The sequence below is a fragment of the Camelus ferus genome, chromosome 31 (assembly GCF_009834535.1).
Source record: "Camelus ferus isolate YT-003-E chromosome 31, BCGSAC_Cfer_1.0, whole genome shotgun sequence".
Classification (NCBI taxonomy): domain Eukaryota; kingdom Metazoa; phylum Chordata; class Mammalia; order Artiodactyla; family Camelidae; genus Camelus; species Camelus ferus.
Genome location: NC_045726.1, coordinates 12,579,460 through 12,651,548, shown reverse-complemented (window position 1 = coordinate 12,651,548; position 72,089 = coordinate 12,579,460). Strand labels below are relative to the sequence as shown.

The following is a 72,089-nucleotide window of genomic DNA, read 5'->3' as shown; positions in this document are numbered from 1 at the left end:
GATTAGCTTGCCCACAGCACCTTAGGATCATATCTTTGGGGTTTGGTGTAAAAAAATTAAGATTGCATGAGGTAACCGTGCAACTCCAGGGATTCTAATAGTATTCTGTATCTGGTGAATTCGTGCCTTTATGAGGGAGGCCCCAGAGAGCTTGCTCAGTCCTTCCGCCATGCTGGGGGACAAGAAGTCTGTGACCTGGACCAGGGCTTCCCCCCTACCACGCTGGCACCCTGATCTCAGGCTTCCAGCCTCCAGAACGTTGAGAAAAATGTTCTGTTGTTTATAAGCCACCCAGTCTGCTCTTTTGTTACGGCAGCCAGGATGGAGTGAGACACTCAGGAAAGGGTGTTCACTGCTTTATTATATACCACGTCCTTGCTCCAACACCATCCTCCAGTACTCAGCATCTGCGGGCAAAAGTTAAAGTGATCTAGTTGGGTAGTCTCAGTAACTTTCATGATCACCAATCTTCAAGGCTCATTTTCATCCAGTTTGCCCTGTGAACCCTCTGTTTCACCCAGTCTACACAATTTCTTCATTCCTGAGGGAAAATACCTTTGCTCTGGATTTCGCACTCTTCAGAAAGGGCAACCACACTCTTCCGTATATCTGAGTCCTACCTATAAGCTACCACCTAGTTTACTTTGGACTTGAACCAGAAAGCCTTTCTTGACCCTCAAGAGCAAAATGTTCTTTCCCAGATTTCTTAGAGCATTGAGAGCCTATTTAATTCTTCTGACCCTTAACATACACTACACTATACATGCACACTCTGCATTGTCAGCGAACTTTGGATCTGTATTTGCATCTTAAAATCTCAGTTATGTTGAAAGTCCCTAAGGGTAGACATTTGGACTTTTCTTCTTTGAATTATCTCATAGCACGCAAACAGTGCCTCACACACAGCCCTCAAACGTGTATTTAATTGATTAGTACATCCAACAGAAGTAGTATGGTTTAAGTACAATTGAATTTCTAACTGCTTGCTTTTAACAGAAAGGTTTTTTTTTAACATATGAAAAAAATGTTAGTATTCATTCCAGTCAATTATTTTTTTTCATTTTCATAATATCTTTGGATAACATCTGAGTTTCTTTTCCAGTTGATCTCAAGAATCCCTTATTTTAAATGTTCAGCCACCATTTTAAAAGATGCTAAATGGTAATTCTGGCTAAAAATATTTCTCATTGAATGGCTCTGTCTTTGGACTAAACTTTGAAAGCAAGAAAGTCAATATTTTTCTTAGAAGTTGTTATTAAAAGCACATTAAACATTCTCAGAATTGAGGAAGTTATAGCACAGTTAAGTTTGTTTGCCCAGGAGGCGAAAACTCAAAGGAACATATTTTTGGCAAGTCAGTTGGACATCAGATGATGGATTTCAAAGATCACAGGACAAATCTTTTCCTAAGATTTTTAGGATTTGAACGTTTTAGATGAATATGCTTGAGATCAAGGGACTGAGGGAATGAGCAGAGCCTGTAATGTGGTTATTTTTTTATTTCTATGCACTTATCATAATCACGTGCTCTTTTCCCACTGCAAATAGACATCTGTTCTGTAATATTCCGTTACTCAATTTGAAAGTAAAAAGCTACATACTTCCAGGATGGTTCAGCAATAAACTATATTAGAGCCAATCACCCTCGCACATTCTGCCTTCAGTTCCAACTGTGAGACCATTGGATACATCTCTAATTTAATACCTGACAATTACTGAGGTGGCACTTTCTGGCTGTTATGGCCCTAAATATCCTGGGAGAACCAGACAGAAGTAAGAGGACTTGTCTTTCCCATTCAGAGTCTTCAGAAAATAATTTGATTTTTATTTCAGGTTGCTTCACTCTCAGAATTATACTCTTTAAAAAAAAAAAGAAAAGCTCACATGGTTTTAATTAAAAACACGGTACAGACAATTTGGAAGCAAATAAAAAGTAAGGAAAATAGAAAAGAAAAGAAAAGAAACTTTTATCGTAGTTCCATCCATCTGTAATGACCCACTACTAACAGTTTGTTGTATTTCCATTTTTTTTTTCTTGGAATAGATAACATTTTTAATAAAATTTTGCTTATACAAAGCTATTTTATAATTTTCTTTCTAATTTAACAATACAATGTGCATTTTATACCATGTTGTGTATTATATGTCTTCTGTAATGTCATTTAAATATTTTTGTGGTATTCCATTATGTTGCTACTATACATTTCAATTAATATTTTAATAAGGAGCATTTATGCTTCCATTTATAACTTTTATAAATAATTCTGTGGTAAATATCTGCCCTTTTTTTGTTACATTCATTGCAATTTTCTATTATATTCGTTTTGCATCAGATAACGAGTTCTTTGTTCCTCTTTATTATTATTTTTTCTGTGTAAGCCCATTTCCTCTGAATTCAGGACAATTTCTCAAGCTTGTTTGCTGATTCCCTTTCGTATCCAATTTAATGTATTCTGCCCCCGCTGTACTTCAGTAAAGCTGATGTTTTTCATCCTTAGAATTTTCCCTATTTGAGTTTTATTCCTCTCTCATAAAGGCCTGGCCTAGTTTCAAGATGTAATATTTTCTCAGGTACCTTGATGAACAAACATGAAATATTTGCCAACATTTTTTCCCGTATCATAGTGTAGATGTTTCTTTGAGGGCTCTTTGTTGATGTCTCAGCTCAACTTGTTTCTTTGAATAGCTCAGTCTTTTCATGTGCAGCTAGGCCTTCTCTACCCAGTTATCCCGTGTAATAAGCCATAAAATGAGACCTGGTCTGAAAAATAGTTCAATGCTACTTCTGTGTAACAAAAAGCACTTTAAGAGGTATACCCTAAATGTTAGGATTTCTGAAGTACCTGGAAGATACGGTCTATAGGATGGAGCCTCTTTATTAAATGGTATTTAAAAATTTTTTTTTATAAACAGTATTCTGATAGTAATGTTTTTCTTCAAAAATGTACAGGGTTGAAGTTTATTAAACATTTATGTTGAGGTTAATAAGAGGAAAAATAATTGTTAGTACACATCAATGTGTAAAGTGGAAATGATATTACTTGCCCTGTGGTTTTTACTAGAGCAAAAAATAGAATAACTTATGGGAATGTATACTGTAAACTTCTGCTACTAACCTTACCACAGCTCAACATAGGAGAGTTCACATTGTGTACTTTCTTTATTTTTCCTGACAAACCCCAGTGTGAGCAGTATTGCAAATATGCTGATCGTGTTGAAATATTCAGCGTCAGTCTGTGCCTCAGTGACATCCCATAATTCTTGTGCTGAACCTGTGAGGTCTCTTTGTTGCATTATCTAAATGGCTGCCTCATACTTTTTCCACTTGCCTCAAATCTCTGCTTCTCCCTCATTTCTCTCTATTATCAAGAATGATTGGGTCCATCCAATGGGAGGTCCCTTTAACGTTTTTGCATTTTATCTGGATATTTCCCTGAACTTTCATCTTCCCTGTCTATCTTTGCTCCTAAAATTTCTCCTCAAGGTTAACTTGACTGAATCCCATCTTCTCCTGCTCCAAGGAAGCCCACTAGGTCATTATACCCTTTCTGCCCAGCCTCTTCCTCCCTATTCATTGATTTGTTGCCTTTAGTCACGTTCAGGTCTGATCAACCTCATCATCCTTTAACTGGTTCTACCTTATAGCACCGTGATATCTCCCTCTTTCCTGGATCCCAAATCTCTTAAGTGAGTAGTCTTTCCTCACTCCCCTTTCAATATTTAACCTCTCATTACTTCTCTTCACCCATTTTCTGTGACCCCTCAGTTGCATTTCTTCTTTGTGTCACAAGCATCTTCTTTGGCCTCTGTGACAATGACTGTCCTCACTCGTGTCTTTCATCTCACACTCTTTCACTGACTCCCTTTTCTCTCTTGTCTTCCAGTACAGTCTTACACTAAATCCATTCCACAGCCATCTTTTCATTTTGGAATTTCTCCCTTAAGATTATTAGCCATTCTCACAAATGCTAACATGTCCATAACTCTCAAATTTGTTCAATGCCAGGCTTTTGAGTCCTATTTTTGCATTTTCAATTGTTTGATGGTTACCCCAACCAAACTTATATTTAACATTGAATTTGTTATATTTCTCTCAAGCACTTTTTCTCCAGCCTTCTTATTTTATTAATGACATTATCAACTATGTAATATTGGCACTTCAATCTCACTCAGCCACCTACTTAATCATATTAGTCTAAATGTCTAAATGTATTAGATTCATATTTAAGAAGCATTTAATCAGTCTCGCCCATGTAGCAAAGAAACCTCTCCTAAATAGACATACATGTTTCTTTGTTGCCATTTATTTTTGTGAATAGTATAAATATTTTGTAATTATTATAAGTATGAAATGAGTTACTAGGAATAATCTGATTTGATGGCACTGCATTTATTGGGAAAAAAAGAATGGATTTATTGTAATCTGACATGCAACTATTGCCCAGGAACTAACCAAATCAAATATCTAGTGTGGCATGAATCTCTTTTACAATAACAATTGCATTCCACCTTTAGTGTATTTTTAAATTTGTCTTATTTTATATCTTAGGTTGTAATGTTAAGTAATAGCAGAAATTATATCCCATTAATCTCTGTTTTATCTATAGTCCCTAGAACTTGCCCACATATAGTAGGTGATCAATAATATTCACTAAAATTTACAAAGACATTCACAAAGTTCTTGAGGCATAATGCAAAACGCCACCCCAAATATAAAATGGCTGGTGGGACAATTGCTGACAACAGAGTTGAAAGGTTGCAAAAGCAATCTTTGCTTATTTATGTATTTTTTTCCTAAGCCTAGACATTACTATGGCATCTTCAGTAAGTTACAAGATTAATACAAGAATTGCACACATTTCTATCCAATAGTACCACCTTGTGTTTCTTATAGCCCATCTTTTTCTTTGCAATTGGCAAGCCGTACATATTTAGCTTAATGTTCATTCTGGGTGTTCTTCCAAAAATATCATGAGATTAGCTCACTTATAAAATTTGAGCAATTTTACTACATGAGTATTACTAGTAATAATAATAATCAGTTAATAAAGAGAAATATTGATTCAAGACCAGCAGAGCTTTGTGGAACCATTTGGTGTTTGAAATCCAATTGGTAGTGGTGCTCAAAGAACCACTGAACAAATGTAGACATTTTATAGGACTCTGAGCCAAGAATTACGGAAACATAAATTTTAGGGAAACTAACTTCCAATTTCATAAATTTCCTCCTTAAGCCTCAAAGTCACTTTTTTAAAAAATTATAAAATTCCAGCACTTTCCATTTTTTTTTGGAGCTGGATTGTCTCAGAATCAAGCACTGATCTTTGCTGACTTTTGGTGGGTTTCATACTGCCTTTTCATTAGTTTGGCTGGCGCTGGCTCTAGCACCATGACTAAAAATGTGGGCGTGTCAACAAAATCCAGTTTTTTTGTTTTCATTGCCAGCATTCTGTGTATGCCCTCCTAGAACACTAAGTGGGTAAATGGAATAGTCTCCATTCTTCATGGCAATAAGAATTATTTTCCAATACAGTCATTTGCTGTAAATGAATATGCTGGTGTGGGCAACGCTTACACCAGTAATGTATAAAATCAGAAACATATTCTAAGAAACCTTAGAATATGAAGACTTGATTTAAATCTTCAAGAGTTTTTAAATTGATAGTTTGATATTTGATTTCTTAGACTCTTATGTGATGTGTGGAATATTTGCCAGGGAAGAAATAAGAAAAAAAAAAAAGGAAAAGAAAGAAAAAAACCCACGAAAACCTTTTCTTTGACTTGTGTTTTCTCTTTTAGCCTATAGAGACAAAGCGAAGTTCAGAATTCACTGCCAAACACTTACCTCAAATTGACTTAAATCCCAAATTTAAGTCAAATTAAATGAAGACAAGGTAATAACAACACTTTGTAAAATGATAAATAGCTAAATAAATGGAAGGTTTTATTATATTGAGATACGATTTAAAGTAATATTAGACAATATAGGGCAGTTTAGGAAAGATTTGAATTCCGTAACGGATTATAAGCTCCTCAATGCCAGGAAAGGAGTTTTGCTTCATCTTTGTATCTGTTCAGGAAAGTGGCATATTTTAAGTGAAGATACAGAGGTGAATGTATTAATACATATTTTTACATTTATGTATATAAATATATGTAAATATATTAACATACATACAGTTGCATATATTATATAAATCCTATACACATATGAAATTTTCAAAGAAGTAGTAAAACATTACGATTTTTAAATTACCTTAATAGTCACAAGTGTATGTTTCTGTTGTTTTATGGAAGCATAAAGAGTTAAATTCAGAAAAGTGAGAGAAAGGAGCCCAGAATTCTCCAGTGGAGCACACTGAGATAATCCCTACAAAACGGAAATGTCTCTGGATTGATGTGACTTATCTAAGGGTATGGCCTTACAAGGAGAATAGGATGAAGAAAACATTCTTGCTGACTCATCTATTTTCAGTAGATGTTCCAGTGTAGTAGTAGAAATGGAAAGCATTCCTGCTCCAAAATAACACACCCAAACTTGTTAAATAAAATTAACTTCATATATCTTGTTTCTTTATAGAAAATTTTAAAGCCAGTTTTTAACACATTTTGGAGGTTTACTAAAGTTCACCAAAAACCCTTGACTTTCTCCCCTGTTTATTAATCCTACCAGATCCTCCGAACCCAGGTCTCACCTTCTCCTGAAGGCATCCACGCTGAAGAGAGGAAGATTAAAAATCATCTTATCTGACTGTATAATTTTACAGTTGAGAGAACTGAGGTGTAGAGAGGGTAAGTGAGTTGCCTAAAGTCACGTAGTCTGTTGACTTGAGGCCAGAACCCAGATCTTCAAGTCAAAGTCTACTTCACTTTCTCAGCTTCCTCACCATCCCTAGTGAATTCCTCAGGCTTTGAAAAGTAACAATAAGTGCAGTTCAGGAAGATAGTGTTCTAGGAAATGGGTGAAATGATCCAGAACCAGCTCCCTAGCTGGGTCTTCCTGACAAAGAACATAGGTGTTGGAGGATTGTTAGAGGCAAAACCTCACTCTTTCCTGGATGGTTAGTTTGAGGGGGTAATGAGGGCAGTTACAGTGGAGTTGGAACAACCTCCTTGCCAAAATTATTATAGCTTACCTTTGATATCAGGAATCAGTGTATGTTCTAGAACACTGACTTTGAGGACGAATCTATAAAAGGGTTTGTTTGTTGGTTGGTTTATTTATTCTTAATAATTTCATGAAAATCTATGCCTAATTTTGTTTTTGTTTTTTGTTTTTTGCATTTACCTGAGGTAAAGTCCAAAGATTTCCTTAAATTTTGTAAGGGTTTTATGAACCAAAGAAGATTAAAAAAAAAAAATCACTGATCTAGACTTTGAAAGGAAGTAAATCATACTACAAAACTGTAAAGTTGATGCTTTTATCTTTAGTATTTCCATCATCTCCTTTCTGTAATATTTTGCCTTCATTACCAATATTTCGTTCCAGTCACTCCCTGCATTTCAGTACTCTCTCCTCATAGTCTGTTTCTCCCCTCTTCAAAGCTTATCTTCAAGGAAAAAATATTCAAACTTCTTTACTCCCAACTGCGATGGACGTGACCCATAGGCTGTCATCCATCTGCTCTCTTCCATTTAGTTGAGCTGGAGGTTTGAGGGCGTCCAACCACTTCCTGCTTTGGTAATGAGAGGATGTCCTCAACGTTCCTTGGCTACTTGCCATCCTCTCTTTTAGGCCAACTTTAATGATTCCAAGTGGGATGTAATTCTCTTCCTGTGCTTACGAATTTAGTCTTCTAGAGAACGTGGTCTTCTAGAGAACATGGTCTTCTAGAGAACATTGTCCGTGGGAGCTGGGTAGTTCTATTATCGTTCAGTTCTAAGAATTCTCTAACTTCTCTTTATATTTGAATTTGTTTGAACTTCAGGTATGTAGAAGTGTGTTCTAAAATTCCCAATCATAAGGGGTATTTAATTTTTTATTTCCTTATCAACTTCTGAATTAATTATGCTGTGGTCTGAAAATATGATCCGTACAAAACCTCATTTTTGAAAATTAAAAATTTTTACTTTATTCCCTAATACAAGGTCAGTTTGTACCCTTTGATCAATATCTCTCCTTTTCCCTTGCCACCTCCCCCATCCTCTGGTTACTACCATTTCTACTCTCTGCTACTCTAAGTTGGACCTTTATTTTTAAGACTTTACTTATACGTGAGAAAAGGACTGTTGGACTAGCTTGGATAGAAGGGATTTTCTTTAGGAATTATAGGAAATAAAGGCTGAGCAATGAGATAACAGTGTTGTCTCTACAGATTTAGGTATGGAACATGGTCTGTTTGTGGGGACTTATGGCAAAAAAGATGCTCAGGAAGGTGACTTGGCTGCAAGCCTGACTCTAGAGATGCAGATGAGTAGAGGAGACACTATATGATTTGGTGAACAATTTAGGTGGTCAGTGAATCAGGTATTCAGATCAAAATAGTAGGGAATTCAAGCAAAGTTTAGTTTTTAGATTTTAGCGGGAAAGTAAGGTAGTTGTTATTTATGAGAATTCTTCATGGATGGCAAGATTCTTCACACTGACTTAGGTCTAGAATAGAGCTCAAGTCTTAAGGTGGAACTGTGATAGGCAGACATCTGGATGTCTCGCTCTACACACACACACACACACACACACACACACACCCAGATCAGAGACACAGGACAGTGGTCTAGGCCACCATTGGGTTAGGCTGGGGAGGAGCTGTATTAGTTGTACAACTTGCATCCAGAACTCTTCTCTGGAAACACAAATCTCCGGCCTCAGAGAATATAGCAGTAATCTAACCGGTATGACTGGGCCACTTATTTCTGAGTCTATAAAGGGCAACAATTCCTGCTAATAAGATTTACTGGGTGTAGTTTACGTCTTACATCCTGTGCTATTTAGCATTGATGCAGGTGCTGGGATGGATTGAACCTATTTGTGGGAACACTGGTAAAACTGTGAAGGGCTGGGGTAGCCAGAGGCAGGGGAAGTTGGTAAAGACTACAGAAAAGATGAAAGTCATGTTTTAGAAATACCAGTCTAAATGAGAAACACAAAATGTTCCATAGGAGAGAAAACTTAGACTTCAGGGAGTCGGAACGTTACAGAAGTCCAGGCATGGTAATGGATTTGAGAAGGGAGGATGAATATGATATAAAAGCTACAGGTGCACAGAAAGTCTTGCAAGTACCAGAGTGAGGGTTTGAATATAGGCAAATTACTATGTACTTTATCATTGAAATCAAGGACATATCTGAGAGTGAAAGGTGGTGCTAGGCTGGGACAACAGGAGTAAACTAGGGCTGTCCCAGGCAAGTATGGTCACCCTAGATGTGGGATTAGAGCACAAGAAGGAGTCCAAGTGGATGCTCAGATTTGATCAGCTCATGGGAAACTTCAAATCAGCCTACAGGGAAGTAGATCTTCACATTCATTCTCTCTGTATAGGTTACAGGGTGTCATATATCTCCTAAGTATGTGTTATTTCCCCCCTTTTCAGACCCATTTAGTTATAACAGTTAATAAGACTGATATGTGAAGTATCAGTATTATAATGCTCTAGGTTTTGGACTCTTATTAAAACTAGTTCACAAAATATCTGAAAGAGGGCTTCCCAAACCATATTCTGAGAAACGTGACCTGAAATAACAGGATGGTTTTAAAATGTGTCCTCAGATTCTTTGACCTTCCTTCCATGAAAAGAAGTCTAATTTTCCTCCCCTTAGTGACTTGCTTCTAATGAATAGAAGGTGGTGAAAATGATTCCGCACGGTTTTTAAGGCTTGGTTTTTGAACTTCCACCTGGGCCTCTCTCGGGATGCTTGTTCTTGGAACTGAGAGGCAGTGCTCTGAGGGAGAGAGTCCAGAGAGTGGTCCCGCTGAGGTCTGACTTGGGTCCCACGCAACAGCCAGTGCTAACCTCAAGACATGTGAGAGAATGTGCCTTTAGGAGTTTCAAGAGCCAGCCACTGCCACGTGGTTCAAGCAGAAACTGCTAACCCATGCAAATTCCAGAAATATGAGGGATAACAGTACTCATCTGTGGTGGTTTTATAAGCGTTAAAGCATGTCAGATTGTATGTCACGCAGTGATAGATAACTGAAACAAAGGTAATTATCCTTCCACCAAAAATACTTTAATGATTAAGTATCTTCAGGCAGTTCTATACAGTGTCTCGGCATGTCACCAAGGAGAGTGACTTATTAAAGTTTCTGATAAGTCTTTCAGTAAAGAAAGCCTGCCTGCCATAGCTTAACTGGTGCAGTCAGTGACCACCCCACCCCACCTCTTTTGGTAGAAACGACTCTTAATATCTAAAAACAATCGCGTATTTCTCAGAGAATATTGAAAAACACCTAGAAGAGCTCTCTATTTCTACTCAATGGTTTAGGCTGTTGCTGAAATATCTCATTAGGGTCTTAAATGGATATTTTTATTTGCATTATCTTTCTGATTTTGCCAAGATGAATTCTGGGCAACTGAATAGCAGCTTTTGTTCCAAGCCCAGGGTCCTTTCTGAACCAGTAGAGATCTTCATTTCAAGAGTTGGGTATACAGGAGTGACACCACAGTTCATTAGGCTGGAACAGAATAAAACTCAGGTTTCTGGGTAGCCTGAGCTCATATTACCTAGCTGATATCTCCTGAGTATCTCATTCTGATCTTGAAGACCATGTTTGCTTAAAATGCCATCTGAAGTTTCCCAAAGTAGACATTAACAGGCTGAAACCAAGCTAAAACAATGGTAAGGAGCAGAGGACCATGATTAATATGCATGTAGGGCTTTTAGAGAGGACGTGAGTGGAACACAGTTCACTGAGATTAAGCATTAACAAGACAGGAGAAAGAAAAGTATAAAGTTATCATGACTCACTTGGTAATCTGGTGCAAACCACATCCTCTTGTGTGCAAACATAGCCCTCTTTCCCAGCCAGAAATAGTGGCAACAGATGGCTTTGGAAAAATGTGTTTTGTAAGATGAGCTTCTGAAGTGTCGAGTGTGCTTCCTTCCATGAGCCTTACCTCCAGACACAAGGCCCTCAAATCTTTTATTTATCACACTGTGGAGGGGGGATGCCATCTTCTCACAGTCTACGCTGACAGATCTCTGGCCCTGGTCCACTTCTGCCTAAATTAACCCATGAGAAATGCTATAACTGGAGCAAAGGTTTGTAACAGAAAAAAAAAAGCATTCGATTGAGAGACAGAACCGACTTTATTTCCTGCTTTGGCATTAAGTGATATTGGCTTTTTTTTTTTAAGTAACTTGGCTTTGTTGACCCCAGCTGTCTTACTAGTAAAATAAGTAGGTTTGTGTAGAAGGCCCACTAAAAATTCTGTCCACCTAACTAGTTGTTCTGAAGCTCAGATCCCTGATCCGTTCAGCAGCGTTTCTGTTGGGGTTCGTGAATAACGGGTGTATTGTGCAAAGCAGGCTTGATTTCCACAGATCAATCTTTCCTTCCCCTGGTTCTGTCTTCTTTCTCCTCCAAATGATCTTCTCACAACCCACATAACCAGTTAACTTTGCCTCCATTAGCATCTCCAGTTCCTGTCCCTTCTACCTTTAATTAGTTCCAATTTCTAAGTGTCCTATTCTCATATCCTCACTGGCTTCTCTCTCTGCATCTTCATCTCATATCCAAGTCATTAGCAATCATTCCAACTGTTCCCTTTATGTCTTCAGCCTGCTTCTTCCTCTCTAAGCAGAGTTTATTCTTACCAGAAGTTATCCTTGCTTGGACAGAAAAGATAAATAAAACATATGAAAATGTTGCCTCTCCTCTGTCATCTTCTCCCATATGTAGTGTGCTGTTTAATCATTTATTTTATGATATTCATGTTCTTGATTATAAATTCTCAGGGAGGAAAAATGGTCTCTACTTGAGCAATGTGCATGGGAAAACCAAATTCTCATGCTTATTTTGTTATTCGCTGTGTGGTCTTTGGCAAGAGACTGCTGTATGACCTACACAAATTCATGTTACTAGTACTTGTCATGTGTGGTCTCAGAGTATCATCATGGAGTAGATGAATTGCTTTCTCTCCTTGCTCTATTTTTTTTTCAAAACTACTCACATTAGGAGCTTATGTGAGCCTCTTTAAAGTAGTTTCTTTAGTGTCTGATGTGTGTGTGTATAATTTAATTTATAAATCACTAGTTTATGCTGAAGTAGGGTACACACACACACACACACATCTATATGTATGTATACACTCTCCCAATAAACAGCCCAGCTATCCAAGACTGCATTCCAATTTGCCAGTATCAATAAAAATTGGCTGAAATACAAAAGATGGTCCAGTAAAACTGCGCGTGTGTTACATCTCGTTGGGAAGGCAATCTTTGACCAAATACTTGAATTAGTTAATCATTCAGGGACATATCTGAGGAAAGAGTATTTCAGGCAGAAGAGTCCAAGCAAATGGCGAGGCAAGCATATGCCTGCCATATTCAAGGGATATGGAGATCTGGTGTGGCTTGATTAGACTGAGCAAGAGGATTAGCGCAGAGACCAGAAGGGACTGAGGGGTGAGCACAGAGTGTCAGAGTGCAGGTACTGTATGTCCTCAAAAGTCAGTGTAATGGGTGGAATTGAGTTCAATTAGGATGGTGAGGATTTTTCAGTAGATCTGGATTTTCATGGGTAGAAAGACCCATGAAAATAAACATAACAAACTTTTCTCTACCTCTGATTATAAATAAGAAGAATGAGATTTCCCTGTGGGAGTTGAACTGTGAGATCAACACACAATGAATCAAGGCAGAAATAAACAAAATGCCTCCCGAGGCCAGGGACATGTATCTGGTTCTGGAGCTGTGTGTGCTGCAGTGACTTATTTGTTTCCAATTTACCCCATTGGTGACGCAGAGATTATTCCCCTTGTGTTATGGGTATGGCTGAACACCCAACACCCTAGACTGGACAGATGGGATTGACAAGAGTTTATGCCACATGCGCTCACAGCCCGGGGTTGGAGGATGCCCGTGCCGTGTATTCCACGCCAAGACACGCAAGGGTGGCACGTGGGAGTGGCGTGAACAACCAGGAGCTGTGGGAGGTGGGCTTAGTAGTCCCAGGTGGATGGGGTGTCCCCTGGTCCCATGGGAGTAGGTGATTGGCCTGTCTGGGTAATTCCACAGGTGGGCGGGGGACTGAAGCCCACCACCCAGAGATAAGCAGAAACTGCGCCTGGTCCCTGTGGTAAGGATGAGTGCTTGACTAGAGGACCTTATCTAGGAAAACAGAATAAGGAGGGAAATTCCTAGATAGGTCAATCCAGGCCCTCTTGTTTTTTGCCAGAAGTCAAAGCACACGTAATATTGGATCTTAACTTTAGTTTTTATACCAGATGAAGGGTGGGGAGAGTGGAGGTCAGCAGTGGACCGCAGGAACAGGAGAATCACAGCTATAAAGATGGACAACATCTATTTTTTTTTTGTAGTTTTTTAAAAATTGTACTATTTAATTATTTTATTTTGGAGGAGGAGGGGAGGGTAATTAGGTTTATCTGTTTTCTTAGAGGAGGTTCTGCGGTTGAACCCGTGACCTCGTGCATGCTAAGCCCTGGAGCTATACCCTCCCCGCAGGACAGTATATATTCTTATTCCACCTGGAAGACAGAGTGTTTTGACGGCCGTGTCTGCAAATGTACATCAGTTTGATTGGATCCAATAAATCTCTGCTGATCAGCTGCAGCTTTTTAATTTAGATACGGCATGATGAGAGGAAAGAGGACTTCCTGGTACAAAGCACTTAATGCAACGTAACATGTCTTAAACAACAGCTAGTAATTCAGGGCTAGGGGGATTATTGGCTGATTATGGTAGTAAAACCTTATAGTAAAAGAAGAAAGTAGAATCTTAGGTAAATATAGGACCTGAAAGATGATAACAAAATCCTTGGGCTTTCTTATGTAAAAATGTATTCCTAAGCTTAAAAGCAAACAGCTTTCTTTCCTTTGTGTCACGGTATCTTCTTACCACAGGAGGGAACATGATAAGTTAGAATAGGGAGCCCTAAGGCTTTACATTTGTTCTGGTTTTAAAAGACCAACAGCCATTTTTTTTCTCTTTTTTTCTAAGGCTCAGATGCTTATGGCTTGTGGTTCAGAGGCTCTGCTGTTTTGTTTTTTTTTTTTTTGAATGATCCCCCATCAGATCATTAATTCAGTGTGCAAACATATATTCATTTGTTACTATTTCCTAAGCACTAATTTGGAGTCTTGGGGATGCAATAATGACCAGTATATATCCTAAAGGAGAACTCAGTTTAGGGGAGAACAGGCCTGTCTATAGTTTTGGAAAATATTTTGATTTTTGTCTTTATTTTATGTAATTTTTAAATTACAAGAATAATAGAAACCACTACTTAAAAATTAAGAAATACAGAAAGAAAAGAGGTAAAAACACTTGTCTTCCCAGCACATACAGAAAAGCCTCTCTAAATATTTGAGATTTTTGTTTGTTTGTTTTTACTTTTTTACTCCAAATAGGCTTTTGAAGTTTCTGTTTAGTTGCAAACATTTTGTATATAAATTTATGGCTTCATTTTTGTTCCACTATTATAATGTCAGAATTTCTGTAATTAAATTTCATTGTGAGTGGTTTAATATTTCATTGAGTAGGCATGTAGTTGATTATATACCCATCTTTTTATTTTTGGACACTTAGTTTTAGTTTTATCCTTTATAAATAATGTAATTAACATTTAATAATGCATAAACTCTATTTTATATTTCAATTTTCTTAGATTCTCAGGGGAGGAATTATTTGTTCAAAATTTTTAAAATTGTGTAAAAATCTTAAATTTGACAACCAGTCTGTCTTCCTTTAAACTCTAAGTATTTTTTGTTTGTTTGTTCTGTATAGAAACATGATCAGATAAATTTTCAACCTGTATACAGTACGCACATAGAGCAGAGAGAAGGGCCAGCCACGCTGAAACCCGAGTTCCTTACTCCCTGCAGCATATGCTTTAATAGCATCTCTGCAAGCTATTTAATTCACTCAGTGCCAACTCTCTGCACTTCAATGAATTCAATCAAATGATTAAAAATGGATCATTTTGTTTGAATCCTTTTAGGCGACATTTAACTAAGAGAAGTTTGTGTAGAATAGAGATCACAACAACCATTTTGCAATTGCTTATCAAAATATACAGTATCATCTGATCTTCATAAACTCCAGTGAAGCAGGCCAGGAGTTGTTGGTCATATGTCTATCTCTGGAACTTAACCTTGTCCATTGTCAAGGTTTAAGAGAAAGTTATATTCCCTGTGCAGTAGGCAGGTGGCCGAGCACGAACTTGCACCTGTATTTTCTGTGCTCCTTCTCAGGATAGCACAACATCTGCTACTGCTCTTGTCGGATTTTTCTGTGAGGAGTGAAGATCACGTATTTAAAGTGTTAAGTCAGGTTTCTGGCACTTAGTAAGAGTTCAGAGAATTAGCCATCTCCACTATTACTGTTGTTGTTACTAGTATTATTAAAGGAGAGGTTTCTTCTTAGTCTGGATTTATATTCCGATAATACCTTGCAGTGTGAATTTGGAAAACCTAATTGTTCTTCTGAACAATACTACCTTATCATGCTATTAGAAAAACGTTATTTCTGTGGATTGACAATGAGGAGCCGTTGGCAGATGACTGCATCCTCAATCCAGAGAACTGTTATAAATTCACGTGAGCTGAGCAAGAACAGCAAACAGACGCTGTCTGTCCGGGGCGTGGGGATAACGCTGTATGTTCTTGGCTCTGTAGGAGCAGGTGATCACTTTGCAAAATCACATGCTGTGTGATATCCGTGGTCCCTGGAATAGTTGTAATGAAATAACTTTTCATAAAAATAGATTAATAAAGATCCTTTAAGCTTTGGGATACAAGGGTTTGTGGGGGGAATCATGCAATGACTATGTTGGCCCCAGGGATTTTGAAATCTAATTGAGGAAAATTTTTATGAATAAATAATAATACAAGATAGCACATAAGCTTATTCATCCAGAGAATCTGATTCAAGAGTGTGCTCTGCCAGGCAATTCTGGAGAACCTATAAAGTAGCTGTTAATAGGCATGTCCCTTGCCCCATGCTGCTTGGGTCTAAATCTTGCTTCTTTTGCAGAATCAGGGCAGGATTTTACTTAACCTCTCTCTATCTCGGTGTATCCTTCTTCCTTAAAATGATAATGAAACTACTACCTAGTCCATAGGAATGTTGTGAGGATAAAAGGTGCTAATTCACATGGAAAGCTCAATGCAGGCAATCTGTTACTTTTTGAAATAGATCTCAAGTCTGAGTTCCAGATCCACGTTTCTAAATAATGGCCGGATGTCCTGCCTCTATGTAACACTTCCCAAACCAAGCTAATACTTTCCTTCTGAGCTGCTCTACTGGTGAATCTACTCTCTCTGGGAGCAATAAAATTGGTTTCCTATGAAAAGATCAGGTGAGTTAATATCATTCCCTACTTCCTAAATATGTCCTTCACCTGAGTTCTGACCTCCATCTTTACTGCCACCATAATGGCCTATTATTTCTTTGATAACATGACTTAGTAGCTTCCTAATTATTTCTTTTTCCATTTTCTGATCTCTTTCTGACTATATTACTCTCTTTATTGTGTGAATAATCTTTTAGGAAGGTGACACAACTTATCTTAAGTTCCACCAAGAATTTCTCATTGCACTTCAAATAAGATTCTTCGAAGCCCAGTTATTTGATCCTTTGCCCACATCCCCAGTTTCCTCTCTTCTTCTTCAGTTCCTCCAGCCACACCAGCTTGCTTTTAGTTCTTGGATACGTCAGCTGTGCTTCAGCCATAATCCTTTCGCATTGTCTATTCCCTCTGCCGCAGTACTCTTCCCTCACATTTTCCCATGCCTGCATTCTCGTCATTTAGAGCCTAGCATAGTGTTACCTCCTGAGAAAAGCAGAAATAGCCCCAGGTCTGCTGTCTCTTTGTTCCTTTATGCTGGGCTTTAGAATAGATCAACTAAAAACATTCCCCACCAGATTTCTGAGCCGTCTGAGAAACAAGACAAAGTTAAAGCAGACGCTGTATAAGTAGCCTCTTTGTAATCGATGAAGGTGAATACAGGAAAATGTGACTTAACTGTGGGCAACCGTGTTTGCAAACACTCATCCTTAGAATTCAGAGGGCTCTCCTACCTGTGCCAGGAATACCACAGGGCGAACGTGCTCAGTCCCATGTGAGGACTGGTCTCCACAGCCCCCTGGACACGGGCATGGAGAACAGATATGTGCTGTCTCCCTGTCAACATCTGGCTCCCAAGAGAAGGTGAAGGGGAAGGGGCCAGGCAGATAAGTCATTCCACTTCCCTAGTAGACGAAGAGAAGGGGCAGAAAGGGGCCGGGGTGTATGCAGCCGAGTCCCCTCCACATGGAAGGAACTTTAGGAAAGACAAATAGACTCCCTTCCGGACATCCCACCCTTTCTTCATAGCATTTTGTTATCCACCCTGCCCTTTCCAACTGGACTCTAAGCTCCATGCATCTGTGAACTGTCTGTTTTCAAAGTTTAATCACCAAAGCCTTGTGCAGTAACTGGCACATAGTAGACAATAAAACAATGAATAAACAAAGCTTTTTAATTTCAGCACCCTCAGTAACTAAGTCTTATTAATAACTAAATCTTACCAATTCTGCTTCATAAACCTTCTCAAATCTGTGCCCTTATTTCTATGCCTATTGCTTCTGCTGAATCTTTTATTCTCTTCTAACTGGTTCCTTTGCTCTGCTCTAATCTGGCTTCAGCCATTCTCTATTATGGTGTCAAACTAATTGTTCTAAAATTCAAATCCAGTATTACACTAGTCCACACTTCCCTTTGCAGCTCTGATACCTTATTATACTATTACATCCTATAGTAGATAATATCCTAAGTATGTGTGTGTATATATATAATATAGTACATATAGCACATATATGTATGTATGTGTACATATATAATATACACATAAACACACCTATGTGTATACGTATATATTTATGCTTAAATAACATAAGTAAACAGTATATATAAACCCACATGTATGTAACAGACATATGTATGTGTGTGTATAAAACGTCATTGATAAATATACTTTAATCACTGTCTCTAAGTGCTAGCTTATGTTTTTTCACATTTTATTGCAGTATTTTGAATTTACTATATTATGAAATACAGCTCATGTAGCTCTTTTTTGTTCCATTTATTTTCTGTTTCTGCGAAGAATTTGACAAATAATGATGATTAAAAAAAGAAAATGATAAATCTGCATCTATCACAAAGAAACAAAGGGGGAAATTAAGCTGGATGTCAAAATTCAACTTTTATGTTTGCTTGGTTAATTTTCAAGTAGATAACCAGGGAAGCAGAGAATGAATTTATTTAGAGATCAGTATACATTATTTGACATTCGAGGGGATTATAAATATAACCCCAGGCTCTGTAGATCTGCCAAAACTTGTGAGAACGGTAGCATGAAGAAAAAGCAGTCAAAGGCATATCAAGACTGCAGGAGATTTGAAGAGAACTGAAAAACAATTTCTAGTGTAAAAATGCCACATGCATCGCCATGCAAACTGCAGCCATTCCTCACTTCCGGTGTGCTGCCCACCTCAGCACGCCAGTGTACAAGGTGCTGAACCGACTAGAACCTACCAGTGGTGCCCATTCCCTCTGGGGACAAAGCCAAACATGAACTTTATATTTTGTAGGCTCTCTTTCCATTCCCCCAGAAACTCTTTGCACCAACAATATCAAAATATTGCCAGCCATCAGCTAATGTGTTGTGGTAGATCCTCCTCACTTCGTCTCATGGCTAATTCCTCATTGACCTCATTGTTTCTGCCTCCAGGAAGCCTTCCTTGCCCTGCTACAATTTAGGCACAGAGGTTGCCTCTGACCTCTGTGCCTAGATCTACCACAGCACTAACCACAGTGCATTATGACACCTAGGTGGTATGTACTTTGCACAACCTCGTGGTAGCTGTTCTTGCCTCTTTCCCTCACCAGACTGAGAGCATCTCAAAGGAAACGACTGTATTTTAAATTGTGACCTCAGGGTCTTACATATAATAGGTATTAATAAATGTATATAGAATCAATGGAGAAAAACCATGCAATAATTTAAAAGAGGATGTATTCCTTCTATTCCTTGAAAAACACAGAGAAGTAGGAATTAGATTGAAGAGACAAGAAGTCGGTGAGATTCCTAATCCTGATGGCTGAAATACTTCGTAGTTAGGTGAAAAAATCCCCTTATGGCTGTTAGCCAAGACTACACGGTCATTTAGAGATACCCCTTTCCACTGAAATCACTACTAAATGAATGTTTTTCCGAATCCATAAAATGGTGCATAATTTTAGTGGACCAGGAATGGGTTTTGCAATAATCCATCAGGATTTTTAATAGGAATTGTATATATATATATTTCTCAACGGAAACGTAACTGGGTGTATAAATCATCTGTGTAAGCAGGGAACATTAGGGTGTGTAAGAGCCCAGACAAAACCAGGTTCAGATTCCACTCCCACTAATAAATGACTTTGGGCAAGCTCTTTAAGCTTTTTAGTCTATAAAATGAGGAAAACTGAGTTTTAATCTTTTGAATTTTTTATCTTTTTAAACCCCAGTGTTTTTCATATACAAAATAGAGGTAAAGTGGTGTTTACCACACTGCAGTATCATAAGAATTAATATAATAATAAGTATAAAGGACTAGGAACTTAGCAAGCAGCTTGGTTAATACTCGCTATTGAAGTAGTTACGCAGTGTGATGTCTGGGCCTGCCGACCCAGCCTCATTATCACCTGTGACAGCTCCTGAAGTTTTCCTGGAAATTATACCCGGCCCCCACCCCCAAACTTCTTCTGGTGGTTGTTAATGATACAAATACCCTTGGGGATCTGAAAAACCCAGAGTTTGTATGTCATACATTCTTATTTCATGACAGCTCAAGCTCCCTGAGATGACCATCTTCTAAGATTGAGGCTAAGGAGACAAGATACTTGGAAAAGAGAATTTTACAGAATAATTGGATCAGATCAGAAATGGCTTCATTGAGCCACACATACATGTGCGAGAAGAATAACATTCTCAATAACTTTTTGCAAACATAGCAAATACATATATAAATACATATATTTTTATTATACATAATAAATACACACATATTTACTAAGATACATCAAAGCCATTCTCATCGTGGCTTATTATTGGAAATGTACTATTTTGTTTTTTTCATTTTTTTTGCATGTTATTAATTTATTTTGATTGACAATGTTGTATTAGTTTCTGGTGTATAGCACAGTGATTCAGTTATACATATACATATATATATATATATACATATATATATGTATATATATATATATACACATATACACACACACACACACATATATATACACACACATACATATTCTTTTTCATTACAGGTTGCTACAAGCCACTGAATGTAGTTCCCTGTTCTATACAGTAGGAAATGTACTACCTTTGAAGGGGGAAGATGGGAAAGGAAGAAAGAGAAACAACAGCTTAGGGTAAAGGAATGTTAGAGCCAGGCGGCAGCCAGAACTTACACCTGCTGTACCATTGTGGCAGGATCACAGCTTGGAGATTGTGCAACACCTCTGTTAAACACTTCCTGAAGCAGAGACAAGAATGAACCCTGGGTTTTCATCGTCTCACTTGAGAGGAGGCAGTGACCGACTACAGAGCAGTGCATGTCTGTTTGAGCAGGAAGGGCAGACATCACGCTCGTGAGATCACCCAACATGTTCCAGGGGCTTCTTCTGATGGCCACTTTCCTCCTTTCTCCCCTTTTGGGTAGGTGTTTAACTCCTTTTCAGATTCTGTAAATACCTCAGGGAACTACTTGCTTTTCATCTTCTCCCAGTTTTTTTTTTTAAACAAATTTTACTACCCCGTTGGGCTGGTTTAATTTCTTGTTTTGTGTGGCGAGAGGCTCTGACTGATGTAAACACTCAGTGTAAAGGAGGGGCAAGGAGCCTTCTTGAATCAATATTTCCATGTCTGATCTGAGAATATATAGAAATCAAAGGGGAGAATTCACTTAGCATCATTTAAATAGCGACTATGATCTTTGAGTCAAAGAATGGAATTCATCAAAACCAACCTGGTCATTTTTAGAGCAGTTAAGATGCCACAGGTTTGGCTGGTGATCGCTGTGCAGAAGCCTTCAGAAACTATCTGTTGCTACTATTGTGACCAGTTTGACTTGTCTGATCCTTTTGAGCACATTTTTCTATTTAGTCCTTTCATTATTGGTGATGACAAATATGACTAGTTGACCAATTTCATATTTATAAAGCACTGTGATATTACTAGATCAAAACAGTGTTGCTGCTAAGCTTAAGTTGATAATTTACTTCCATCTTACTGGTTACATCAAACATTCGTTGATGAAAAAAAAAAGCACAACGTGACAGTTGTGAGTCATTTTATTTGGGGCAAAATGAGGACTATGGGCCAGGAGACAGCCTCTCAGGTATCTCTGAGGAACTGCTCCCACCAATAGTTGTAAAGATTTAAGTTATTTGAATTTACTGTGGATCAGAAAACTAGATTACACTGGTCAGAATTTGTAAATTAGTTTATATCCCTTTTGAACAGATGACTTAGAATGACTTAGGATCCTTAAAGTAAAATTGCATTCTAATTAATTTATGTGGGAAAAGGTGAGGAAGTTGTCATTAATAGCTTTCAAAAGGTCATTTTTTTCAATCCTTCCGGCATTTTCTTTGAGCTGTTAGGTTTTGCTTTATTTGAAGCATGTTTAAATTATTCTAATGTGAGTTAGGAGTACGATGTGCAGATATTTCATTTTCATAAGGTTGTAGTAGATACTGCTTATACTACACATATTATATCTGTGTGGTATATATATTAAAAGAAAGCTTGTATGTATCTTTAAAAAAAAAAAGGTGGGGGTAGTGGAGGAGGTCAGTATATATGAGACTTTGTTGAAGGGGAAATGTCCAATCAAGCACACATTTTGGCAGGTCACTGCTAGTGTCAAGAAGGATGCTGCTGATCACGAGGAGCGGATGTCTCCATTAATCATTTCCCTGCTTTTCTAGAGCACTCATGCAACAAGAATAGACTCCGAAAATCTTCTCTTAAAAATATCTGACTCTCTGAAGGCCTGTTCTGTGGGTTTTTTCCCAGAGCACAGAGTGTCTCATTCCTGATCGCCCTGAACTCCTTTCAGGATGTGCACCGAAGGTCAGCGACTGCAGTAAGCAGTGACTTCATTCTTGTAGTATCAGATGGCGAGTGACAACTTCTAGTTGGCACATTTAAGAATTCAAAAGTAGAGCAATTCTACTTCCTAATAATAAATCATGTCTGACGTATCTCCCCAGTTCTGATAAAGCCTCCCATTAGATTTTGGTTAAAGTAGATTGGGTAACACATTTCCTTAGTTTATTTCTGCTTCTCGAGTTATTTAAGTCAGCACATTAACTTCTGTGCCTGGGACTCCCGCCCTGCTATACCTTTTCTTGGGTTTTAGAATGTTTGCTGGGATCTAGGTGTGGGAACAAATTATCAGTAAGAAGGGTGGAGTTAGGGAGGGAAAGATTCTATCACCCTTTGCTCCCACTCAGTACTTTGTCACTAAAAGTGATTTTCCTTTTACCCTGGTTTCTAATTTTTTTCCAGAATTGGGAACATTTTACTTAATATCTTTAAATAAGGAACTGTGCTAGGCATTTAAATTACTGACTTAAGAATTCCTACTTTTGGAGTCAAACTTAATAGGAATCTTCTTTCCCTACATTCTCCAAAAATACTATCACTAAAAACTCTCTGGGACCCTTCGCTTGGTTGGAACATAAGAATTGTTTGTGTCCTGGCCTTATCCAACAGCATAAAGACCAAGCTGGATCCATTAACAGAATAACGTAGCTAACACTGGGGTCTAGCCACATTACAGCCTTTTGGGTGACATTGGGCATACCAACTGATTCTGTTCCCCTGCCTTTGCATTCACAACATGGCCCCAAGAGATGCAACATTTTTAGAAGTCATGCCTAAAAGTGTGACATCTCTGAGTACTTGGTGGTAGAAGACAGAGGTTCTGAAGTGGCTTTTGTGAGAATGGGGGACAGACAGAAAGCTGCCCCCCTTATCTTCCATCTGGAACAGAAAGCTGCCCCTCTTTACCTTTCATCAGGCATTTTCAAGAGTGTCTCCTTTGTCAGTGAAATATCCCTGGTAGAATTTCCATGTTAATTTATTTCCCAGCCAGAATGTCAGTAAAGCAATTTCCATTTTCCCGTCTCCTCCTTTTTTGTTTCTCTGCCTGCATCATCCAGAGGATAAAGAGGTGCCCCTCCAACCATGACCTGTGCCCAGTTCTTATATACGTGAAATAAAAGAATGAAGTAAAATCAGGCCAACTGTTGGTAATGAGCTTCACAATCCCCTGAGAAAAATAACTTATGGGATTTCATTTGAAAGGAAAAAATTGAAAGAATGTGACAGGTGTTTGGGGGTGAAGAGATAAGTGCACAGACAAAGAAAAAAGTCTTTATTATATTCCAGTGGAATATCCAGGGTATGCACGACTTTTTAAAATTATTCTACTTCAAATTAGCAATTCTTCCTTGCCTTCATGTGGTGACCAGAAGACCCTTGAGAGTATATATAATTTAATCTTACTAGCCAGAATGATAGACTTAATTAGGATATGCTTTTTTCCTTAGTGCTTGTACTCACGCTACGTGAAGTTTAAAATCACTAGATAGTTCGAGGGGGTACAGACAATCCCAGAATTTAAGTCAATGTCATTGCATAGACCCTGATTCAGGGCTTAACGTCATGTGTTTAGTTTGGAAAGACATTGCTTTCAACAGTTTTGAAGAAAAATGAGAATATCAATATTATGTACAAAGGGGCTAAAATCTAAAATGGCTCCAAACATGTTAAAAAATAAAGTAGCCATCCAGACTAATGCCTGTTATATTAATCTTGTCAACACGCTTTAGTGTTTTAAAAACTAATAAACAGTAAAATAATTCTCTCACCCAAACCAAAATAACAGGTTTCTTTTTCTTGATCAGGTTTTGCTTGTCAAATCTAATCCAGCATGTGAGTTCTGTGGGAGAGAGAAAGTAAGTCTTAAAATGAATTAGTAGAAACATTGTGTTACAGCTCGGACTTGTATAACTCCTGGATGGCAGTTAGTTGTGTTTGCTCCACGGGCTTCAGAATAATTAGCCTGATGTTATTCAGCTGGGAGGACACCGCACCGTCTCCATCAAACTTAACAATAAATGAGCCAAACAATACTTTGGTCTGCTGCATCTCTTTAACTGCTGTGTCATTTGCTTTATCTCAAATCTCATTCTTTCAGGAGCCTTCTTGGTTTCAGAAAAGTAAGGGCCACTAAGGGAAATGCTGTCTGTTTTCTTTAGAGAATGCACTGTGTTGTAAGAATGTGAAGAGGTGAAATCTGTTCCCTTCAAACTGAAGAAAGTCAGAGGTTGTTGGAGGCTTCTTAAAAAATATTCTGGTTCATTGTATTGATTGATTGTTTTGGTTGCCATTTGGAAGTGCTTGGCCGTCACACAAAGAGTTAGAAATAAATTTCTCCACTAATTTACATGCTTAGACTCCATATTTAAGAGTCAGTTGGTAATTTCTGATTTCATAAAATGTTAGGATTTAGATACTGTCTAAAGGCTTGGAGATTGATGTGTATAACGAGACGAATCTTGTGTTGGTTGGACTGGCCTGTTGCCTTCTCAGCACTTAGGATGGGGAGTGTGTAAGTGTTACCACCTTCTGCTTTTGTAAAAAAGAGTTAGTTGGGTAGTTATTATTTTATGACCTGAGGGCAGCTTGGACTAATATTTCCTGTCAGAATAATGTGTATAATGGATGAAAACCATTTTTCATTCAGCGTTTTTAGAAGAGTACTCTGGTTGTCACATTGGTAGCTTCCTGAACTCCATACTAATGAGACTAATTGCATTGATTGAACACAATCCACCAGGCAGCATGCGGGTGCCTTATGGTGTACTTATACACAGAGTAGCAGGAGGCTGCAGGGAATTGTCAATACCATCAGTTAATTTCTAGCAGGAGTAATTTTCTTACCTCTTGGCACCTTATTATTTTGAAATAATTATGATAATTATGAAAATTTTAACTCCATGGAAAGAAAATGACTGATTTAATGTTCCTTTAGGCTTTTGAACTTCAGTTATGAACCTGTTTTAGATTAGTGTTATGATTTTCATTTCCCCAAAATTAATTAAATAGAAATAAAAGATGCCCAGCGATTATCTCTGTAACAGCAAGAAGTAAGTTACTGAGCGAACTTGTGATGTAATTCTTGAAGTATGTCTGTGTAATGAGACATTTTATCACAACTGATTAAAACTCTATCCAAATGATCATCACCTCTTCAAAGAGATTTTAGGAGATTATGTATTTATTTGCATAAAATCATAGACTACTTGAACTGTCTTTAGGGATCATTTAATCTACCACCTATTTTCAAACAATTAAAAAACCGAAGCTAAACACAAAGTCAAGGTGTTCTAGTGTTGCTGCCATGACTGTAAGTGTTTTAAGAGTAAATCTTGAGCCACTGAAATAAAAGCCATTTCCCCACATTTCTGACCCAATGAATTTTTAGCCATTTAATCACTTTTTCAGTTCTTCCAAGTTAGATGCAAATGGCTCTTGAATGGTGAAATGAATGAAAGCCATGGAAAAATGATAGAAAATTGACCTCACTAGGAATTTCTGCAAGTTTCTGCTTTAGTATCTGAAGAAAGTTTGAAAAAATATTCATACTCTGCCTGGGTATGTGCACAGTTATGCCAGGTGACTAATGAAAAATACTGTCTTTATTTGTTAAAAGACCAACCACAGGCACATAGATTTACATTGTCATGGAATTTAGGTTTGCATACGTTAATGAGTTAGGACTGGTTTCTAGTTCTCTCAAGTCCCAATTAGGCAGCTGCTGGGTTGGGGCCATACATTGTGCTTTGGTTCTGCATCGATAATCTTCATGGTCCTGCGGGTCCCTCAGGCTCCAAAGCTCTGGTCTGTTAACGTTTCCTCGGGCACTTCTTTGCACAGAGCAGGGACTGGGCCAGGTGGGCAAATAAAAAAGAAAATAAAAAATGCATTCTTAGCTTTGAGAAAACTGAATTTCTCTAAAAAAATAACTTCTAGAAACAACGTCAATATGAGAATTCAAGATGCAGGTAGAAGGTTGAATGAGACAACTTTCCAATTCTCTTCCCATATAACTGCAGACTCAAAAAGTTTGCTTCCAGTAACGGTGTTCTAATTGTCTTCTTCTCTAATTTTCATTTTTTTTCATGTTTTGTATGCAAAAAAATGAAGGTTTGTTTGTATTGCAAAAGTCAGCCTATTCTGTGGGGCTGGCATCAGAGCCTTTTCTTACCGATTTTGTTTCTCTCATTAGTGTAAAATATTGCTGTTGGAAACCCCAGGAAAAATATATCAGAATCTGAAATGGTGTCCACTAGCTATTTCATCTTTATAATGCTGGGTAGTTTTCAGAGTTTTCAGAGTGCTTCAACTCAACTATTCTGACACTGATTAGCTTCTTAGAATTGGCGTGCTTCCACCCTCCTGTACTGGCTTTTGCCTGTACCGTTTGCTACATTTCTCTGCAGGGGACCCAGGGTGGCAAAGAGGAGTGGGAAAATTCAAAAGAAGTATGTTCACTAACCCGAGAAACACTGGTAAACTTTCAGCAGGGAAATAGCTGAAGAAATTAGCTGAAGCTAATAGCTGAAGGTTAAAGCCAAGATTTGAGAAGGAGAGCGGGTTTCTGATGTTGTTGATCTCTTCTGGTATCTGCACATTTGTGACTCTCTAACATAACTCGGTTGAATCATATGGTAAGTCCATTTTTAGTTTTTTGAGGAATCTGTACTGTTTTCCATAATGGCTGCACCAAACTATCTTTCTACCAGTAGTGTAGGAGGGTTCCCTTTTCTCCACACCCACTCCAGCATTTATCATTTGTGGGCTTTTTAATGATGACCAGAAATTGACATACTGTAAACTGACTATACTTCAATAAAAATAAATAACTCAGTTGAAGCCCCTGTGTGTGACATCATTCATCAGCAGTGCGATCAAGATGACCATTACTGAATAGCCTATGTTAGTTCTGCTTAGCCAAATCTTCTCTCTCTTTTTTTTTTTTTAATTTTCTCAGTAAATCCTATAAAAGAACTCCCTGGAGTGAAAAAGTATGAAGTGGTTTATCCCAGAAGACTTCATCCACTGGATAAAAGAGAGATCAAGGAGCCAGATAAACAGGTACAGTCAAATCTTTTGATTTAACAAAGAATTTTCAATATATACATATATACACACATATACACATATACATATATGTATGTATATGATATGCATATATAACAGTATTTAATATGTAGATATAGATACATATTTTTGTATATATACACACTCACATTTGTGTGTGTTTGGTTACCTTTATTAATCTTCACAATAACCCAACATTCTATTATAAGCTTTATTTTGAGTTAAGGTTCTGATAGTTGAAATAAACTGTCCAAGGCCCACAGAGAGTAAATTTTAGTGTTTTTATAGTAATCTATAATTTATTCTGTTACTTCCAAAGAAATCTGATACAACTTCTTTTATCTACCTAGCATCTAGACATACACACATACAAACAAAACTGTGAACACTAAAATGAAGTAAAACATAAAATATTGTGGCTGAATACATGCATATATGCATATTAAATTAGGATTAATTACTACAGTTTAACATAAAATTTACCTCTCTCTTTTCTAAAGAGACAACTATTAAAGTTTGTAGAATTCTTAGCACTTTATGAAACACACATTCTCAGTCAAGAGAGAAAAGGTAAAACACGGTGATTCATTCAACAGCAATTTTCTAATTACCTGCACCTGGAAGTCTTCTGCTGCAATCCAGGAAAATACAAATAAAAGAGACGTAAATGATAACTTTTTCATCTATCTCTTGTAAGATGAAATTCACTGGAAGCTCATATTCCCCAAATGGACAAATTTCTTCACAGATTATTTCTTCTAAAGCAAACCCATTTGTAACAGCAGAACCCATAGTAAACCCTGTTTCCCAAAATAACTGTCTCTCAACAAAATGTTTCCGCTAAATTTATATAGGACACACATGCATTGGATTCCCCATCAATATGGCTTTCTTCACATGCTTTCTGGCAGTCTCCTAAAATTGCCAGCTCCCTTTTTTCACTGAATATTTTGAGATTGAAGCTAAGTTCTTCAAAACTATCTTTGTGGTTTCTGCATTGAGACTGTTGGTCTTCCTTGGGCGAATAATTGATGAGCAATTGCTTGAAACATTTAGCATGTGTCGGAGGAGGGTTTCTGTATCTACACAGATCTCAGTCTGGATAAATCACTTCTCAAGGCAGTGAAGAGGAGGACTCTTGTCATTATTATACAACTGTGCCCTCTGCTGGACCAGAGAACTGAGACACCAGCATCACCTGTTAGGTGTCCCAAAAGCATGGCCCCATCTTTCTGACGTCATTACACCTGGCTGCATTACTTAAGATTTGAGCTGGAGTGAAGGAATCCTTTGGACCGTTTTCTGGGAGGGCACTGAAAGCCAAGGCAGAATCTTGAATGTTTTATTCATGATTGTATTCTTGATTGTATTTTATATACATAGCATAAGGAGACATGAATAAATATTTGTTGGATAAGTGAGCAAATGAATAAGTGAACAAAAGGACAAATGAGTGAGTGAGCATAACTAAAACACATCCCCTACCTACCTGCAAAGATGTATATTCAACAAATACTTAATCAAGGTCCCTGATGTTGAAACGTACATTCTAAAGGTGGTCACTATTCTTCCTAGGATTCAGCCTTTAGATCACACCCTTCTTTAGAGGTCAAAACCATCTTGCTGTTGGCCCGTGCCACAAAATGGAATATTTGGCAGCACAGCGCCTCCCCTATATTGGGAACAATTTCAAGCCTTAGTTGGATCCACCAGAGCCCCCTGAGGCCTTGGATTCCTGTGTGGACAACAGCAGTGCTGTTACGATCAGGAAACTCCCTGGGCTTCTCTAGGGTGTCCTTTGTGCGCTCACCAGCACCGTCTTGACTTTACAGATCTGCTTCCATCCCAGAACCATCCAGGCTGTGGCCTTCCCAGTCCACCCACTAAACCTCACACATGGTGTTTCTCCTGGAGGAAATTTTAATTTATACATCCCTGTGCCCAGCTAATCTTACTCAGGGGGCTCCAGATCATTTCCTTCTAGTGGAAGCTCTCTGAATCAAGGTGCCTATTTTCTTTCTTAACCCACTGTGTAGACCCTAGACAGAATACAGGTAAGACATTGTAGTAGCAGGCGTTGCTCTCCACCGTGAACTTCTACTTGAAAAGCACAGTTACAGTGTCACCTGGTGGCCCTTTTTCATAGAGACTCTGGTTTCTTTCCTCACTGTTTCCTTTCATTCATAACCTCTATGCCAGTGTCAGCTGAAACTTCCACTCCCAAAACAGTGATGTTTTTTCTGAAAAAACCTCCAAATAGTATTTTGTATGAAAATCCACTAAAATTCATTGCTGACAGGAAACAGATACCTGGAAGGTGCTTCTATATAGAAGGTCATATCTTGTCCCCTCTGAATATTTTCATTCTCTCTGGCCTTTCTTAAACCTGAACGATAAGTAGTTATATTGATTCCCCATGACTTTTGTTTTCAACCCTCAGGCTTTTTTCCAGGTCCTGTTATTCATGAAAATGAACTGAATTACAGCAGCCTCCCCTCAGCTCGACCCACAGTGTAGGATGTTTATAGTTTCGGATTTTTGACACCAGAGATGACTAATAACTTGTAATTTAAAGGAAATCTGGGCTAAAATAACTGACCTTGGAGACGGCAAATCCCTCTACAATATCCTGACCTGATGACTCTTAACTCTCAGTTGTCCCTCGATGAGCTCAGGTCCTGTTCCAGCCAGGAGAGGGAGGAGACAGGGAAGGCTTGGCCTTAGGTGAAATACGGCCAAGGAAACAGCAATCGGTCCGTAGTCAGTGGTGCTCAATCACGTGCGGTCCGCTATAGTTGATCCCTTTACTAATAACAATAACAATAACAATGTCCCAGTGAATTTGTCGATATTGCCATGTATTAACCGTTGTAACCATGGTTAATGAACCCTGTTTTATAGAACTAAGTCGGAATTCAGTACCTGACCACTCTTCTTTGAAATCCTCGTGTCTCCTCCTCTCTGTCTCCTCCTGTACATATAAATCTGAACTTATAATAGTTCTCCTTTTCCACATGAGTTACTTGAGGTGACATTTTTCTCTTTCTAAACACCTGAGACTATATTTTCTTCCTGAGGATCTCGTCCTGCCTTGGGGTACATATTCTTGTTATTTTGCCCATATTCTGACCTCCACTTAGCCTTGAGATCTCCAGATCAGAGATCATCAGAGAGAGGCTTGCAGGTCTTTGGGTCTGTATGCATACTATTCCTTCTTCTCAAATAACTAACCCCCACGCGCATCCCCACCTCCCACTTCACCCGGCTAATTCTCAGCTTACACGTTACTTCCTCAGGAAAACCTTTCCTGCCCTTAAGATGTCAGACATCCTACCCTGTTTCCATATTTACACCCCTTACCCTATAACATAACTCACTTTTATTGGCTGCCTTTCCACAAGATTATAAGCTTTCTGACAGTAGGTACCAATTTTTCCTGCTTTGAAGTCTGTTTCCAGAACCAAACAGTGTCTAGCGTATACCCAGCATTCAAATAGTATTTGTAGAATGTGTAGATGGATGGATGGGTAGATGGATTGGTATAAAGGTCTCAGATAATCTGTGTCTTCAGTTGGCAGGTGTTTTATTTGTTAAAGGACGCAGAAGCAGACATTTGGAATTATAGAGACTACTGTTCAAAGAAAAGCAGGCATTGCTTTCTAATGATTAAACAGATGGTTGCAGCCACAAGCATATTGGTGTGTGTGTTTTTAATTACCAGTAAATGTTTGTGCATTTTTTTCAGGACAAATTTGAAACGGAACTGAAGTATGAAATGACAGTTAATGGAAAAATTGCAGTGCTTTATTTGAAAAAAAACAAGTAAGTATCTTTACTTCTAGTGTTAGCCTCCCCAACAGCAAGTGCGCAGGTGGAAAGTGTTCTAATTCAGCCTGTTACTGTTTACGGCTCACGCACCTTGGCTAGTCTGCTTGTACTCTCGGCTGTCCCGAGGGGCTCAGCGAGTATGTGTTCCCACTGAAGTGGTAGAGACACACTGAGTAACAGAACAGTGTATTGTTAGTTCTGGTTGTAAAACACAATGCATGAGGTGCAAGCAGACATATAAATTTTATCAATTTTTATGAAATAGCACATAGATTTTTAAATCCTTCCCATGCATTGTTGCATATTTGTTATTCTAACACTGAAAGATTAGATATTAAAACAAATTGCAACTATTTTCACCAGAAAAAAAAATATGTAAGTTAAATAAACTCTAGGGTCAAAAAAACAAGTCAGTGGTCAAACCAGAACTGGGGGCTCCTGATTCCAGCACCAGTGCTCTTTCTACCCACCCATCCGCTAAGCCTCCGTGTTTCTTATGCATTACATTGTCATTCTCTTCACTGAATTCACCGAGAGTCAACATTCCTTTTCAAATTTCGCTGCCTCAGCTCTCACCCAGATCTTGATCATCCTATATCCAGACTGTTTCAAAAGTAGTTTTCCCTAATTCTGTGCTTTCAAACTTCTTTTCAATCCCTAAGTTGTTCAAGGACAGCAAGATTATTTTTCCCCTCAAGCAGACTGTCACCTTTTGCAAAAAGTCACAACTGACTAGAGTTTGGAAGCAGTGTAGTACAATGGAAGTGAAATCATACAGGCTTGGAATTCAGGCAGGCCTAGATATGATTCTTTGCCACTGGAACTGTTTAATTTCATCTGAAAAAAAAGGAGACTAATATTTATCTTGTAGGATTGTTGAAATGACTAAATGGTTTACGTAACATGTCTAACACAGTGGCCAGTATAGAGAAGACATTTTATCATACTAGTTTACTTCCTTTTCTCCTTGCCCTTCCTCTTTTAAAAAAGTATACTGTATATATGTATTTACATGGAATATAATGTGTATGTGCAACCTGTAATAATTTTACATAATAAAACTGAAAAAGGGAAAAAAAATAAATAAATCTGTTATAAAAAAACAACAACAAGGACCTACTGTATAGCACAGGGAACTATATTCAATATCTTGTAATAACCTATAATGGAAAAGAATCTGAAAAAGAATATACATGCATATATATATATATATATATATATATATATATATATATATATAAAAACTAAATCATTTTGCTGTACCCCTGAAACATTTGAAATCAACTATACTTCAATTAAAAAAAAACAAAAATTTAAAAAATTTTTCTGATAGTTCCAAATAAATAAATAAATATTCAGACTCCTGTTTGCTGGTGGGTAATTGAAAAACTTTTAAGAAGCACAGTGAAAATGCTGACAGAGCCCTAACTACCAAATGCAAGTCAATTTGCAATGCATTTCCCAGGCTGCAGTTGTCAACAAGCCGCTGGTAACTGACAAGGACTGAGTGAAAATGTAGTTACCCTAAGCTGGTGAGGAGCACTGTTCTTTTCAGTCATTTTTATCCACTTTGCCCTCAGTTCCATTTCTTCCCCAAATCTGTCCTCAGACAAGCATGCCAAGTTTGATGAGGCAGTAGACATTGTTCCACTACTCAGGCTTGTCCCTGCCCTCCCCCATCTGTCCAGTTTCAGCATCCCCTTCACGCTTGGATTTGTCTTGAGGGGCTAGGAGACTGAGCTCAGGAGGTAAAACTTTCCTCCACAGCCATTGAAAGCCCTCACTTTGATCACTGGACTTTGCAAATTAGCACAAGTAAACATGACTTTTCTTCTTTCCCCCTCAGGGATCTCCTTGCACCAGGCTACACGGAAACATATTATAACTCCACTGGAAAGGAGGTCACCACGAGCCCACAGATCATGGTAAAACAGAGTATCCTAGACTCATTGTTTATTGGGGTGTGACCCACACACCCAGAGGCAGTGTCATTGCCAGACAATTAGAGAAAGTGAAGTAGCCGAGCAATGATGTGTTCTTCAGAAGTAGTCATTTCTTACTAGATCCGCCAACATTTTCACAGTCTGATGAGAACACATTCCTTGGCAATATGGTGACCCTTTCCAGCCTTCAAGGACTCCGTCTTGGAGAGAGGGCAGAAGGAGCTTCTTATTTTCATTAGAAAAGTGAATACTTAAAGTCATCTGTTATTCTTACTCAATGCCAGTCACCATTCTAGATCGTGTAGTCTCTCAACCTCAGAACTATTTCCTCACTGGTAGAACTGTAGAATCTATGTTTTCCCTAAATCATTTTCACTCTTGACTCCTATTCAGAGAAGAAGACAGTATGAAGTGGTATGAGGGGTGTTTTATCAGCGTCATCTTTTCTGAGCTCCATTTTCTGTTGGAAGGCCTTCAAGCATTCTCTTCCATAGCAATGACACGTGGGCCAATACCTCATCTGTCCCAAGGTAGAAAGGCATATTTGACTGAAGTACATCCACATGAAAAAATGTTAAGAGGGAGCATTTTACTTCAAGTGGTGGTAGGGGTATTAGACTAATCCAGTTAGTCTGGTGGAACTCTTCGGATAAATCAAGAACTAACACAATCAGGATGATCCATTCATTGGAAAGAGCTCATACACGTTAGGAAAATTTAATGAGCAGTTAGCCAAGGGAAAGAATGCCTGTCTGGTGTTTCAGGGGCTCAGGTTTTAAACTTACATTTGTGAGTTGGTTTCTTCCAGACTGCATTCACCCCGTTACCCTTTTCCTGCAACAACAAAATTGACAACGTTTAGTATACGTCCACTAAGCATTTGGGGTTATTAACTAAATATTAAAGATTTTAACCACAAAACGCTTCTTAAAATTTTTTTACAGCTCTAAATTGACTGCTGTTTAGCATAAAATGATTTGAGAACATTAAAGATCTTGTTTTAAAATTTCAAATTCAAATTTAATAGCGAGTCTAAAATATAGGCACACTTTTCCCTTGTAAAACCCTTTTTCCTTTTCCTTAGGATGACTGTTACTACCAAGGACACCTCGTTAATGAAAACGTCTCTGATGCTAGCATTAGCACATGTAGGGGTCTAAGGTAAGCCTTCATGAAGGTTTGTGCATACCCGTGATGATGATGTGTGCGCGTGTGGGTGTGTGTTTTAATAACCGGAAGACTCTCAAGTATAATTAATTATATTAAAGTTAAGTATGAATCCTAAGTGCTCGAAAATTTTGAAATTTGAAGTTAACACAGCTTCTCTTCCTAGTAGTTTGTCAATTACACATCAGAATTGCTTGCAGAGTTGTTTTTGTTTGCTTGTTTTCAAAATATAGGTTTTCGAGTTCTAGTTTTACAGTCAGAATCTTTAGGGAGTGGGATCTCCTCTCTGTCTTCTCTCTCCACTCGAAACTGTCTCTCTAGCTTGTCCTTTCCATGCCCATGACATCCATTTCTTTCTGGGTGTTATGACTCCGCATGTATCTGTCTCCAGTAAGATAACGATTCTGATGCCCAGACTTGATTATCTCATCTCCTCTTCTGTATCTCCATGTCTCTTCATATCTGGATATCTTAAGGAATTCTCAATCTTAATATACTCCAAATCATACTAATGATATTCTCCCTAAGGTTGTATTTTTCCAGTGTTGCCTATCTCAGTGAACGGTATAGTCAATCAAGCACTCGCCTCATCTAGAAACCTAGGTTCCTTGATGACTTCTTGCCTCGCAAATACCCGTTTTCAATCCATTGGTAAATCCTATTGATTATGCGTTCTAAATATTCCTTGAGATTGTTCACTACATTCTCTCTCTCCTGCCACATCCTTGTCCAAACTGTCGTGACTGTTTATGCAGACCATTACAATAAATCACCTAACGAATCTCCCTACATCTACACTCTTGTCTTCTAATTCCATGTACACTTAGTCCAGACTCCCTGTTATATGTATTGTACTTTTTCTTGCTAGCAATTATCTACTGTAATTACAGATATTACATATATGTCATATATATAATTTATTAAATATATTAAATATATAAATATATATTTATTTATCTTCCTTATTGGAATATAAGCTCCATGAGAGGAGAGACCATGACTCTTTTCCTGTTGCCTTCTGCCATTGCTGCAATGACTAATGAATAATGGGTACTCCCTAAGTAATGGTTAAATGACTCTAGCTCAGGACTTCAGCAGAGAGAGTTGAGAAGAAATTGCTAATATTCATTGATCATGTGCTTTACATATTATCTCTTTCAGTCTTTACAACAGGTATTATTATTTCCATTTTATAGATGGGAGAACTAAAGCTATGTGAGTTTAAGTCATTTTCCCACAGTATCCCATCTAGTAAGTGATAGACCCAGAATTTTAACCCTTATTTATAAGTCTCTGAATTCTCTTTTATTGTCAGTGTACCTTTAGAGCAGACAAGGCAGGGGAATTGAAAAGACATTGGACTGAGAGTCAGGAAATTTCCATTCCAGTGCCAGTTCTGACAGATTAGCTAAATGACTGCAGTAGTCACTTCTCCTCAACAGGTCCAATTTCCTCATAGAGAAAATAAGTTTCAGTAATCTCCAAAGTTCTCTACAGTTTTAATATTGTACTATATTCTATTCCTGCAAGCTTGGAGTGCTTTGGTATTGGTAACTTTTTGGAGTCGATAAATTTTTAGTGCTCAAAATGGGAGTATTTTTAGGAAGCTTGGATTCCCGTGTTTTTCAGGGGTTACTTCAGTCAGGGAGATCAAAGGTACTTCATTGAACCTTTAAGCCCCGCAAATCACGACGAACAGGAACACGCACTCTTCAAGCATGATCCCAATGAAAAGAACACTGACAACCGCACCTGTGGGATGGATGACATGCTGTGGACACATGGAGTTGATTGGAATGGGGCCCCACCTGTCACCTTTCTGGTTGTATGCCTACTTGCATTTTTTAACTGCAATGCTCTGATGTATTCTGTCCTGTCTTCCCTGGGTTCCAGTCTTGGCAGCTACAATTGACTGAAACTTTGCAGTCATTGTTCAAGCTAGTAGACTACAGAGACATGAAAACCTTATTGCACATTGATGATTTATTTAATAAGTGTGTATGGATCAACTATTATTGACAACCGTGTGCAAGAGTTAAAAAGGTGCACAGATATAACATGGCCCTCTAGAAGCAGACAACTTTCATGATGCTACAACACACCACCCAGGTGTAAATCATTATTATTGCTTTGAGATAAAATATTCTGCTTCCTTCATGAATGAATTCATTCAACTAATCTTTGCAGTGAGCAAAGTGAATACAGGATTTGCCCACAGGAACATAGAATATTCTTTCATATCTGGAATTCAGCCTCCAGTCATAGAAGAAAATTGACTGTACCTTGTGTTTGAAACTGTAAAGTATATACAAAAATCTCTGTCATCACTGCCTTCATTTTCACACCTCTGCATTTAATCCCTAGAATAGCACTACTTATCATCTGATATACCCATGTTTGTTTATCTACTGTGAACATCTGAAGCACAGGGACCATGTCTGTTTCACCCCATCCCCCTAGTGCCCAGAGCACTGTTGGTGCACAGTAAGTGCTAATAAATATGTTGCTCCCATGGAAGGTGGGTGTATTTAGACAACACCCAGAAGTCTACTTTTAGTAATTGGTTCTTGTTAATGGAATCTTATTAAAAGCCAAACACTTCCAGAAATGCAAGATAATAAACTTTGATGCTTTATTATTTGATACAAATTATGTATCTGATACTTTTTAATGGGATAATCTGAAATAGGCTGGGACCTGGGACCCTTTGCTGCAGTGCTTACACCTTGAGCAACAGAATACAAAGAAACTATAAGGAACTAAAAATGACTGTGTGCATACCTGTTGGGGAAAATTATGAGCAATAAGATACAAAAAGACCAAAATTCAACTGCCACTTCTGAGGTGTTTGGGAACAGAGGCAGAGTACTGGGCATGATCCCTGCACATGGAACCTTGAAGTGGGTGGGCCAACCACCTAAGCCACCCATCTAGCCTGACCCATGGGTCCATCCCTACCCTTATCCTATTTAAGAGACCAGCTCGCCCCCTCCCCCTCTTGGGGAGCAAGCAAGGGAACCTGTTGCTCATTTTCACTCCCTCCTGCTGCAACATGAGTCCCAGTAAAGTCTTGCCTGAATTTCTCCTCTGGCCTCTTACCAATTTCTATTAATTAAAGAGTCCAAGACCACAGGTCAGTAACAAATACACTATGAAACATGTATTTTGGTTTTGTTTTATTTTGTGGAAAGAAAAAGACTGAAAATAGGAAAGCTTGGAATGTGGGAAAGAGATCCAGCTCTGAGAAGTAAAGAAACAGACTAGGTGTCATGGTTCTGGGCTGTGCATCATTGTTAAAGGAGGGGGTCTTCACTGGGATAGGAGTAAAAGGCAAGCAAAACAAAACAAAACCCTAGGAGGTTAACATGTCTGTTTCATGGCACAACAGTGGAGAAAGTCCACTCTTCAAAAGATCTGAAGACTTTGGCTTTATTTTTAGCACTCTTATTGATTATTTGCGTAATCCTTTAAACTCTTTGGTAAAATGAAGGGGCCAGACTAGACTCTCACTAGTGTCTCTTCTACCTCTGTCATCACTGAGTCTTGTCTATAGATGAGTCTAGCTGGTTATTTAGAGTCAAATGGTAGGGTTGTTTTCCATGATTCCCAGGTATCAACCAGCTCTTACAAGATTACATGTTTCAAATTAAAGAATGACTCTTGCAGAGAAAGATATTGTCTTAGTAATTTTCCTTTTTATGTTTATTACAGAAATCCAAAGACCGGAAGTCTCGGGAACATAAGAAGTATGTAGAATATTATTTGGTCTTGGATAATAGTGAGGTAATTATATCAAATAAATGTGTTTTTTAAAATGCTCTTCTACATAAATTTATTATGTGAGATATTAAATATATGGGTAAGGTTTTAAAAATCCTGAATATGAGCTATTTGTTTTTATAAATTATTTTGAAACCTAGGAAATTTGACATATAATTAGAATGACATGGTTTCACCTTTTAAGGAATGTACATGTAATGTGATATGCATAAACTGGTTTTTTTGCACTATAATGCTCCTTTCTTACTGTTTTAAGAGCTTCAAGCTTATTTTCCAATTAAATTCCTTTGTCACTTTGTCTTCTGTTAAGTAGTTAAATCATTGATAAATTAAAGTTTATGCTCCTCAGGGAGTAGTAAATAAAAAAGAGTAATGAATAAAATCTTCCAAAAAAGGCAATTTGGGGGTAAAATTCATTGTTAATCTTCTTTTATGAGAATGCATTTTTATATATCGATTGTTCTGAACCTGAGATCCACACGAGTGATCTCAAAAGGAAAAATTTTGTGTTATTATGAGTAAGTTAGTTCAGACCCTAAAGCTTTGGCTCTCTTATTATACTAAACTCATTTACTGTTTGTACTTTTTTTACGTGAATAAACTTCCTCACGCTAATTCTGCCTAGCTTAGGAAACCACGGTATTGAAAATACATCCGGAACAACTCCTTAGAGCTTTACATTGGGCTGGTCCTTCAGGGGACGAAACATCATCTCTTCTCCCAAAGTGCTTTAATTTAGCTAGAGAGACACGGAAGTACTTTGTTTCTAATGCTTAAATGCTAACTTTTATAACTGACCATTAATTATAGTAACAAGTAAAATAAAGTGAAACTGTTTTTTTTTAAACTTCCAATTATATTCATTTCTCTCAATGTCTGTATTTTGTCTTGGCTGTTTTTTAGTTTAAAAGATACAATGAAGACCCAGAGAAAATAAGAAAGAGGGTGCTTGAAATGGTCAATTACATCAACATGGTATGATATATTTTATTAAGTGTAATTTTAACAGTTTTCTAGGCTGTGTCATTGGGTGTTTCTGCAGATGCTCATGAAGCCAGGAAGAAAAGCCCTTACTCCTTAGGCTAACACTGCTGACTGGCTCTTGAAGGGTGACCACGACTTTGGTGACTTAATTAAATATTAATATTACATGAAAAAGATGTTTCTCACCTACTTGCCATACTATTCTCAGGTCCATGAAGGTATAGAAGGGGGTTTTGTTTCGGTGGTTTTTGTTTTCCTACAGCCCAGTAAGAAAATGCTGACAAACAAATCTCCATAGAAAACCAATCTAAGGAAGAAAACAGAAAAGACAACCAAACAACAAACAAAATAAGCCAAGCTCTGGTACAGTCAATCCCATTATCTCATTTAATCCTTGGACAACCCTACCATATTATTAAACTTAATTTCTAGCTAAAGGATTATCTTCTGAGAAGCAAAGTAACTTCCCTAAAATCAGAAAGTTAGGAAATTATAGCAGTAAGATTTGAACTTGGAATGGTTAGATTTTAAAGCCCATTTCCACTGTATAATTGTTGATTCTGTCCTTTAAACATGATTTTATCATCTAATATCCAAAAACTTTTAAAAAGTGATTTTTTTTATCCCTTCTGTTGAAATCTTTTTAGTTTCTGAAAGCTGAATGTATAGTTAGCCTACTTAGTTGAAATAGCTGAGTCACTCGTGGTCCTGCAAATCATCTAAGGATAGAAAGAAAATGAAGGTGGATTTAATGACCAAGGTCATAGCTCATCTCACCACAAAAATTATGCTGCTTCCTCTTAAGGAGCCACAAGAACACCTACTTTGTGCCAGGTACTAGATTACAGAACTAAAATAGGGAACAAAACAAAACTGACAAATATCCCATTTTTCAAGGAGTTATTCTTTCCTCCTGGGAGGGAGTTAACATTCTTGTTCAAGGAGGCAAACAAACAGGTCAGCGAGTATGTAAGATGATGATAAGTGCTATAAAGAAAAATAAAGCAGGATTAAAAGAGAGACGAGAGACTGAGATATTTCGGGTGCTTAGATAGGGAACACCAAGTAGGGAGATTGTGTCATAATTCAGGGCAGGAGATGATGGCAGCTTGAGATAAAGCAGTGTTGGGGAACCTATTGAGAAGAGCTGAACTCTGGATAGAGTCGACAGGGTTTATGAGGTGGGTGGGAGATAAGACATGTAAGAAAAAGAGAGGAGTCAAGTGACAACTTCAAGAATAGGGAACAATAGTAGGGGATAATGGAAATCTGTCAGAGGAAAGCTTAGGATTTCCATTTGGGACACATCAACTTTGACCTGTCTCTCTGTATAAAGATTTCTAGGTGGAAATGCTGGATATACAAGATTGGAGTTCAGAGTAAGGTCTGGGTGGTGATAGAAATCTGTATCTTCAGTACATATAGATGGCATAAGATGCCGGTCAACAAACTGGCACCTGTGAACCTACTTTTGCCTGTCCCATTTTTATAAAATAAAGCTTTATTTAAACACAGTCATTCCCATTTGTTTACATTGTCTATGGCTGCTTTCCTGCTACAATGCCAGAGGTGGTGAGTAATTGCAACCAAGGCCACATGGCTTCAAAGCCTAGAATATTTTGTATCTGCACCTTTACAGAAAAAGGTTGCCAACCCTGGTGTAAGACCATCCAAGGGAGTCGGTGTAGATAAGTTGAAAAAAGACACAAAGATAAACCCTTGAATAACTTCTTTGAGAAAAGGTAAGAGTGGAGACGAGATCAAGAGGAGACAGTGAGGTTGAAAGAAAACTAGGAGAGATGCTGTTTCAGAAGCTGCTTGAAACAAAAATCTATCAAAGGAAGAAATGATCAATGATGCTAGATGCTTCTGAGTTTTGCAGCAAAGTGTGTTACAGCTCAGTTGTGACAGCAGCCTGGATCCGGGCGAGAGACCAAGCAGCACTTGGAGGGTTGGAGAACTCAGGTTTATTACGCCAGCGGGTCCAGAGGAGTTAACACTCCAAGCTCTGGACCCCGTCTGTTGGTTTACACAGGCTTTTATAGGCTGCCAGTCTAGACTTTGCAACATTTTGTAACATCATATGCAAATAAGGTATAACAAAAGTGACTAATTAGGAACAAGCTTTGTAGAAATGGACCAATCAGGAGTGAGGGAAATGGACCAATCAGGAGTGGTAGAAATGGGCCAATCAGGAGTTAGCTCAGGGAACCAACAGAATCTTAGGGGTAAGTTCCACTTTCCTAGAAGTAAGCCATTTCAGAGGAAAAAAGCGAGATAATGCCCCTGGGCCAGGGAACCGGATGGTGCTAGCAGGAGAGTAATGGCCCTGCCTGGAGGTCCTGCTGGTCTTTTTTTATGGGGCTTCCCACCTCATGAGGACCAGGAATTGGCCGTTGGATTTAATAATATGGAGGTTCTATTATAGGGGCAGGGGATTAAGAGATACAAACTATTATGTATAAAATAAGCCACAAGGATATACTGTACAGCACAGGGAATATAGCCGATATTCTATAATAACTATAAATGGAGTGTAACCTTTAAAAACTGAATCATTGTATATATACTTGTACACCTGCAACTTATATAATATTGTATATATCAACTATACTTCAATACAAATTTTTTTTTTAAAATAGAAGTTATTGATCACCTGAATGAAGCAAGTTTCTGTGACATGGAACAGTAAATAGGGAGTCCAGTAATGAGAGAAGTAGAATTGGAGACAGCAAACACAGAAATTTTTTCCCTCCAAAAGTTTTGCTATACATGGGAGCCAAGATACGGGGCTTAAGTCAGAGGAAGAAGGACATAAAGAGAAATTCTCCCCCTGCCAAGATGAGTCAACCTTTTCGTGCTAACCACACAGAAGGCTAAACCTGATGATGCAAGGAAGATAGAAAGCCTTGCTGGAGTAATCTCTTTGATCTGGGAGAAATAGCAGGTCCCGTGCATGAGGGGAGAAGTTGGCCCTGGGCTCACAGACCGTTCATTCATATAGGAAAGAAGGGGGAACCCAGGTTGTTTGAACAGGTGTTGGGCCGGTGGGTAGACGGGGTGGGAGCTTGTGGACGTTCTCTTCCGGCTGAGTCTATAACCTTCAGTGAACTTGGAAGCAGGGGCCATCTTCTTAAAGTGAGGGTTTCCAAGAAAGTGTCAGAATTTTTGAGAAAGAGGAGGAAGTATGAAAAAAATGTGCAGGAGGCTGTGAGAGTGAATGGATTTTGGAAATGGGGCGGGTTTGCTGGAGGATGGTAAGGACCACTTGAGGTTAGCAGTCGTGGCTTCTAAGAGAAAGCAGCCAGCATCGTGTGTTTCCCGTGTCTGTGTCTGGGGCTTGGGGGAGGAGAGACAGAAGGCAGAGGTGGTTTTAACCAGGACTGGAGTTTTGTCAGGTGAGTAAAATGAAGCAACAAAGGAGTGAGGAAGTTGAGAGGAAAAAAACAAGGAGAGGTTTTGAACCTGGTTAGATTTTTACTTCTCTTTTGATGATAATTGCATTCCTCAATGCTTTTATTGTTTCCCAAACTACTGGGGGAAAAAAATCTCTCCTCAGGTTTCTCAGCAGGGAGTTGCCCCATGAGAAAGCCTGTAACTGTGCAGTTTTCCCCCCAGCTTCACTGGGATATAATTGGCTTATTACACTGTATAAATGTGAGGGTTCAGTGTGTTGATTTGATGCACATACATTGCAAAATGATTACGTTAGCTAACCTGACGGGTTGGCTAGCACCTCCATCACGACACATGATTACCATTTCTTTTTTGTGGTGAAAACATTAAAGATCTACTCTCTCAGCAATTTTCAAGCATATAATACAATGTAATTAACTATAATCACCATGCTGTACATTAGATACCCAGAACTTCAGCATCTTGTAACTGGAAGTTTGTGCTCTTCGACCAGCACCATGCAGTTTTATAAACTACTGTAAAACTATAAGTTTTTATCTTTAGAGTAAATGCATTGTCTCATAAGCTTAATTCGTTGTGTCTAAAGGCTATTCTATATGCATTGTAGATTATTTGGTTCAGTCCAGTCTTAGAGGACCACTGCCTTTATTGTAACTCACATATGCAGGACTTTTTCACAAAGCGTGTTCCTTTTCTAGTGCCCAAACCAGCACAGAGTCAAGCTTGCTAATTCTGAAATAGTATGACTCTGAGAAAGTTACAAGCATTTGAAGAAACATACGTACAATATTTCTGGAGGTTGCAAGAAGGAGAAGTTTGTTTTTTTATTTTTTTATTTTTTTATTTTTATTTTTATTTTTTTGGTGGGGAGAGGTAATTAGGTTTATTTTAATTTTGGAGGAGGTACTGGGGATTGAACCCAGGACCTTGTATATACTAAGCATGCGCTCCACCACTTGAGCTATACTCTCCCCCCAGAAGTTCATTTTAATAGGACTTTTGTTCAAAAAAAAAAAAAAAAGGGAGTTTATAGGCCTGAAGTATCTAAGAATGTCTGCCTTCTCTGCAAGTGGGGATGCTAACGTCTGCCAGAAAAGATGGTAACTCCCATTCCACAAGTACTTTTGGAAAGGTTTTCACAGTGCCGTTGTAAAGAAGTTTGAAAAATCTAAAGTACCTTGAAAACATTAAAAAATAATAGCTCCATTATGAGTTGTTGCTTTGCCATTTATTCTCTTTCAACAGCTTTATAAAAAGCTCAATACTCACGTGACCTTAATTGGGATGGAAATCTGGAATGATGGGGATAAGATACCGGTAACCCCAAATGTAAGCTTGACCTTGGACTATTTTTCTAACTGGAGGGGTTCCGTCCTCCTAAAAAGGCAGCGTCACGATGTTGCTCAGCTAATCACGTATGTATCGATTTTCCCCTTTGCACATTCTGTGATATTTAGCACAGACATTTTTCAAAGCAAGTGCTATCTCAGGCTATAGGGTAAGAGGAAGTTGTTTACACACACAGCATTAAAATTTTAGAAAGTATTCATTTGGATGTTGCGTTGACCATACTCTTACTCTGTTCCCAGTATTTGGGTTTTTTTCTCTCTCTTTTATGGAGAAGCTAATAATTTAGCAATGATTCATAAGAAGCTTGTTTGTTTTGACTGAATCTAACACTGAGGAAAGACAGGTTTACATAATGGCAAAAGAGATTTAGATTCATTGTTTTAAGAGAACTGGTTCACCTTACCCACCAGTCAGGACAAATTTCTAGGATAGAAGGAAAATTGAACATTATATCCTAATCCCATACTTCTACCATCCTGCTGAAATGGCTGATTAGTGACTAATTTTAAAAAAAAACCATAGGAAATCAATTTAACAGCTATAAATTACACAAGACTGCTGAGTACAGGCCTTGAAAAAATTCTGCTGGATAGTTTGCAGCTGGACTTACGTTGCAGCAAAGAATGACTTAAAATCACTTGAGTTTCACTTCCTGAAAAAATAGTGGATGTCATGGGAAATAAGTGGACTGGGTCCTGGCCGAATTAATTAATATTCTGTGCTGGTTATCTATTACTGCGTAACACATCAGCCTACAACCTCCTGACGTAAAGTAAGTCTTCTTCATTTATATGTCTAGTGCCTTGCCTGGTGCTGGCTGGTCATCTCTTTGTACATACAGCTTTTCATGTGGCTCACTTGGACTTCCTTCAACATGGAAGTCTCAGGTTTCTGGACATCTTGCAAGGAGCTGGCTTTCTCCAAAAGAAGCATTCTAAGAGGCTCAGGACAAAGCTTCAAGTCTTTTTATGACTCAGTCTTAGAAATCACACATGTCACTTTTGGCGTATTCTGTTGAAGAGAAAGTCATAGATAGACCTGTCCAGTTTTAGGGAAGGTAGTACACAGGCGAGGAAGCCGGCAAGGCTGGCTCATGGGGTTTCCCTTGAAGGGCAGGTGCCACAGTTCTTTAATGTGAAAAGATGAGTTACGGACTCAAGGGCCCACCATGGGACAGAGCTCAGTTTTTGGAGAGATTTGGTGATTTTCCAGGATCTCACAGATAGTAAGTAGTAAGGGAATTCAACTCTTACCAGACTCGTTCCAGGACCAAGCTCAAATTGTAGGAGAATGTCATATTGTCAAGTAATAGGGTAGAGAGATACAAATCATAGCCAAGTTGATAGATGTATAGATAAAAAATGGTCATACAACATCAAAAGTAGATTTCTTGAATGGACCAGAATATGATAGGAGGAAATAATTGCCCTTTCACATGTAAATTGAAAGCCTTACTATTTACCCAACAAATTAACAAAATATACCTATACCTAGGCATAACCAGGTATGAACCTTTGAGTCCAAATATAGTTGACTCCATAATAGGGGAAGATTTTATTTTTTATAAAAGAGCTGATAGTAAATTAAATCCACAAAAATGCAGACTTAAATATAAGTAGTTTTACAATGTAATTTTAAAAGAGAATGTAAATGCCTTAGATCTTTAAAGCACCATGTATGATACAAAGTATCATTTCAAAATAACAGATATTGAAAACTCCATAGGGAATGGAAAGTGAGAGGAGATTCTCTAGCTTCCACATGTGTGATGGAAAAATGAATCCCCTCCATTCTTGATGTTGATAAGTGGGAAAATACAGGTTCAACTTTTTATGTGAATGCATCTCCTAAGGGAATTTTTTGAATGATGTATGCCTTGTGAATTTCTAGAGAGAAACCAGGACCAGGGTCTTGAACAGATGGCAAAGTCATAATAACAAGAGACACGTGGAGTCATTACCAGTTGAAAGAAAAACAGAATGAAACAAAATCAAAAAAAGAGATTAAAATGACTAAAGGCCAAACATACCATCTATGTCAATAAATTACAAGTGGCTCAAATCCCTCTTCAACAGGATGAATATTTCAATTGCGTAAACGCTTCAAACACAAAGGCGCCCAAACTCCAAACTCCAAATCCAGCTACAGCTAAAACAGTGCTAAAAGGAAACAAATGAAAACATACAAAAATATGTGAGGGAAGTAATTAAACCAAAGAATATATGATAATACTAATATTAAAAGAAAAAAAATACATATATAAAGCAAAACATCTATTAGAACAAATAAAAATCCCTCTTTATTTCCCAACAAGGGATGAATTCCACAATGAAAAATACAGTAATAATGAATGAGAGATATAAACTATTAAAAGTGATTACATCCAGAGGCTTGGATTTGGGTGGTATGACAACTATCGTACATATAAAAAAAAAGCCTCATGCAAACTCAAAAACTGAGGGAAATACTTAAGAGTGATGATTCACAAGGTGAGTTTCTCTACTAATCAGGGTTCTGGAGGAATTGTCTACAGAAAGTGTACTTAGAATCATATGTTGTATCCATTTCTTTCTTTTTTTCCAGGGCAACAGGATTTTCTGGAACGACTGTGGGCCTTGCTTTCATGTCTACAATGTGCTCTCCTTATCATTCTGTCGGCATCATTCAGGTTTGTTTAAACTGTTGGTTCTGCAGTTCAAGTCTGTCAAACGCTGTTTTGCTGAATCTGTTGAGAAGATCATGGAGTTTTCCTCCTTCCTGCTAGACAGTGTCTACCTGGCTTTTACTTTTTATCTAATTCGACAATTTCTGTCTTTTATTTGGTATATTTAAATAATTTATATGTAATGTAATTATTGGGTTTTTTTGGACTAAAATCTTTCCTCTTGCTAAGTATGTCCTATGCCATTTATTCTATTTTTTTCTTCCTTCATTAGCATTGAGTAATTTTAAAAATAATTTATCTCTATTATTTGCTTTTTATTGATGTTTAATTTTAATGGTGCCCTGGGGTTTATTATACATCTCTGCTTGTCTGTTTTGCCTTGAAATAGTATTAAGCTGCTTCACGTGTAATGTAAGGACGTTACAAGGGCACATCTCTCATTACTCCCTTCCATCCTTTGTGCTGTTTTTATCAGATGTTTAACTTCATATACGCTATAAATATAAACTGCATTGTTATTAATTTTTCTTTAGAAGTCATCTTTCAATGCAATTTAAGATGAGAAAAAAATAGTTTTACGTTTGTCTAATCTTTCCTGTTGCTTACTTTGTCTGCATTCCTAACATTCTTCATTTCTTTGCAGAGATAAAAGTTTCTATCTGGCATAATTTTTCTTTCTTCCTGAAGAATTTTTGTTTAATATTTCTTGTAATACAGGTCTGTTGTCAGTGACTTCTTTCCATTTTTTATCAGAAGATGACTATTTCTGTCTTGTCTTATGTTTAAGTCTTGCCATTTTGAGTTTATTTTTGTGTATGTGTTGAGGGAGTGTTCTAACTTCATTGATTTACATGCAGCTGTCCGGTTTTCCCAACACCATTTGCTAAAGAGACTGTCTTTTTTCCATTGTATGTTCTTGCCTCCTTGACTTCAGACAATACTACAGAGCTACAGTAATCAAAACAGCATGATAGTGATACAAAAACAGACATATGGATCAATGGAACAGAATAGAGAGTCCGGAAATAAACCCACAAACTTTATGCAGTTAATCTTTGACAAAAGAGGCATTACACACAATGGAGTATCACTCATATGTGGAATCTTAAAAAAAAAAAACTTATTTACAAAACAGAAACAGACTCACAGACATAGAAAACAAACTTATGGTTACCAGGGGGAAAGGGGGTAGAAAGGGATAAATTGAACTCTCAATTTATGAAAATGAATATATGTATATTCATGTATGACTGAAGCATTGTGTTGTATGCCGGAAACTGACACAACATTGTAAACTGACTGTACTTCAATAAAAATATATTTAAAAAGTACTTGATTACAGCCCAAGTGATAATTCAGTTTGCAAACCAGAGGCTCTGTCTCCCTGTTCTCTTCCTCAGGACCATAGTGACAACGTGCTTAGAGTGGCAGGGACCATGGCCCATGAAATGGGTCATAACTTTGGCATGTTTCATAACTCCAAGTTGTGTAAGTGCCCGTCTACAAACTGTGTGATGGACAGAGCCCTAAGGTGAGCGTTTCTGGGAAGATGCTGTTTATCCCCACTCTGGGTTCACTCAGGGCAATGCTCCTCTTTTATGTTTTCTTCAGCCAACAGGTTCACACTTTCAAATTACTCAATAGCACATCGTCACGGATGTGTATCTATACAAAGCTACCTTGTATCTCATCTCTCTGTAATGTTTTTCATCAACTGAGACCTCGTTTAAACATACTGTCTCTGCTACTGGGGAGACATGCCATTGTATCCTCATCTTGTCTCCCCGAGACCTAGTGTCAGAAAATCATTAGCATCTATTAAATTTTCAGGGAATTCAGCTTGGGTGGTGGTTGGGGCAAAGTTCTAGGAGAAAAATCTGATTAAAGAAGAATGTTCTCACAGGAAGATGAAGAATCTTTGAAAAGGGATTACACATTCCTGCCTTGCCTTAGGCGAAATTGCCCTGGAATTTTATATTTAAAAACCCCACAATCCCTTTTATATGTTGACTTCTCTTTCGTAGTTCCCTCTCCCAGCTGACTCAAGCTCGGGTTAGTCTCCCAAGCCCTTCCACAGAGGAGGATACGGCTGCATGCCAGTTACGCATCTTCTGTCATCCCTCCCAGATATCATTGTGTTTTCAAATCTCATCTTTATTTGGAACCGAGAGTCTGTCAATACAAATCCCTCTGAGGGAAAGTGAATTCTTACACGTGTAGATAAATATGATTTTTACTGCCTTTAGGACTGCACCACCAAAATGACCTAGGCTGAATAGGATTACCTAGATAAATTAGAAGGATTTTTATTTTATTTTGCACATTATATTGCATGTAAATACATATATACAGTATATTGCACTTCTTTTAGCTTGCATATATGTACTAATTATTGTTTCTAAGAACAGATTAGATCTTTAGCTTTTTAAACTTACATAGTTATCAAAGGAAAGCCAACTACAAAATAATAATCAACAGAATGTGGTAATCCAAAGGACAGTCATTCAAGAAATCAGTCATCTTAGTTATAAATAATAAGTAGCTCATTTGTGTCCTTGTTATTATTGTTATGTTTTTATTTTATTAAACCTAGATGTGCTATTTTGAGATATGACCATACTTGCTCATTAAGCCAGAAGTGTTTATATCCACCCAGGGGGGCTAATTCAGGCATGAAAAAGGAACTCATGATTTAGCAGTTGATGAGTAGATTTAATTGGATCCTTTGGGTCAGGTTTTGAGTGTATCACACCTAGTGTCTGGTATTTCTCCCTACCTGCATCCCCAGCGTGATGGTAGTCTGTTTTTTCTTTCCTTATCCTCACAGCTTCTACATCCCTTCGGACTTCAGCTCCTGCAGCCGAGCCAGCTATGAAAAGTTCTTTGAAGATAAATTATCAAATTGCCTCTTTAATGCTCCGTTGCCTAGGAATATCATATCTCTCCCGGTTTGTGGGAACCAGCTGTTAGAGACGGGAGAAGAATGTGACTGTGGGACTCCCGAGGTACCACCGAGTTCTTTCTAAAATGATCTAGTTTGAGGGGAGGGTAAAGGTCAATGGAAGAGCATACATGAGATCCTGGGTTCAATCCTCAGTACCTCTATTAAAATAAAGAGGGTGAGAAACCTAATTACCTCCTCACTGCCGAATTTTTTAAATTAAAAAAATGATCTAGTTTGTTTTTCAATTACTAAGAGATAAACTATCAAAGGATGTGGGATTCACTAAAAAACTGCCTGCTTCTTTAAAATTGTGTAGGTGTTTGTAGACCCACGTCAAGCCAGCCTTTCTGACAAAAACCTCTGCATTGCTTAAGGCCTTCCTGATTTCTGTCTCAGGGTTCCTTCTCCATCGCCTGTTTTTTAAGTTCCACTCATTCGCTTGGGCTTCGTGTCCTCATCCCTCCTTTTCTAGCAGGAATACTTCATGTTTCTCACGTGCCTAAGACTCACAGAGCAGTCAGGCCCAGCACGGTGATAGCTTAGAGAGCATAAATGGCTTGCCCAGGGTCACCGAGCTGGTAAATGGAGGAGCCAAGACCTGGGTTCAGGGTGTGTGTTTCAGTAATCCTAGAGCCACCCCGCCCTGGGATTGGTCCTCTCTTACTGCTTTGGGCCTCAGGAGTTGTTTCCATTAGAAGTGCCTGGCTTGATCTCACCCTCCTGACGGGGCAACCAGGGTTCTGCATGGGACCTTTGCCCCCATGTTATTAACATCTAATGTGAATAACACACCAAGCCCTCAGGGGATCGCCTTTTCAGTAACTTCAAAAAAGGATTATGCATTTATTCCTTCTATGAGAAAAAGGAGTCTTTCCTAGATGATGGCTTTGTTTGAAATAAGGGCAAGAGTTTTAACCCTGGGTATGTGTAATTCTAAATACATCGCTCCTCTTGGGGAATCTCGCAGCTACAGGGAGAAGTTTCTGAAGTAGGCATTTCCCTGGTGCCTCGTGCAGGCACCCCATTTCTCGGAAACAAGGCAGGGAGAACCAGACGAAGTATACTGATTCACAGAGAGTTTGAATTAAATGTCAAACTTGAACAAAAAACTATATTTTTAGATTTTCATTACATGTTCTTAAGACTAAATTTACTTCTGGATAAATACAAAATTGATGAGCTGAGCTAATTATGTTCTTTAACTATTTAGATGAATTTTATTTTTTAAAAAACTCCCTTTTCATCTTCAGTATTATTATGGGATATTAAAGGAACTGGAAAACATATTTAAATTTAAAAAAAGATGTAAGTAGAATTCAGATAAACAACAAACCACCAGTTGCTGCAAAATGTCAACATTGCTAATGTTACGTTTTTTTTTTCCCTGAAAATCATTTTCAGACTGTATCAAAATAAGGTCTCTGTGATGAGTAAATTATATTGTGAATTTCACTGAAATGAGACCAAAAGGTAATCTGGCCGTTGCATTTGTTTCTGATCTTTCTTAGGAATGTACCAACATTTGCTGTGACCCTAAAACATGTAAAATCAAAGCAAGTTTTGAATGTGCAATAGGAGAATGCTGTGAAAAATGCCATGTAAGATTATTATTTTATTCTATCTTAATAATTATGCTTACTCTTTGTTCTGTATTAAAATCTTAGGGATTATGTTAAATGAAATAGGCAAAGTAACATTTTTCTGTCTACAAGATAATGTTACCTCCCATTTATCAAGTCCTCACTGAGTGCTTTGCAAACAAGGCTATTTAATCCTCCAACAGTCCTTTGAGGTTGATATTATTTGATTTTGCTCTTGAGGGAGCAGAGTCTCAGTACAGAAAATGTGCAAAGTAATAGAGCCATTAAATGGTAAACTCCAAAAATGATGTTCCAAAAGCCAGCGCTGGTTACTACTGTTAGGCAGTCCAGACTTGTTCTGCTCACTGCAAAACAGGCCTATAAATCAGGAGACGAGGTAAGGGGGCAAGGAAAAACGACTTTATTCGGAAAGCCAGCGGACCGAGAAGATGACAGACTGTGTCCTGGAGAACCATCTTCTCCAAGTCAATTCAGGCTCCTTTTATACTAGAAGGAGGGGTGATATAAGGGTGGTTAGTTGCAAACTTCTGGGTGTCAGAATCCTTTGCTGTTGCAGGTCCTGTAAACCTCCAACAAGACAAACGTTATTCTCTGTTTTGCAACTTTTTATCTCTATGTGAATGGAAAAGTCTTACACCCTTAAAGGCCAGAGTCTTGAGCACGGGCTGTCCCGTGTCTTTCAGGCTCTAGGCAACATCCTTTTACAAAGGACGCAGAACCAGAGTGACTAAGTGACTGAGCACAGGAAGCGGCGCAGGGTTAGAGCTAAAGGAAGGGATCGATACATCTGTTCTTCCCGATTACATTCCTACCTGCTGCTGCTTCTAATGCTACCTGGCTTTTTTGGACCAAATATGAGAATTGCTTACATATTCCTTTTGTCCACAAAATTAATCAGTCAATCTAAGAAAGAGATGGAAAATTTTATTTGCGCCAAATGGAGGATTATAACCCAGGAAGAACATCTCAAAAGCTCTGAGAACTGTTGCATCCATTAGAGATCAAAGCACAGTTACGTAAGCTTTTGGGAGGCAGAGGGCTCTGCATTAAATGGCATATTAATGACTTTACGAAAATCCAGATCTAAGCATCACCGTGGTCCCTTACAAGGTCACGCAGGAATGTTATCTTTAAGGAGTTTCTTACTGATGCTCGGAAAAGGTTGCTCTTCACGGTTCACCAGGTATTTCTGCTGATAGGGGAAGTTCAGTTGATGCGAGGACACAACGCGCAGTAGAGGGGAGAGAGGAGGCCAAAGGGCAGAGATAACTTTTTATGTTTTAATTTTCTTGTCTTGCCATAAAATATGGATTTTATTTCACAATTTAATAATGGTTTAGTGGAAAAGGCTTTTTTAGAATAATGTGGGGGGACTCCTCTATCTTCAACCTTTGAAGTCAGTTCACGGTGAAAATCTCAGAGGAAAAAAAAACCTAAGGTGAGGATGCTATGTCATTGTCTCTGTAGGGCTTTTTTGACTTTCTCTTCAAGTTTAGCATTTTATATTCTGTGTTACGGAGAATTCTGTATTACGATTCTTTGTTTATGTCTTCTTAATTAGACTGACTCCTAAAGTCTGGTGTCTGATTCATGCTCGCCTAATAGAATTGCATCCATTTAAAATGCTCAGTAATTATTTGTAAAAGAAATATGTAGATGGCATACCAAGTTATAGGTAGGATTTAGGACAGGTGCACTTTTTTTGTTGTTGTTGTTGTTTTTTAATGTTGGAGGGAGAGGAAAGAAATAAAGGAGGCCAAAAGGAAGAAAATTTGAGAACTTAAGTAGTATTCAACAGGTGTTTATTAAGTCCTATTTGTTAGAGATTATAGGTGATTTTTTTAAAAAAGTAGTATTTGACCCCAGTGATATACATACCTGAAACAGATGAAAATATAGTGCATGATTAAATGCCCAGGTAGATATTAGAATGACATATGGCCTTTGGGTGATACTTCCTACATATATTTTTCATATAGTTTTCAAAAGGTCCTTGTAAAGTTCATACTAGATTGGGAATGGATTTTCAGGCAGATTAAAGCCATCTGCTAAGGATACACGTCTAGCTACTGGCAGAGCCAAGATTCAAACCTGTGTCTTTCAGATCCCAGCTCAGGGCCCCTTTCTCACCACACATAGAAAAGAGGAGCAGCGATGGGCATTGAAGAAGTCAGAGAAGTGTTCATGGAAAATGAGGCTTTCAATTAGTCTGGAAAGGAATGAGTAGATTTTAGTTACATAGAAAGGGAAAAATATTCCAAATGAGGAGGCTGAGAGAAAGGATAAAGAAAAGAAAGTATAAGCATGGTTTGTGTGACACCTGGTAAAAAAGCTAGTCTGACTGGAGCAGGGCAGCCTGAATTTGGATGGTTTCATATTCTTCAATGAAAATTTGGGTTTTATTCTGACACCAGCGTAAAGATACTGAAAGTCCTTGGATGGTATGAGAACATGCCTGCTCACTTCAGCTAGGGAAGAGAATGCTTCCGGTATCCACATGGGCCTCTTCAGATTTGCATGAATGGCAGACTTTGTTTTACGAAGGTTTCTCTGAGGAAATAAGAACAAGATTTGCAGTAACAGGCTGCAATGGCATTAACATGTCAAATGAATATTTACGTCTCTCTCCCTCATAATAAATCATTCCATAGGAAGCAGTGAGCTGAAAAGGAATATCTGAATATACAATAAAAGGTATTAAGGATTAGGAAACATGATGCCTGGGAAAGCCTCCGAGCATGCTGATCTGGGCTTATAAACAAACTTACCTTCCTTACTATGGGAGATACACTTCAGGAAATCTCTGAAGCTGCAGATTTAAATCTCCTTGAAAAACTTGACAAAGCTGTATTCAACAAAGGGAGAAATAACTTCCTTCTGTGCATCTAAGATATTGCTTGGTTTTTCTGCTGTATTTTTTGTTGTTATTTCTATAGTGTTTGCTCTACATATTCAGAAATATTGATTCTTTCACTGACTCAGGGCATTGGCCAAAGTCAAAGGAAGTAATATAATGGGAGACAGTTTTAGCTTACACAGTGCAAATGTAAATGGAAATAGAATGATGCCTCTAACTACCTTGCCAAAAAAAAAAAAAAAAAAAAAAAGGCCATAGGGAAAATGCTATTGGCGTCAATTTGAGCTTTTAGGGTAGGACAGGTGGAAAAAAGCCTTTTCTCCATTTTTACTTCCCTACAGTTTAAAAAGGCTGGTGCGGTCTGCAGACCAGCAAAAGATGAGTGTGACCTGCCCGAAATGTGTGTCGGCAACACTGGTCTTTGCCCTGATGATCGATTTCGAGTGAATGGCTTCCCTTGCCAAAATGGGAAGGGATACTGCTTGTTGGGGATGTGCCCCACTCTGCAAGAGCAGTGCACGGATCTGTGGGGACCAGGTAGGAGGACAAACCGCATCGTGGCTGGCATTCCTGCCTCTCTCTATGCGCATGCGGAGGAAAATCATATTCTTCCAGGTGGCAGAGTTTAATCATGGCCAAAGTAGCGTTCTGGCCCATTCTTTCAACTTAGAGATTGTGCCACTGCTTAAAATCTTGCATAAGTAGTCAACTTTGGTGTTGCTAGATTTAGCAAATGAAACTAAAGATGGCCTGGTTAAATTTGAATTTCAGATTAACAATTTTTTTTTTTTTTAGTATCAGTACATCTCATGAAATATTTGAGTTAGAGATACACTAAGAAAAAGTCTTTGTTTATATGAAATTTAAATGTAACTGGGTGTCCTGTACTTTATCTGGCAACCGTAACCAAAACCCTTCTCAGTTAATGAAACCCTTGGAATTGTGTGTTTGTATGTGTGTGTGTGTGTGTGTGTGTGTGTGTGTGTGTGTAGGGGTAGCAAGAACGTTGGGAGGTAGGCAGAGAGTAAGGAAAAGGACAGAAAAGAAAAAGAGGACTCTGGGAATACAGAGGAGCGGTGAGGAAAAGTGAAAGTTCTTAAATGTTCATTTTCTCCAGAACATCAGAATTTAGAAGTCATATTCTCTGATTACCCCATAAAACAAGAAATAAAAAATAAAAGCATAACTTAAGAATCCTCATAGGTTTTTGGGGGGGAGGGAAGAGTATTAATTTTATTTTTTCATTGAAGTATATTCAGTTTACAATGTTGTGTCAATTTCTGGTGTACAGCATGAAGTTTCACTCATGCATATAATCGTGTTCTTTATCATTATAGGTTACTACAAGATACTGTGCTATACAGTATAAACTTTTTTTTATCCATTTATAGTAATTAGTATCTGCAAATCTCAATCTCCCAATGTATCCCTTCTTCCTATCCCCTTTGCCCCCGCTAATCAGTAAGTTTGTCTTCTATATCTGTGAATCTGTTTCTGTTTTGTAAACAAGTTCATTTGTGTCCCCCCCCTTTTTTTTTGGATTCCACATACAAGTAATATTTCATAGGTTTTTGATTGCTTTTAACTTCACTGTTATTGTTTCAAAGGCTGGATTCATATTTTCCATGGTCTTGCTTATTGAGCTTTAAGGGGAGGCATCCCTGCACAGAGAAGGAGCAGAGGCCTTAGATGGATCAAGCTGGGTGTGAAGTCTGGTTTTTCCATCTCTCTTTCTGTAACTTTAATCAAATCATCCTCCACTTCTTTATTGATAAAATGGGAATGCTAATAAGAATGGTTATTACATGTACTGTTGACCCAGCACTGTTCTCAGTGGCTCACACATATTAACTCATTTAATCCGCGTAACAACCCCATGGGGAGTACTGTTATGTAATCCTCATTTTACATCGGAGCAAATCAAGGGGTTAAGGCACTTGCCCAAGATCACAGAGCTCTTAACGCCTGAGCACTTCACCACTGTGTTCTGTTGCTCATCTCATGGATCCGAGGAAGGCTCCACAAGAAATGAAACACGCAGTGCTCACCACTGTGCCTGGCAGAGCAGAAGTCTGACTCAGCACAGCGTGTACGTGTGACGGCAGCGCACTCCAGCAGGACAGCATTCCAGTATCTCCCTGTGGGTTGTTAACACAGTAACTGTGGCTCTTCCAGCTAAGTCTTCATATTTAGATGGATTTTTAACCTGCAGCAAACCATCTGGATGTTTCCAAATATTTAGCTAGCCATTATTCAAAAATATGCTATTTAAAAGATCAGTTTGATTCCAGCCATCTCTCTTAATGTCAAATTATTGCAGCCTATATTCCTGAGAATGGTCAATGGGATTATACTAAAATCATATTCCTCATTCTAGTTTTATATTTCATGAATCCTTGGCAGCATTCAACTACTTTTTTCTTTTCCAATATGTTCCTACTGACCATGCCTTGTCCCAGGAACCCAGGTTGCAGATAAGTCATGTTTCAGAACGAATGAAGGCGGGTCAAAGTACGGGTACTGCCGAAGAGTGAACAACACTCACCTTCCCTGCAAAGCGAAGTAAGTGGCCTTGTTTGAATCTCCCTATCTCTTAGACCAGGGGAGTTTCTCACTTCCAGCCACACATTCTCATTTATCTCATTTAAAGAGAAAGTCAATTTGGACATCATTCATTTGGCAAACATTCATTGAGTGACTATTATGTGCTATATTTTGGCTAGACAGTGAGTTAAAAAGACAGATAGGGAGGACATGATCCCTTTTTTCCAGGCCCTCATGATGGATGCTTCAGATGACACCAAGTACAACTGTTGTTTAAAAGAATGAATGTTTGCGATGGACCATGCAACAGTGGAATGGGCCTGGTTGGAAATGTGTTCATGGATTCTCCAGTCTACTTTAGATGCTTTTCCATTTAGTGTCTTTCATTATGACTCTAGCATAGAAATATGTATCTACTCAGAGGAATAAGCAATATGGTGACTGTACAGGTTTTTTTTAAACTTGCATGGCATTACATAAAGAAGAAATACAGTCAGAGGAAAGACTGACAGTTCACCTAAAGATTTGGTTTGACCCTTTGTATTGATATCCTGAAAAAATTCTAGAATATCATAAGTGATGAACTCTAGTTTTTCTATATTTTTTGATTCTGCAATTTTAAGATGACTTTTAACATTCAAATTATAATAGATTAAACTTTGTGCCTGGTCCAAATTATATGCAGACAAACTAATGTCTAATAAGAGGTTGAATGAAAAAGATCAGATTTTTCAGTTTTTCTATTAAAAAACACTAATTTTTCTAGATGATAGATACTACCAAAAAAAAAAAAACAACCCTATATTTTGGACATAAGGCTTTAGTGAGGGCTGAGCAGTTTCACCTGAACTTGCAGGGAGACAGTTCTCTCAGTAACCCCACGTGACACCTTGGAATGTCAGCCAAGGCTCAGCCTTATACTGACGCAACTATAGTTGAGAGAATTGTTCTCCCACAATTCATTACAATAAATAAGCAACCTTACCTGAAACAAGATAGAAACAGACTTCCTAGGTGCCCTCCATGATGTTAGAAATCCTTCCTCCTTGTATCTCCTTGCTCCATCATGCACATGACCGCCTCTCCCAAATGTTTCTCTTGGTCCACGATGGCTTCTCCAGCCCCAATCATTGCATTCCAATAAGCAAAAAGGAGAAAAAAAATTGAGGAGAAGACATACACCCTCACATAAGACCAACTTCAAGAATCTACAGTTAAGTTTCTACTTCTTTCCCATTGGCAAGAATTTAGGTAATTGCCAAAATCAGGGAATCTGGGAAATGCAGGATTTTTTTGAGCGACAGTGTGCCTTGCTAATAATCTTCAGCGGTTCTATTACTGAAGCCTAAGGGAGATGTTGTTATAAAGGAGAACTAGGAGTTTCTGCGCTATGGAAAAATATCATTGGTTCAATATTGATAGTCAGGGAGCTGATTTACATTTGTACAAAACTGCAGTTTGGATCCTGGTATTATAACTGCAGCAAATTTTGGGTTTTCCTCAGGGATGCCATGTGTGGGAAGTTGTTCTGTCAAGGTGGGTCAGATAGTATGTTCTGGAAAGGAGATATAATAACTTTCAAGACATGTAAAACATTTGATTCTGAAGACATCAATCAAGAATTAGGCATGGTAGCCAAGGGAACCAAGTGTGGGGATAACAAGGTAAGTTGAAATTGTGGCTTTTACTCAAAATATTATTTTTGTTTTTCGTTTGTTTGTTTTGTTTGTTTGCTTCTCAAAGCCTCTTTGTGTTACCCGGAGCACAGTTTTCAAAGCAATGTTTATGCCATTCATGCATTCGTGCCTGCATGCTTCCCTCAATATTATTTAATAAGTAGCTATTATGTGTTTAGCACTAGATTGTTAAACTCGAGTAAATTTTATAGCCCCCAAATTGGTAGGTTCTCAGTAATAATAATAAAGAGAATAATAACAATCCTATATTTTTACATAAGTGGTAATTATTTTAATTTTGGAGATGATGTGATATTAACACATTTCCTACAATATTTTTGTTTGGAATGGGTGCCTTATGTCATGTGCAGTGCTTAGCTCAGTGCTAAACTGCAGTCTTAAGTGTTGGACTAAAGAGGTGGTTTAAGGGAAGACCCATGAGGAATGATGTGGAGTAAGGAAATCTTTTAAAGAGGGCTTCCTAAATATTTTATTATAAAAATTATCTAGATTCCATCTTCCTATTTTCGAAAGAACACTGATTTTCCCAACAAAAAGATAAGTCTGATAATAACAGTGGCTAAAAACACAAGACTAAACCCCAAAGAGCTGACAGTATGCAGAGCTGAAACCACTGAACATGAGCGTCAACTTTGTGTTTTTCACATCACCTTCAGGTTTGCATTAATGCAGAATGTGTGGATGTGGAAAGAGCTTACAAATCGGCCAATTGCTCCTGGAAGTGCAAAGGACACGCTGTGAGTTTTGACCACATGTCCCCAGGCTTGCTGTAGCTTATGTCATTTTAGGTCAGGCAGTTCTGACGATGTTCAGGTAACGTTTCAGCACTGACTGGTTACCATTCTTAGGTTTATCTAACCTGTCAGCAGTTTGGTTCAACAAAAAACTCCCTCAAAGGATGTAGTACTGGAATTCCTATTACTGATTCGTATGTGAGGGAGATGGTTGAATGGCTACAGAGCAGGGGTTGTTCTTTTTTTTTTTTTTTTCAGACTGGACTTAATTATGGATGAATAGGCCCTTTGGGTGGATAATCAGTCCAATGAGAAAACTAACAGAATCACTGCTCCTCTAGGTGTGTGACCACGAGCTCCAGTGTCAGTGTCAAGAAGGATGGATGCCACCAGACTGCGATGGCTCCTCTGCCAGGCTGGTCTTCAGTAGGTACCACTGCATGTCTAACCTCCTCCTCTGCCATCCTCCTTACTTCCTGTTCTCTGAACCTCCCGGTCCTTCATTTTCCAACTATTACAAACCTCATCCCGTCTGAGAACTCTCAGTAGTATGATGCTTTCCCTGCCTCGTGGAAAATGTTTTATACAGATTTCTTCTTGATTTCCTCTATCTAAATATTACAATAATCATGATAAAAATGTGTTTTCATTTTACTGGCTATGAGAGATTTTGCCAGGAATGCATGTCCTGTGGAAAGAGTGGATGGAATTTGTGACAATAAAGAAATAAGGGCCAGTGAGATGCGTATTTGTGAACTTCTCATAGTCTCACGAGGCCCGTGTTCTCTTTGTTGCAGACTTCTCTGTTGTGGTTGGGGTGCTGTTCCCCGTGGCTGTCATATTTGTGGTGGTTGCCATAGTAATGCGGCATCAGAGCACCAGAGGAAAGCAGAACAAAGTCCAGAGGCAGGTTTTTTTCTTGCTTCGGGGACCCCCCTTTGGCCTCTAATTCATTTTAAATGTAAGGATATGGCCCAAATTATCAAATTTAATTGCAATTTACTTTAAATACGCTGAAATAAGTACAGATACATTTTTCTTGGACCAGAGGCTGGGTATTCCTTTTACTGAGAAATCCTTCACGTGTTTTTTTTTTCTTCTCTAATCAATGTTTATAATTAATAAGAATAATTTATTATTAAAGATTTTTATGCTCATTATACAAATACAATATCTAAAATTTGTTGATCACTATCTTTATGACAAGCTCTATGCTTAGTCCTTTTATATGTATTACCTAAATCTTCACAAGGAAATGATGGTAACTATTGTTTCCATTTTATAGATGAAAAGGTGTTAAATATTAATCCTTACTATAATCCCGCAAAGTCAGGCACTTCACATTTTTACTGATGTGGAAACAAGCTCAGGGAGGTGAACAAGTGTGTTAAAAGTCTTACAAAGTAAAGAATGGAAATCTGGAGTTGCAGCTAGATCAGGCAGTGTTTCAACCATAATCTTAACACTACGATATCCTTCTAGCGTTTTTTTAAAGACTGACTTATTCACCCAGAATGGGCTTTTAATAAATACTTTATAAATAAAGTAAATCTTTAATTAAATGGCATAATTTATATAAAAGCTGGATTCAACAGCACTGTTACTGGGAATTAGAGCTCTGGAGAGAGTCAAAAAGAAAATCAGTGGTGGTGATTCTGAATTACAGGACAAGGAAACCTGAAGACTGTCCTAGCAGACAACGGTCTGGTCAGTTACCAAGGATGTCACAATGGGCAGAAGATCTCTCCTGAATTTCCCCCTCACAGTGAAGGAACTGCTAAGTCAGTTTACATGATGCACTTTCACACGCAGGTCACGGTCTGCTGGGGGCACTGGGCCACGCAAACAGAGGAAGAAACCACAGGCAGTGAAGGCCGGTCAGCCACAAGAGGTGAACCACTGTTGGCACTGTGTTCACAACGGCCCCCAGTTTGTGATTTTCTCCCCCTCTCGTCCTGACCGCCCATCTGTCTTTTCTACTCAGCAGTGTTTTACAAATCCACCTGACTAGTGTGTTGCAAGGACTCTGGGTTCTGTAACTCCACGTGCAGAGAGTCCACCTTTGCCTTTTGTTAAATACAAGAGAATCACCCTAAAACACAGAGGCTACTTTGCTGGGGGTCTCAAAAATGCAAAGAGAATAAAGGGAAGGAGGAAGGCAGACGCTAGATCTCTCTCGAGCATGTGCTCTCTGATTCTACCTTGATTCCTCGTTCCTTCCGTAAATGTCCCAATAATGACAACCATATGTATTTTTGTATGACAATACGCACAATATGTATAACCCTTAGTTCCCTAGTTGTGTCCTGCAAGTTTAGAAATGTTAGAAGTTGTTTAATGATAATGACATTGGTAATAATGTTTTGGACGGAAACTTATCTGCCTCTAATAGCTCTGGACACAGCAGAGTGCAGCAGCGGGACCACTGTGATGTTCCCTCCAGTCTCTTAGTGCCATTTTACTTCTGATCTCATTAATCAGAAGGGGCTTCTTACTTGGAAGCTAAAATTAGGAAACTGATCATTTCATTTTTTAAAATTTATTCATTTTTATTGAATGAAAGAATCTCTCAATTCGACAGTGCTTTACAATTTTCAGATGTTCCACACGCACGATTCCATATAATCCCATTTTTAAATATAATTTTTTCTTTTTAGATGAATCCGGTGAAGCGTCAGGCACCTGATCTGCCAGTAGAGGGCAGTGAGCTGCCAGCTTCTTTTGTGAGTGAGCAAGTTCTCTTAAATATCCCTTCCAGGCTAACCTCAAGGAAATGCTAGTGCAAGACGTTAACCCACAATGCCCAGTTATCTCTTCAGAAGAATGTTGAGATCTGTGTGAATTTCATATAAAATACAGATTCTTCTGCAGAAGTTTTTTGAAAATACAAAGTGTGCATCTGCCCGTCTGTTATACTCCTAAATTGAACCCATCACCCTGAGTTACCGGGTCTGGAAAGCTGATAACTGGTTATAGAAGAGTGCTGGTCTGCTCCGTACAGTGCCACCTTCATCGCCTGTCTGTAGGCATTGAGCCTGTTTCTGAACTTATGGGCTCCCCTAAATGAAAGCAATTAAATTTAACAGGTTTAGACGATTCCTAGTTCTCCATTTCTGAAAATGATGTCAGCACACCTTTCCACTAAGCACACCCATTTTCAAGGATTCACTTCTTAATTACTTTTTAATCTTCTTACTAGCTAAATACAAAGCCAGATTTCCCACCACCGCCGATTCCTACATCTGTATCATCCTCTTTCCTTGTAAGTATCAGATGGTCACTGGCAATTTTTTTAATGTCTCTTGTGCCCCATGTGAATAGTGTCTTCAAATCCATGGGTTCCCTTTCAGGATGTGCTAAGCTAACCTGAGCTGTCATAGCCCTCGGGAATATCTGAGAAAGGCCCACTCAACTGTCTATAAATTAGCATGGGTATTAGTTTTTTATTGTTAAAAATAGTTCTACTGTTTTATTGTTAAGAAATGACACACTTCTGCTGTAGGAGCTAAACTGTCTCCTTCAAAATGTAGTTTCTAGGTGCTTATTTGGGAGGATATAAAATCGTATTATAAATTATATTTATTATAGATGGAACAAGGCCTATAGGAGCCATTGTTTTCTGTAGGAGGCAGGGTCTGAAAAACAGACCACATAAAGGCAAACCCGGAATAAAAGCCAGGCACTTGTCAAATAAAAGGTAGTGTCACTCACTCCGGTGTTTCCTGAGCATCTTCCCTCATCCCTGGTAACTCTACTGTGAGTGAAGGAGAAAGGACTAACATGTACGGTCATTTTTTTCAAGAATGTTTACATTGGTGGTGGGAAAACAAGTCATGTATATATGGAGTGCTCAACTCGTATATTATTTGTGCCAACACAGGGGTTACCACTGAGAAGCATGTGGTGAGGGGAGAATGAATGTGGTCGGAGTGGTGAAAGTAGGAGAAAGATCATTTGACTAAGTAGTCGGAATTTGTCCTGGACCCTGAAAGTTGGGTAGATTTTAAAATAAATGAAGAGGAGGTCAGGGAGGAATTAAATAAGGAAACAGTATAGCTAACATGGGAAACGCACAGCGTTGCGAATGTCTTAGCTAGAAAGCGATGATGACTCCAATAGTCTTCATCTTCTCAGCGGTATTACCCGGGGGCAGTGAGGCGGAGAAAATGTCCCACAGGAAGACCGCTAGGCATCGCATAGTCTCCTCACCTCCCCCCTACATAAGTGGCCAGATGGAGATTTGGATCCCAGTGGGATGTTTTTCTCTCCTTCTTCCTTGCCCTCCCATGTTTCCACTCCTTCACTGGGATGTATCAACTAATCTATAAAATAGAAAGTATGACTACAGAGAATTTATTTTAATTGCTTAATAGTTCAAAGTGATAGAATATTTATATTTTGGGGAAAGTTCATTATTCAAGAATTTTGTCTTTTCTAGGGCTTCAGTCCAAAAGCCTGAAGTAACAGCTGAGCAAGGATTGGTGGGAGGATGATCAGCTCAGAAGACTGGACCATCTGGATGGAAGAGAAATATCCTTACTTTCTCACTATTATTTGTTTTTGATACCCAGGGAGATGAATATTTCTTGGTTCAGATTATGCTTTGAAGGGGCTAAACAAACTTTCAAGAGAGACATACTCTTGATAATCTTTGTATGAATTAAAAATTTCTATTCTCCATACTCATGGGAAAGAAGATGGCTTTTAAAAAACAGCTCTGAAGCTGAAATCTGTAATTAGATGGTTTCCTAGTCTTCCACCCCACCTCCTTTTTTTTTTTTTTTTTTTTTTTTTTGGCTTTTTTACTGTGATGTTGACTAAAATTTCTTTCAAGTATTTTGAGCACCTTGATTTTCTCATTCAGTAGAAATTAATTCACCTTCTAATGAAAGCAAAAAACAAGAAATCACAGGAAACTGGGAGGGATGAGAGAAACTGTATTCATCATTAGATGACTAGCAACATCTTGATTATTTTAACCATGAACCTGTCAAATCAGAACACTCAGTTACCAAGAAAATTATATAAACATTCTCTGGTTTATGTAATTTTTTTCTGCCTTATCTTCTGCAGTCCTTATTAGCTCTGTCATTTGAAGTTCACTACAACTGATTAAGACTGTATTAAATTGTGATTTTTTTTTCATAAAAATTTGTGTAACTCAGTTACTGGTGAGCTTAAAGGGAACATCACTTTCTAGGTAGGAAAAATTTTAGTTAAATTAATAACGTAAACCAGTGGCCTGCAGGAAGAGTCTGGACTGCAGATTTATTTTATTTGGCCTGAATGATTTTGGTCACAAAGTATTTTTAAATGTTTGGAATTTATTGCCAATATTTAAAAATTAGAAGATCTTGCATAAACATACAGATCGCCAGCATTTTCAAAGTAACTAAATGCTTTGTCAACACTGGAATCTCCCCGCCCACAGCAGCCATCAGCTTAGTTGACTGGTGGTGGAACAAACATTGTAGGTTGCCTACCAAATAATCCCCTTCTTCCTTTTCAGAACCCTAATTTTGTTCAGCTTTCCAAATTTTAGAAAAGACAATCCTAACTCCATCTCCTGGATAAATCTCTGTCACTCTGAGGCAATCACAATAATCACATTTTCCTTACAGTGGTTGATTTGAAGGTGAGTGTATAAATCGCCTCCCCCCTTTTCTGCCAATGGGACAAGACAGGGGATGTGTTGGGGACTGTCTAGGAAAGATATCCTTGTCCCTTCTGGCTATTTGGATATCCCATGTGGTACTGCTGCAGCCACATTGTGATTATGAGGGCAAGGCTGGTACACTGAATATGATAGAGCAGAAAGGTGAATAAAACCTGGTCTTTTAATGATGTCATTGAACTGGTGAATTAATAAACTGCTGGACTTTCTACTGCCTGATCAATAAAATTTCCTTGTTGTTTAAGTCATTTTGAGTTAGATGTGCTCTTACTTGCAACAGAAGTCTTCCTGACTAGTAAAGTAGCAGCTCCCATGATTAGGGCACGTGCTTTTCACTTCATCATTACTGCTACATATGCTTCCAGAGAAAGCCCTTCCCTTGGCAATGCCAGCTTTAGACATTGCTTAGCAGTTAGCGCTGGGCAGTCTGCTACACTTCTCAACGCTAACACAGTGTTGCTATTATGATTATGCTAAGTAAGTAATGCTGTTGTGGAAACTCAGTCCCTAAGCAGAAGAAAATCATGGTGTGTAATTTATTATGAAAGCATCTCCTTGTTAAAATTTAACTTCTTCTCTCTCACACTTAGTTTTGAAAGCCATGTATTTGTTTTTAATTTTTAAATAAATTTTTAAAAATATATTGTGTTAAGAAAATTTGACATGACATTTGCCCTCTTAACAGATATTTAAGTGTGCAATAAAATACTGTTATCTGTAGGCACAGTGTTATACAGGAGCTCGCTAGATCTTACTCATTTTGCATAACTGAAATTTGATACCCATTGACTGACTCCCTGTTTTCCCCTCCCAGCCCCAGGCAACCACAGTTCTGTGCTTTGCTTCCATGAGTTTGCCTGTTTTGAAAACCTCATATAAATGGAATCATGTAGTATCTGTCCTTCTGTAGTTCACTTAGTTCCCTTAATCTAATGTCCTCCAGGTTCACCCATGTTGCATATGACAGGATCGCCTTCCTTTTTAAAGGCTGAGTAGCATTCCATTGTATGTATATGCCACATTTAGAAGTTCTGCTCATTCACTGATGGACATTTACATTGTTTCCACATTTTGGGTACTTTGAGTAGTGCTGTAAAGAATGGAGGAGTGCAGATAACATCCTGATTTCAATTCTTTTGGATAAATATCCAGAGATGGAATTACTGAATCATATGGTAGTTCCATTTTTAATTTTTTGAGGAATCTCCGTAGTGTTTTGCGTAGTGCCTATACCAATTTCCATTCCCACTAACAATGCACGGGGTTGCTGTTTTCTCCACACCCTCACCAACTCTTGTTATCTCTGACCTTTTTGATAATAGCCATCCTAACAGGTATGAAGTGATAGTTCATTGTGGTTTTGATTCGCCTTTCCCTGATGATTAATGAAGCTGAGCACCTTTTAATATACCTATTAGCCATTTGCATGTCTTCTTTGAAAAAAATGTCTATTTGGGTCCTTTGCCCAATTTTTTAATCTGATTGATTTTTGCAAATATACATTAAAAATTTACCATTTTAACCAATTTCAAGTTTACAATTCAGTGACATCAAGTCCATTCATAATGTGTGGACCTGTCACCACTATCCATTTTCAGAACTTGTGCATCATCCCAAACAGAAATTCTGTACCTGTTAAATAACTTCCCATTACGCCTTCCCCATTATGCGCTCCTAGCCCCCGATGAACTCTATTCTACCTTCTGTTTACATGAATTGGCTTATTCTAGGTGCATGACATAAGTGGGATTATGCAGTATTTTTTTCTTTTATGTAACTGATTTCTTTTTCTTAGCACAATGTTTTCAAGGTTCATCCATGTTGTCGAATGTGTCAGAATTTCATTCCTTTTGAAGGCTGATAGCCTAATATCATTTTAATATATTTATTTTCTGCTTAAAACAGCTGGAGACAATTTCTGGGGTTCCACATCCTCATTCAAATTCTCATTGTTTTCATACCTGCTCATTTTCTAACCAAATGGTCCTTTTTATACCTTGTTTTAATGCGTACTTCTTTGGCAGTGAACATGCTTTTCAAGATATTCTTAGTATTTTAGAACTTGGTTTTTAATCAGGGTTCTTGCTGTCCTCTTCTTAGCAAGAACCATGTCTGAGGTTGCTTTCTTAGCCTTACCAAGCATCTGCAGGAGCTAAGTGTTAAAATCTTTGGTGTACCACCCTGAAGGAAGTCCATAAATTTGCCTAAGTGAAAAACAAGGTGATGACAGTATGACTGTAATGGTCTCCTCCAGTTGCCCCAGGTTGATCTCAGCCTCTGAACTGCAAAAATTTTTGCATTTCTCATAGAGAAACCCCCAGATTCACAGGCCAAGTGTTGTGACTCAGTGTATAGCAGTTCCTTTCAAAGTCAATGTGTGTCACCACTTTGGCCTTCTAAACCCTTTAACTGCTGTGAAGTAGCTTCCTGAGATTTGTGAGTCTTTCAGGACATGTTGTAACTGTAATTGGAATGAAGTCTATAGGAGCCAGTTCTAGGCAGAGATTCCTTTAGTCCCACTTACTAATAGCAGGGCCAGGCAGATCCAGTGGAAAGCCAAGTGTCAGATGGGGAACCAGGGAAGGTCCAGAGAAAATTAAATGGAAATGTACAGAAAAGGATAAGAAAAAGAAAAAGAAAAAGAAAAAAAAGAGTTATGTAGGGGAGGTAAACCACTCACAGGGATGAAAGCAGAGACAGTTCCCAGGCTCTGCCATTATAGTCTTAGTAAATAATTTGAACTCTCTGGGCATCTTTAAATTTCCTCACCTATGAAATGCAATGAACAATTCATGAATTGCTAATTTTCAAAGAGGGTTTTCAAAGAAATGGATAAAGGCAGTATGAAGACATCAAATGAAAAAGAGAAAAGAAGAGAGATGTCCGTGGTCTAGAAGGGCAGACAACATCCATCCGTCAAGGATCTATTGACAAGATGCCTCCATCCACGGATTTGTCAGAGGTGGGACCCGTCACTGTACAAGCCACTGTTTCACACATCCGCGAGCAGAAAGTAGGGCAAAGTTACTTATTACTTGTAGATATTTCACTGATGAGCTTCAAATTTTTCTTGATGCTTTCTTCTGCCTAGAAAGTGCTTTTAGAATCTGTCTCCACATCCCTAGTCAGATTCCTTCTCTTATATTAAATCTAAGTGTCAGCCGGAACTTCTGGGTTAAATTCAAACTCTGTCCTAGATTCGGGGTTGCCTTGTGAAATGACCTTGAATTGATATTTGGGGGAAATCAACAAGCAGTGAATCCACAAATCTATTAGAAAAAATGAAATCACAACTGATGGTAAATTTGGTGATTTTTAAAAAAAAAAATGAGAATATCATAGGATAAAGTCATAAGTTTACATTGTAGAGCAAAATAGATTTATACAAGTCTGTGTGTATGTGTGCATGAATGACCGCTTAATCCTTACAACGATCCTATGTAAAGAATCATTGTCCTTGTTTTACAGATGAGAAGACAGAGATAAAAATGAGAACAGGCTATTTTTCTCGCTTACACAGCGAGTAAGTGGTTGAAATAGGGACTCAAACCCAACTATTCTTACTTCAGGTTTTTAGTTCCTTCTACACAACCCACCATACTGCCTGCAGCAAGACAGTTTTGCACAAGAAGGCACATGTAATATTATAGTACTAAGTATGGACATTCTACTATCTCCAGCTACAATTTCTTCTCTACACGGTTAACAGTGAAAATTTATTTGATGTTGCCGTCGAATCAAATGCCCCTGACTGCCCACTCCCTTTGAAAGTAAATTCTAATTTTTCTTCCCATTCCAGTGGCTAGTGATTAGCACAGAGCCTGGACAATGGTAAGTACTCAAAAAGTCCTTAACAAAAGTCTTCCATCCAGATTCTGTGTTTATGCATTATGCAATTTACACTTACCTGATTGTTTTCTTTTGTTCTTTTATTCAAACATTTGCAAATTCCAATTTACTGTGTTGACACTGAGGATAGAAAGATTAACCTCTTTCCTTGCTACCCCTGGCCTCACAGCCTTGTTCTAAAGACTGACATAAATAAATACAGAAATAAAGTCATCATCGAAACGCCTGCACAAGGGAGCATAGAGGAAATGTTTATCAAAGGACGGGCATGAGAGGTTTCTCAGGGAGGCGTCATGTAAACCTTGAATTATAGCAGATTTGTCAGGCTAACAAGGAAACAAGAAGAAGGGCATTCTAGGGAGAAAACGAGTGAAGTCACGATTCCTCAAACTTACCAAGGCTAGACTGAAGCAAAGCATTTTATTTATTTTTAATGAGTCCCTTCATATATTTACGTATACCACCCTTCGTTAAACATGCACACGATTGTGCATACACAGATTGAGAAGGTTTCAAAGAGTATAACAAAAGAAAAAGAAACAGTTAAGGGAATTAGAAAACAAGCAAGAAAGTTCCAGAAATCATGAAGCCATGGGTGCAACGAAACCAGTGACATATAAAACATACAGCCCTACATGTTTGCTGAGTCTGAGCTCCAAGTCTTACTCCAAACTCTCTGAAAATAAAACAAGTGAACAAGAGAAGTAAACAGAATCAATGGGAGATTTATAGCAACCATAAACTAAAAGCAAACATGCAATCAACAAAGGTAATAAAACCACATAAACAGAGCAAAGCCAAGCAACCAAATAAATAAAAATCAGTGGCTCAGAAGGAGCACAGCTTTTCCTGCTGCTGAGACCTGGAAGTTGTCATGACGGGATCTGCGATGGGATCGACCATGAGAACCTGACTCTGCCCTTCTTCTGGGCTCTCAGCCTGGTAGCCCCCTGGCGTTTCACATATACAGACTCTTGGTTGCTTGCCCTAAACCTTGCTCTAGTGACCCCCCAGTAGCAAGGGAACCCCAACAGGGAGCAATGTGTAGGCTGAGTTTAGGTCATTGGCCCAACCTTTTCACCAGTGAGTTTTATCCCTTGTCACAGGAATGGCGTCATTATTTCTAACTCAGCTATATACCATGAATTGAGAAACCAAATAATAGATCCTTTTCATGCTAGTATCTTGTATCATCACTGAACAAATGAAATAGGTATTTTTAGCCTGTTTTAAGAGTACTTAAAGACATTTTTCAAACTGCGTTCATAGTGCATTTAAATTTACAGTTGAAGACATTTAATATCTGAAAACTAATGGCTTTTCGCCATTTAGGTGATACTGGTTGCATTTTGTATCACTATACAACTATTAGTTATAGATGCTTCTATCTCAATTGATTACTTGAGAACCAAAATCTATTTTTTTTCTATAAAATAATTCCTAGGCTTGTTGGATTGATCTTTTTGGTCACTAAAGTATATAGAGAGTATTACAATATTTGCTCCTCTGTAATAATGATTCTCCAAAAGTGAGCACTGAAATCATCTGTATTACTTTGAATTCATAACATCTCCACTTTATACCAACAGAAACTGTACATAGAAGGAAGAAATCAAGACACTGATTTTTAATATATTCTAGAGGTGATCCCAATGTGTACTCTTGGTTAAGAACCAAAGATTTAATGGGAGTAGCTCAGCCGTCATTTGATTCCAATATCCTGATTGGTCTTGATTGTTCTTATCTTTGATAATGCACTGTGTTACTTCCCCGTATGGATTAATTCTGCCATCATTTTAGAACTTTCAGTATTAAAAGACTGAAAAGTATACTAGCATTATAGTTCTTGGATCTTACCACCAGGCAGCTTTAACTCTAGTGGTTATGAAGCCTTACTGTGATTTCAGATAACTTAGGTACTTAACCCATTCTCCAGTATGAAACTCACACATCTAATTCTTTCTATGATTTATAGCCTTATTTCATTAATACTAACTAAACGATCTTTGTACCTTTCCTTAGCCAGCTCCCCTTCCATTGTTTTCAATAATTATTCAAAACCCTCTCTTCTCATCTCAAGTCTCACTCAACCCACTAATTCCTGTCCTCTCATATTTTCACAATAGGCTTCTTCCCTGAAGCAACTGAAACCATCCTGGGTCTCTCCCACAATACAATATTTGAAATATTTTTCAAGCACCTCGTCTCCTACCTCAGTGACAGACCTTCTGGATGACTTAAATCAAGCCACTTTTTGAGTCATCTATAAAATGGGGATCATAATCTTTGAACTGACTCATTCGCTCTATTATGATGACCAGATAAAAGAATGTATGGGAAAATATCTACGTTTTAAGAGATTATTGTAATTTCTGTCCATGTTGCTGTTCTATTTTCATTTCTGGTTAGACGCTATTTAAACATCCTCCCCAAACATCAGATATACTTGATTAGGAAACATTCCAGAATCTTAAGTTGTAAAATTTATGGGAACAAAATTCTCCAAGGTCAGGATGCTGGTCATGGTTTCTTAGTTTTATGACCATAAGTTAAGTCCTATGTTTAGTAAACCCTCGGATATTGTGTTCATCCAGATACATATCTGTTTCATTCTTCGTTCCCTCCAGATGCATCAAGTAAACAGCCTCTTCCCTGTTAACTGCCACAGTTTTAATTTATAGACTGATACTCAGCTATCCAATAAACAGCATCAGTGTCTCAGGCAGATGGTTCAGTTCACAAACGTCTTTCAGTGAACATGAAATTCTTTGAACATCTGTTACCTTCAAGGTGCTGTGCCCTGAAGGGTGCACCAGCAGATACATACCCTGCCTTTAAGGGATGCAAATAAGTGCAACTCCCGTCCACTGACCAAGTTGGGAGATGGCATCTCTACGATTCATACAGTTGCTCAAGCTGCACCTTAGACCTCATTCCAGATTTTTCTATATTCCTTAGTTGGTATATCCAATCATTTAGCAAGGGTGACAATTTTATGAGCTAAATATTTCTCCGATGTCAAGAGCTTTATGTCCCGTACCTGTTGCTTTTTCTGTTAGATTCAAGTCATGGAAAACATATTATAGTTCTACAAACATATAATTTTCTACCTACCCATGGCTTTGCTCATACCATTTTCTCTCACCGGTATACTCATTCCCCTGTTTCTTTTCCAGTTAACATTATCTGACTCTCTCCACCCATCAAATGATGTGTTCTAAAGTCTACCTGAACATAACGCACAAACCTCAGTCATAATGTTTACCATTTATAAGCTGTATCTATTTGTAAATTTATGTCTGTTATTAGACTTTATTGCAGGAATATCACAGTAGTAAGGATAGTAACAGGGTCATCTTGAAACGCCTAGAAATGTAGTATTAATTTAGTCTAAACTCAAATGTAATATGATCTCAATAAATATTTAACTTATCTTGCAATGCTAGTTGTATCAATAACAAAATTCATTTCCATTTCATGGACTGAAAGAATTTTCAACAGCAACAATAACTGCCAGAAAGACAGTCAAAGAGCTCCCACATGCTGAGACATTAATTGTCATCCTAAAACTGTGTTCCCCACTAACCTACCATGAAATAATAGGGTGAAATAAATATGCTCTCAGAAAAAAAAAATTTAAAAACACAGTAGTGTTTACTCTGAGAAAAC

The 72,089-nt window shown here is 38.2% G+C and overlaps 1 protein-coding gene across 1 annotated transcript; it reads left to right on the top strand.

The window, feature by feature from the left end:
• Positions 1 to 15,658: 15,658 nt before the first annotated feature.
• ADAM28 (ADAM metallopeptidase domain 28) lies at positions 15,659 to 65,029 on the top strand. The gene is made up of 24 exons (XM_032470840.1): positions 15,659 to 15,790; positions 26,726 to 26,794; positions 27,237 to 27,380; positions 31,132 to 31,208; positions 33,061 to 33,139; positions 34,242 to 34,318; positions 35,954 to 36,149; positions 38,036 to 38,107; positions 39,008 to 39,079; positions 43,751 to 43,920; positions 46,439 to 46,523; positions 47,921 to 48,051; positions 49,348 to 49,525; positions 50,973 to 51,062; positions 54,264 to 54,459; positions 56,382 to 56,484; positions 57,971 to 58,130; positions 58,820 to 58,900; positions 59,239 to 59,323; positions 59,695 to 59,803; positions 60,710 to 60,788; positions 61,555 to 61,620; positions 62,097 to 62,159; positions 63,336 to 65,029. The coding sequence occupies exons 1-24, from the start codon at positions 15,659 to 15,661 to the stop codon at positions 63,354 to 63,356; spliced, it is 2,535 nt and encodes an 844-aa protein (XP_032326731.1). The 3' UTR covers positions 63,357 to 65,029.
• The last annotated feature ends 7,060 nt before the right edge of the window (positions 65,030 to 72,089 follow it).

Bases quoted from the DNA above. Each gene is read 5' to 3' on its own strand.
- ADAM28 (XM_032470840.1), top strand. From the start codon at position 15,659: ATGAGGAGCCGTTGGCAGATGACTGCATCCTCAATCCAGAGAACTGTT. The intron at 46,524-47,920 runs GTTTGTTTAAAC...TCTCTTCCTCAG, and splicing joins ATTCTGTCGGCATCATTCAG to GACCATAGTGACAACGTGCT. The intron at 54,460-56,381 runs GTAGGAGGACAA...GCCTTGTCCCAG, and splicing joins CACGGATCTGTGGGGACCAG to GAACCCAGGTTGCAGATAAG.